At 26.8% G+C, this 70476-nt stretch overlaps 1 protein-coding gene and 1 long non-coding RNA gene across 5 annotated transcripts; one reads left to right on the forward strand and one right to left on the reverse strand.

The window, feature by feature from the left end:
- The first annotated feature begins 1156 nt into the window (after positions 1-1156).
- Positions 1157-3537, forward strand: LOC119690009. Of its 2 annotated transcripts, none has more exons than XR_005253533.1 (8): positions 1157-1206; positions 1275-1397; positions 1472-1639; positions 1712-1916; positions 2010-2128; positions 2224-2481; positions 2522-2689; positions 2779-3537. It is a non-coding gene; the product is annotated as an uncharacterized LOC119690009 (long non-coding RNA). The 2 variants fall into 2 exon arrangements; XR_005253532.1 differs by having other exon boundaries at positions 2548-2689.
- Positions 3538-17136: 13599 nt separating this feature from the next.
- On the reverse strand, positions 17137-56562 carry LOC119689131 (homeotic protein spalt-major). 3 transcript variants are annotated; one of them, XM_038103881.1, is made up of 5 exons: positions 56375-56562; positions 19175-23476; positions 18610-18746; positions 18369-18445; positions 17137-17281 (listed from the first exon to the last, which is right to left on the reverse strand). In XM_038103881.1, exons 1-5 carry the CDS (start codon positions 56523-56525, stop codon positions 17278-17280), a joined length of 4671 nt encoding a protein of 1556 aa, XP_037959809.1. In that variant the 5' UTR covers positions 56526-56562; the 3' UTR covers positions 17137-17277. The 3 variants fall into 3 exon arrangements, 2 of the variants coding, with proteins under 2 accessions (XP_037959809.1, XP_037959808.1); XM_038103880.1 differs by having other exon boundaries at positions 18365-18445; XR_005253375.1 differs by lacking the exon at positions 17137-17281 and having other exon boundaries at positions 19168-23476.
- Between the last annotated feature and the right edge of the window lie 13914 nt (positions 56563-70476).

The following is a 70476-nucleotide window of genomic DNA, read 5'->3' on the forward strand; positions in this document are numbered from 1 at the left end:
CCCCATATCTTGTGTAAATAAAGCCATAAGATTCTAATGCTTTCACAAAAATCACATTAACAAAGTTGGCCTGAATTATAATTCCAAGTTTCGTAGTAAAATAATTTTATACATTTATCATTCAAATATATTTTTGTCTGAAGTCAAGTTCAATTTTGCTATCGTAAAAATTTTTGAAGTTTGACATTTTTAAAAATTTTCGATAATTTTTGAAGGAATTTTTTTTTGGAGCTAAAGTCAAATTGAGCACTATGCGTACTAAAAAGGGCAGTTGTTTATGTCTGATTTCATCGGAAATGCTACTTAAAGGTTTCCAGAAGCAAGTACGAAAAGAACTACTTCGAAATTTAAATGCCGCGCTAGGAGTAGGTAAGTCGAAGACGAAAACACAGAAGAAGCGGGACATCATGACAAAGTTCAACGCATCATTTAAAAAAGAATACAAAACAGCGGTACGTAAACTAAAGGAACTCGAAGAAGAGTATATACAGAAAAAGAAAGCAGTTGCCATTAATTTTGCGCGAACGATTGCGCGTATCAAGTCAAAAAATAAAGAGGCCTTGGAACTCAACAACAAAGGATTATATCCAAAAAGGAGGGCCAGAAATGGAAAGCGGGAAGCATTTATAGAAAGTGTTCATGACAAAATTGACGATATTCCATCAACCAGTAACGACAAAAATGAATATACGTATGAGTCTGACAACGCAGAAAGGACTGTTCGAAGCGAGGAGTGCGGTGATGATATGGAAACACAGAACTTGTGTACATTTCATAAGAAACATGGTATATCGAAAGTGCATCCTGCTCGCCGAAGAGCAGGAAACAACAAGAAAAAGCGTCAAAAAAAAACTCCTAAAAAGTCGCCTAAACTTCGTGCAGTTCAAAATGCTACGTGGGAGAATAAAGAAGTTTCTGTCAAATGCGAATTTCCCGACACTGAATCAGATTCGTACGATCTGACCAATACTTCGCCTGATTCACCTATTAATATTGGTAACATATCGTCAGGTCGTTTTGGTATGTATGCCATGAACTACAGAAAGAATAAAAAAGCAAAAAAACCAACGACAAAAAAAAAATCTGATTCAACATAAAAATCAAAGCCAACCTATCCAGCATAATATAAATATATGTTGTGCTGGACAAAAAAAAAAAAATAGTAAAATCAAGAAATCAAAAAAAGGGCTTAAAACCAAAACACAGGTGAGTGGAATAGAGTACTCTTAGAATATCTTTGTACAAAATTGATTTCATTTTATTTTCTCCTTCAGGCTTACGGTTATTTTGTTTACCATAAGTATAGTTGTAATTACTATAAAATCAATCCAAAAGCCAATCGACACATAAAACAAATGATACCACGAAGAAGGATTTGAATTGCGGAAATTCAATAGGTGAGCTTAACACAACATCACTATAATATCCTAGCCCCACACTAATTTTATTTTATTTCCCGATTTTATCGTAGCTTGAACTCAAACACTAACGAACTCTGAAAATTTAAAAATTAATATTTAAAAAATATATAACGCCACAATTAAAAAAAACTTAGTATGAGTAGGTTCCACAAAGAAACAAAAAAATTAGATGAGATGAAATTAGTTCCAAAAATTCAAAATTATAACGTATACACCAGGTGAGCTAAATATGACACTCGAGAAACATCTTTCCTCCAAATTGTTCTCATTTCATTTCCCTTTCATCGTAGATTTAGCCAACTACTACAACTACAAACATAGAACAAAAAAGAAGATGAAATAGGTTATGATAGTTAAAAAGATGGAGATTATAAAGAATTTGAATAATCGTATATATATGTGAGGAGTAGTAAAATAACTATGATATATAATAAAAATTGAAAACTTAGAAGATTAAGTCAGTTACGAAAGTTAAAAATTTTAAATGTTTAACAGGTAAGCTAAATATGACATCACACAACATCACAACTCTAAATTGAACTCATTTTTCTTCCTCCTTAATCGCTAAACGGTAATCTGTCCAAATAGAAAAATTTGATTTTATAAAAATTAACATAAAAAAGGGATGAAGATTGTGTAAGTTAGGAATTAGAAAAACTAATAAGACGATGGGTATCGACAATAAATAAGAAAGTAAAAAAGATTAAGTAAGTAACGAGAATTAAAATATACCTATATATGTCTACCAGGTGAGATAAATTAAATAATCTTCAAAATTAATCGTATGTCTTCTTTTTCGCAGTTTAAACTCCACTTCAATGCCTTGTATGATACTTAAGGACCTATTATACTCTAAAAATGATTCTTAGTTTCTTCTTAGTTGGTTCTTCTTAGTTTATTGAAAAAGAAAGTTATTAAATATAACATTAAAATATGATACTTAGCTATGATGCTTTAAATAAATTTGCCAATATGAAAATATAACTTTCGACTAAATTGAAAGTCTCCGGAGTGAGGAAAATATATTCGACATACTGGGGCATGACGATCGGAACAGATGGTAAAACACAAACATCTAACAGGTGATCTAATTAAGTTAGTTTTCTCTCTGATCTTTTCATTTCAGGTCTTCTTTCTGTCAACTTTGACAGTTTTTATGATGTCGAAAGATTATAAAGTTCCACTGTAAAATCTATGATTTGCCTATAAACGTATATTACTAAGCGCTAGAAAAAAATTACGTTTAAAAAAATGTACTCCTTTTCAGAGTAAGACATATACAAAGTTACTCTACAAAAGAAATTCTTAATGGTTTATAGAATTTAGGAATTTATAAATTGTCTTTTGACCTTTGTAGATATATTTCCGTGATGTTTTATTAAAGAGGGATTAAGACAATTATGCTAAAGTTTCATAATTACTGTCCGATCAAATTAATGTCAGCCAAACCTGGAAAAACGATGTTATTGTATGAACTTGCATCTAACAACTTATATATTTCCTACATTAGAAAGGCATAAACTGAGGTAGGAGTGTGTTGCATTAAATCCATTAAGAGTCTTACTGTGAATACTTCAGACATTCCTGGGGTGAGTAACTTGCTGCAATAGAACTGGAGCATAATTTCGGTGACTTTACACATAAGAACTTTATCATCTCCTGCAAGGTGGAAAGTCATATTTGTCGAATGATGGCAGAGATGTTCCAGATTATGAAATTCGTGATAGATGATGTTCTTACTAAGAAACCTTGTATTCTTTACAATCCAAACAGCAAAATGTGCTCCAACTCACAGGAAAAACCCACCTTGTTGACAATGGATTTTGGAACCGGATCTTCAATGTCACTATCTTCTCTACATACTTTAGTACAAGAAGCAAGTGCTAGAAACGTGTTCAATTCCTGATAATAAAATTCCGGAAGAAAATATAAACCAAAATTAACCCAAAATTTTTTAAATTTAAAATGTTTAAATTTAAGTAAAAATCAAAAAATCGTAAAAGACATTAAAAATTACAAAAGTGTGAGTTATGAATGCGAATAATAACATTAAATTGTTATGTTTTGCAATAATCAGTTTTAAACTTAAATAAAGGAAAGCATTTCTCATGCGAAATAATGGTGTTTTTTTTAGTAAATTTAAATTATAATTTATTATTACATATTGTAATAAATTTTTATATAAATTCTAAAATTTTACTTGTGGTTCTCTTGCTTTCCCTGAACTGTAAAATACTTAACTAACAATAGATTTGGATTCAAAGGATTCTATTAAAATATATTTCAAAATACATATAGAGATATTTGATTTATTTTAGTGAAAAGTATGACTGACAGGTCTTTTAAAAACGAAAATGAGAAAGCAACTTAGCACCTACTATATGGTGATATACTGGCGTACTACTTCATTTGAGTATTTGCAAAGTATTTCGTTTACTTATTTTGAAACTCTTTCTCCCGTTTTCAGATATTGTTTAATTCTTATTTCTAAGAAAGTCGGAATACAATATTTTTCTATTATTTGTTCTCATAACTTCATAGCGCATGAAGTGCTGAAGATTCTGTAGGTTTCTGAGTTCAAATTAATAATTTTTAGAAATCTAACTCCAAACATTTTCCGAAAGAGTTATTGAAATAAGGAATGGTTATAAAATTAGTAGAAAAATCGCCGTGATTTCATAGAGGCTCACTAACACTTAACAGTCACCTCAAACCGCATGATTAGAGTTTGCCCAGCACTAATGCATAAACGAAAGGAGTGCTTATTGTTATTATTATTATTATTAAAGTTTTGAAGTGAAATCGCCCAACAGCCGGTACTACGGCCAGAATAGTCTTATTGTACCAATTTCACTATTGATTACACAAAGTGTTTTATAGCTGCGTGAACAAAGTCCAGAACTTAATCTAGAGAAGAGCTCTTAAACTCTTCTGATGACGGAAATTCCACATCAAGCAAGTTTCTGGATAGTCACAAAGAATATGCATAATAGTTTCCTCATCTTCGAGGCATAATCTGCAGTTCTTAGATGGACATCTTATATTAAATGAAGGAAAGTTGGAAAAATACTCTACGTCTCTAGATCGTAGTGCAAACTTTCCAACGTAATAATAATAATAATAATCATAAAAAATTCGAACTTTCATTCCTTGTCTGCTGCTGTCGTTGTTGAAGTGCTGTTTTGAGAAACTGACGAAATATGTTACTTTTAAGTGGAAATGCAGATGTCTATAGAAGTCTGTTTGTTTCTCCACTTTTTTTGCAGGACGTTTATCAGATCAATTTTCAATGGAATCCCGTTGATGAAGTTGAAATACAATGAAATACAAATAGCAATATAACAGTCACAGTATGTTTCTTACAAATCAATAAAATATATTTTGTAACTACTTTCGATTTGGTAGGAAGTCTGAAACTCACCATTCAACTCACCATGTATTTAGCAAATATCTTCTTATTGATGATGAAACTAACGTCTATTGAATAATTTATATGCGGGTATGTTTAATCCCTCTCTAAAATCTTCGAAGTATCTAGCAAACAACAGAAAAGCCCTACTACTTAAATGGAATGGTGAAAAGTTTTTCTGTTAAAACTGTATACGAAATTTTATTATTTGCTATAAATGTTAAGGTCCTTGCAAATAATATGACAATTGCTTAGTTTTATCTTATCAGCATAAATATTCATTGGTGTCATAGCAACGAAAGGCTCATAAGTTCTATTATAACCCCAAAGACAAGAATCTTAACCAAAATCCACAAATACAAAAATAATCATAATATTGGCAGTTGAAGTTGAGGCGCTGAAGTTGTGGCATAAACATAGCCACATAGCCAAGTACAACATAGCCAGGATACATAATAAAAAGCTATCGATACACTCAAAAGCATTATCGAAGCGATTTGTTTACATTTTTATTATTTCCTGTTACCAAAATTGTCACACGATATTGGCAAATATTATTCCATCCAGCGCATGTGTATATATGCTTGTCGTGAAGCATTGGAAATATAGCAGATACAAATTGTATCTCTAGGATACATCAGTAAACATTGTCATCAACGGCATAATCGCAAAATTATACTGAATGTAGGCATATGTTGGGTAATTTTTTTTTTCATTTCAGTTTATTTTATTTTATTTTGTTTTCTATTTTTTGACTAATAAAACCGCCACGCGTTTCTATTTAACAGACGAAAATTATACTATGGATTAAACCGCAAAATGTTCCATAATCATAATTTTTACTCTCCTTCACGAGTACAAAAAAAGAATATTTGCAAATTTTCATATAAAAATTTTCTTAACGATTTGTAGTGACTTGGTTTATCGTATGGCACGTGCCGATTTTTATGTTGCGATTAAAAGGACCACTTCTGTCATTGTGTATCCAACTTCACCGGTCCCTTAATTCGCATATTCACTTGTTTAATGCACAGGGGCGTACATAAATTTCTCTCTGCTTTATTTGTGTAATCGATACTGTGTCATAATATTGTGCCACATGATTAATTGCGGACGAGTGGAATTATTTTGACAGTGTGCGACGTAATCTGCTCGCTATTTAGTCCTAAGCCCACTTCTGATATCTCTAATTAGGTTTTGTTTGGGGTGCACGTAACCGTATTTCCCGCATTTAAGTAAGGACAAGAAAAATTTAAGTAGCAATTTAATTTGTTAGTGTAAAAGCGATATCAGTGAGATGATATCATTATAGAGTACAACGTTGTTTTTTGGTAGTGCTATACCGGGACCGGCGTTAATCAATGTAATCAGCTTATATTTGCATACTGTAAATGGAACTTACCACATAAACATTGTATAAATAACAACTTTAGTTAGGGTTATTGCACTCGATCGTAGTTGTTAGTTCTTACAAAGTATTTCTAACGAAAGGCTCATAAGTTCTATTATAACCCCAAAGACAATTGATCATTACATATTTGGAATACTCATCTATAAGCAAGGCGTTACATCATCTTAGCGGTGTGGTTATAAAGCTTTTAAGAAATCAGGTAAATTCACTTTTCAGAAGCTGCAAAAAATTTAAACACAATTTCCACAAAGATATTAAAAATTCCCAAGTATATAAAAAACTTTAATATTCAAAGAAATCTTTCTATTGAAACCATCATTAAGAACATAACATAAAGGTCATCCTCACAATTCTTTAGCTCCACTTAGAAAACTTCAAGCAACAAAGGGAAGATTTGCCGATATCTCTACAGTCATACTTTAAAAAAAACAAATGGGGTCTCACAATAAAAGTGATGTACATTAACAAATTTTCTAAAGTCGCTTAACTGAGTTGCACCTAGGGATAAACGCAAAAAAAAATTTTTTAAGTAAAATTAATAGTATATTTAAGAGGACAGATAAATAATGCGCATATACATAAATAAATAGATTCATAAGAACAGCTATTAACTCTATTTAATCACAATCCTCTGAAGAAGTTTATATCTCCTATAAGTTGTAATACCTGGTTATGCCGGAATTTATGACAATAAATCTGAGCATGCTTAACATCTGAAAGTTTTTTTTGAAAAAGTTATTTTTTTATATTGAAAATTTAGGTAATAATTAAAAGAAATCACAACTTGCTTAGCTTTTCAATTAACACCGGGGCTATTCAACAGGTTCGCCATTGCAACTATACTGAAAGCTTACTTCTTAGTATAATAGAACTGAGGCTGTTGGAAAGTGATCAAATAAAGCGTTGAGAATGCGTATCGTCTCGGCAAAGAAGCCATTTAGATCACTGGTCACATTATTCTTGATTGTTCGGTTTTGATCTGGACCAAAAGTAGAGTTTTATGGGGGTAGCCCTTGTCTATTAATTAATTTGATCGAATTTTGCAATATATATCCAAGGATCATTCGCAATTGACTGATTTTTGAATTTAGCTGCACTAAAACTTAAGACGTATAAAGTTTTGCGAGTAAAACCTAAGTCTGAAGATTTTAAGGGCATTGTTGTTGCTTTACATGTTTTCTTTCGTAAGTTACAAGTATTTTTTTGCTACTCTGAAAGAAAAAATTACGATTTATATTAAATGTTAGTTCACGAATTAGTGAATCGGAAGGTTATTTCTTATAGCACTAAAAAGAAAAATTAAAATTATTAAATAATTTTGATATCAAAAAATCTATCAAATCGTAATTCTAAATTTACATTAAGAGCTCTTTTATTAAAAATTACACAATTTTAAACCAAAAAATAAAAAAATAAATAAGAACTCAAAACTTTAAAACTTTAAAACGAAAGAAGTTGTCGTATATATATAAATAACAAAGTAATAAAGCATTTTTTATCCTGACCATGGATATAAATTGCATTATTTCATGGCAAATATAGATAACTATATTAAAAGATATTCTGAATATACTGCAAAACGGAGCATGGATATGTTATTTATTTATGCAGTGGTGGACCTCACTTTGTTTTATAAAACATAGTCTTACAACAAAACATAGGATACAGTGCAACAAGTTTTTATGAAGGCCTTCCTAAACTGTGAGAAGATCTGGGCGATAGCGTCCCCAATAAATATAAATGATAAATAAATACTTGTTGCAAGGTCACCTTAGAGCTAAATTGAAATACCCTCAACATATGTAGCATATAGATGGAATTTGAGAGCTTTTGGACTGTTTCAAAACAGATATCACCAGCTACAACTGACAGGCATACGAAATAGGTTTGCTATTATAGAATATATATAAATATAGAATATATATTTCAACATAGAACTATATTTATATAAAGTGACGAAATAAATCAAAACAAATTGAAAAAAGATGATCTTCAGAACTGAAACTAGAACCAAAATAGGTCAGTACAAAAGTTGTAAAATTATTTTCCAATGTCATTATTAAAAAAAACTTATTTCTAAAAAAAAAATTGTATAAATTAAATTAATTAATATTTTATTATTACTCTTATTAGTTTTATTAGTTTTAAATGTTTACTTTATAAACTCGTTCATATTGACAATCATTGCTGCCGATTCTGCTAGCGTTGCACTTGCTCGGTGTAAGGGAACTCTTTCTTCTGTGCAATTCGAGTCTTCTGCGCTGAGCCCGTTGAGACTCAGTGTTGTGGAATTTTTTCCTAAGAATTGAATTGCTTACTCAAATATCCGCTTTAATGGGCAAACGCCGCGGGGGGAACATCATTAAATGAAAAAATGTTGATATCATGTCATCAAAATATCTTTTTAATAAATGTTTTATGATTTCTTTCTTGTTTTTGTTTATGTTTATATATTAATTTTGATTTATGTTAATTATGATCTTTATATCAATTCTACGTTGATTTATAAATTTTAATTTCTAAATTTATAATGTTTACTCTTGTGTATTATGAATATTTAAAAAACATTTTAATCATGATAAAGAAATTTTAACTAATAATAAAAATATTTTCATTTCCATCGCTTAAGAAATTTCAGTTCGAACTATAAATTTCCGTGTCTTTCGTGTTATTTGGTGGCTGTTTGTCTGCTCGCTACTGAGACTTTTAGTAGCTCTTGACTTTCTGGATATTGGATTGGATTTTAAGTATTTGTTTGGAGTAAGATTATTGTTTGAGATTACTCAGAATTTATATGAATTATTGAAACTTATTCATACTTCATTATTTAAACTGATAAATATCAAAAACCATTTCACTGAATGCACGAACTAAAATATCAAACTCTAAAAACTTTCCAAAATATCTCGGCAGCAATTTTTAAATTTTGTGTTTAAAATTTATAAAAAAAAAATATTCACATATACAGGGTCTGCTTTAAATAGGCAGTTTTTTAAAGCAGCTAATAATTATTCAAGCAGCTAATAATTATTTTGTCACGAATACTGTCTTTCTTTTAGATATTTATTTATTTAAAGGGTTGTCCCTTACGTTTTTATTTTAAAGTATTCTAAAGCAAACTTAAAAAAATAAAATAAATTATATAATAAATAAATAGTAAACAAAATAAAATAAAATATTGTTTAATAAATTATTATTCACCAAGCGAAAAATGAAGCCACCGACGAACATTCGATGGGAAAAATCTTCGTTTGAACGCCGTCGCTCGTGCACACACAAATATGAAAGAAGTATCAATAAATTTAAAAATTAATATACTTCTATAACCAATTCATCGTCTTGAAAGTAAGTCCTCGCTTTATGTAACACACTTATGTCAACGTGTTTTGCAATTTTGGAAGTATTTGTATAAGTCACTTTTGGTTATGGTCTGCAAAGCGCTCAACGATTAGTTTTTGTCTCTTCCAAAACAGTGTCTCTGAAGCGGTCTCTAGAGCTTAGAGAGCAGCCAGAAATCACTCAGTGCTGAATAATATGAATACAATGATTACGGAACAATGCATATTTTGCCCAAATGGTCCCAAAAAACCACTGCAGTCTGAGATGGTGTATATTATTGTGGTGCATAAATCATGAATTATCTGCCCATAATTCTAGACTTCTTTTGCAAATAGCTTCAAGCATATTTTGCATAACGTTAAAACAATGAATAAATGTATGCATATGATTGTTTTATCCAAGGTGGAGAAAAAAGCCTTTATCATCAATTTAAGTTGAACATTATAATGTGAAATGTTGATGAAATCGTTTCATAAACCATTTGCACACCTCTGTTCATGTACCACTATACTCTACCAGTCACAGGTGATTCAATGAGTTGTGTGAAATCTTACGGATTACTTTTGAGCATCATTGCTGCTTGGTCTTCTTAGAGAATATCCTATCCAGCCCAATTATGTTTTTGTTTTGTCCAATCTGAGACAATAGATCAGTGTTGAATATCTGCTTAAAGTTGAACATATCCAGCCCCATTTGCATTTTGGAAATAATTTTACTGCTCTCAATTGACCTATCTAAACTCACAGATCCATGTTAGATATTTGGTCTGCTAAGAGTACTCTCTATCCAGCCCCATTTGCATTTCGGAATTTCTTCTACTGCTCTAGTTTGGCCTGTCTAACCCCACAAATCTATATTAGATATTCTCTTCGGCCATCAGCTACGAAACACTCTTCGTAGATATTAGTTCATGAAGGCCTAACTTTTTGATGCGATGCGGTTTTACTCTTAAATTCTATCCTTCCATAAAATAAAACAGACGTAATGTTTGTATTGAAAAAGCGAAGTTTTATGAATTTAGATATACAATTGCAACTCTATAGCTGAAATAATATTCCTTGGTAGATATTTTGCAAAGCAGAATAAATTCATAATACACCACACTACTCATGATAACATGAGCATTTTTTTTGAATGATCTTAACGCGATATCCTCAATCTTGGTACAACATTTAAAAGATTTGAGTCGCTTGATGGGTGGCTTGTACCCGGGTCGTACAAATAGAACCAGTTATCTTGCAATTCATCTTATTCTGATAGTCAGAAGGCATTATTCGACAGACTTTAAACTCACATTGTATCTTCGAAAAATTGATAGTTTTTGCTATTAAACTATACTCCACTCCTCGTCCGGGCTCGTTTTTTCTTCGACGCTTTCCCTATAATCTTTTAATTTTTTATACTACTATTCAATTGGTGAAAGATCTAAAACATTCTTAACTTTTTGCTAGGAAGAATCTTATTAAACAAACAAAATCTAATGTAACATATTTCCTTAACAAAATCAGATGGCAGAAATCACTAAATTACCTTTTCTTACTCCTAAGACAGCGTAATTGTACAATTGGCAGGTATAGATACGAAATTTGATACAAATGTGAGTGACAGTACTACCAACCTAAAAAAGAAATTGACGAAATTCAAAAGCCCACGTATATTCAAATACAGAATTCTAAATTCGATAAAAAGCTTAACACTGAATCATCCTATCTGGACTTCTAAACTCAATTATTTCGATAGATAATTGCCAGCTAAGATTAATATTAAATCAATTTAAACTATATTGATTTAATTTAAATGAGAAGAAACACAGATATTCAAACATTTATTAAAAAATATTTCATTTATGTTAATTATGTTAATAAAAAATAATAATACCATAATTCGAATATTAAAACTTTGTTGCTTAAAAATTTCAGCAGATCTGCTTTGAATATATATTTTAGATAAAAGAGTAAAAACCACTTGAACCAATTAAATCAAACAAAAGAAATGTGCTAAAAGCTACAAACTGGAACTATGATACATAAAGAATTGCATGACCAATACTGAATACCCTTCAACCGGGTATTCGCATACTTAAGTAATGATTCTTCAACTTACAATTCAATATCGTTTTGTTATAAAGTGACTAGACCTACAGATAACTTTTGTATCCCCTATACTCATTAGAGTAAGAATACAGTGATTCTGTTATCGACGACACTAGATAGTTCTTCTAAGCCCAATGATCTTAACCGGACAAATCTATGAAAGCTCATCTACCTTAGCTTATCTACGCAAACAGCTTATTTGACATAAATTAAACCCATTACGTCCGTGAACTTTTTATTAAAAGATCTTGCAAACATCCAGTATGTATGGTCTTAGCAAAGATAAAAGCCCTTTGTAATTGCGTAACACCATCCATAACCTTTCTCTCTCATCTCATCTTTCATCGAGTATCTGATCAAACTCGATCAAATCGTTTCCAGTGACCTATAAAATAAATGTACTTTTCCAAAATAATTGTAAATAAAATTTTCAGATTCTAGTTTTTTAGACTTTTCTTGGTTTAATAATATAAAATATAAACCGAATGTTGAATGTAGATCCGCTGAATGAGCAACTTACCGTCATATTCCCAGGAGTCCATTTGCATTGTCATATAATTTGATATGGGTTTATAATTTATAAATAGCTTAGAAATTTGTTACACAGACAATCATCGCTTAAAATTTGAAAATGGTCCTTTAAGCCACGTTCAATTGCGTATACAGAGAGCGATTGGAGCATAGATCTATTCCCAAGCTACTATAATCTACTAATCTGCGAAAATTATTATATCCACAAAAATACTACAAAAAAAAATATTAACTTTTTCTACTGGCACAATATCGGCTCTATACCTGCTTATATTGTATTATGTTCTTAAGTTAATAAATGATTAACTGTATTAGTTATTAGCTATATATATATAAATACTATAATAAAGTAAAGATGGAATGCCTAAGTCCAAACACATTTCTGATAGTATGCTATATCTAAAAAATTTATATCTAAAAACTATTACACTGTACTACATAATAAACAATATTATTTAGCTGAATATTTATTAATTCAAATCTTACTAAAATTGAAACTAACTCTATTTGCACGTATATTAAGTGAAATTTGAATTTATTTTCAATCGAATTTTTCCGATTATTAAAACCCAAATACCCAGTTATGTGTAATGTATTGACATCTCAGTACATTTACATGTAGAAAACAAAGTCTTTTTAAAATGAATATGATCACTGATTTTTTTTAGTATCAATTTTTCTTTATAGAGGGATACAATATCCCATACCCATTCTAATTACGAGTATATATGAGATTATAGATTTAAATGATGTATTTTATAAAATTTTATATAAGTCTCTATCGGCTGTAAATGGCCGATATATTTATAGGGCACGAAGTGTTTGCTTCGGGAAGGGAAATACATTGAAGAAATTCTATATTAAGTGATCAATAATTCATTCAACGAATAAAGGAATACCTAACAATAAGTATTATATATAATATATATCTTATATCTTTAATTTTAAGATATATTTTACATAAAATATTTACTTTACAAATAATATATAATTAATTCATATATATTAATATTCATATATACAAATTTATATTATATATATTTTTTATTTTAAGGTTAATAGAACAATTAAAAAGCAGACAGAGAGTCAGACAGACCGTTTACCAAATGAAACACTCATCATTTCTGTTTTTTATTTTTATTAATTTTTTTTGTGTATGATTTTTTATTATTTTTTTTCGTGTTTTTTGTTTTCAAATCAAAATTTTTAGTTTTTTTGTAATAAATTATTAATTATTACGCATACTTCTTACACTAAAATATGACGTATATACTTATTTTTTATTTGATTTCAAATATTTTTATCTTTATAAGCTTAAATTTATTTATTTATAAGTGCTAATCTTACTTTCTTTCATCTTCATCTTCATCAACATCTTTTTTGCTATATCATAAATTTTAATTATTTAATAATAATAATAATGCAAAACTACGGCGTTTTAAATTAATTCAAAATTTTTCTTTTATTTAATTTGATTTTTTGTTTTGTTTTGTTTTTGTTTTTGTGTTTGTTTTTATATTTATTTTCATATTAAATTAAATTGTTTTCGTTTTTCTCGTGAAAATACATAAAATTTTACAATATTAAGTTCATATCTATATATATGTATATAGTATTTATAAATTTTATGAAATTAAATATTAATAATATATTTATACAAATTAAGTAGAAATTCATACAAACAATTTTGTTTTTCCATTCATTTTTATATATAATAATTAAAAAAAAATTTATTTACAAAAACATGAACAAGTGCCGAAATATATGTAAATTTAAAATTAAAAACAATCAGTTTTTTTTTTTAGTTTTTATTTGTAATAATATTATATATAAGATTTTTATAACTTTTATAACGCGTTTTATGTATAACACATACAACACACACATACAACCGGGTATAGAATATAGAATAAATAATTTGTTTCATGCCCTACGTTTTGCATGTACGGCATTTGCTTAGTTGTATAGCCATTGGAATTTCTATGGTCTACATAGAACGTATTGAGTTTTTCTAAATGTAAAGCTATTGATAGCCGACGAATTAACCATAGTTGCAGAGAATAGTCCTTAAAGATTTTAATATGTTAAGATTGTCTAATAAGTATTCAAGTAGTACATACAACATATTTTTTGTTTTCTCATATATTATACATAATAAATTATATATTATATATGAATTTTATATTATACATATGAATTATGAATTATATATAATAAATTTTATATTTTATATACTGAATTATGTATTATATATAATAAATTATATATTATAATATATATATATAATATAATACATATATATAATAATATACATAATATATAATATAATATAATATATATATATAATAATATACATAATATATATAATATATAATATAACATATATAATGAATTTTGTATTACCTATAAGAATTATATATTATATATAATGAATTAAATATTATATATAATTAATTAAATATTATATAGAATGAATTATAAATCATATATAATGAATTATATGTTACACATAACGAATTATTTATTATAACTACTTATGAATTATATATTATATATAATGAATTATATATAATATATAACATATAATAAATTATACATCACATACTATATGTCATTTATTAAATATACAAAACATATTTTTAATATCTTATATTAAAAAAGTTGCCTATTTTTAATATAAAATATTACGGTTAAGGAATGAGTTTTTAAAAAATAAACAATACCAGCAGCAAGTGGAAATTTTTTTTATTGATACAACATATTAATAATATGTTAATTATAGTAGTAACTAAGGTATTATTAATAATAAAAAAAAAGATATATTAATAAGATATTAATTACAGTTATAATTAATATATTATTATAAAAATATATTGCAATATTGCAAACGTCATTAATTATACTTAATAAGAAGATATGCAAATAATGTTATGGTTACAACTTTACCAACACTCTATTACATACAGTTGTTTAGCATAAAACTGTAGTCGGTATTGACCGACTATTTTCATTCTATAGTAATTAGTTTTCTTTTTGGTTAGTTAATTGCAATGATTGCGTTACTGCGTCACTGCGTTACTGTGTTGTTGCGTGCGTTGTATGCGTGTCTTAAAATTTTCGGCTTATTGGGTTCGTGGTCTTACGTTTGGAAAGTTACCTACATGTAACTGCAACTATTTTTAGTACTAAATTTATTTTAATTGTTCTTATAGTTTAATTAATTTTGCAAAAAAATGTATTTAATAGTATCACAAATTCTTTTTCTTTCATATAATTTTATTTCATAATTCAGTTAATAAATTATTCATGATATATATTTATAATTATTAAGCAGCAAATAAAGTAAATAATTAATGCCTTACTAACTAATATCTAAAAAGTTAAAATACAGTTTTTTTTGTTTTTAGTAATGCTAGAATTGGGTCTGCTTTAATCTTTAAATCTCAACAGAAATATTTTTACCCCCTTTCACTCCTACTTTATATATAATATAGGAAACAAAGATTAATTTTTTAATTTTTGCCTTCAATGCAAAAACATTAAAAACACTTAAACATTAAACATTTACTCTTACTTGCATGTCAATTTGTTTAATTTTTAATCTTAATAATTTATTGCACAATTGTGTATATATTTTTAGTTTTTTGTTTTCGTTTTTGTTTTTGTTTTTTGTTTTTGTTTTCATTTTTATATTCATAATAATGTTAAGTATATTCTCTGCTATTTTACAAATGTTTGCTATTAATTTATTAATATTAATTTGCTTATATTTTGTATTTTGTATTTAAGTGTGTTTTTAAATTCGAATTTTGATTAAATTTCGTATGTTTTTACACGAAAAGTAGCGCGTTTCTTATAAAATTTAATTTAATTTATTTTTTATTTTATTTTATTTTATTTTATTTTATTTTATTTTATTTTAATAAATATTTTAGTTAAAAATTGTTATGAAACGAAATCAGTCTCTTTTCAAAGCAATTTTTCTAAATTTTATATATATGCATATATATACATATGCATATATAAATATGTGTGTTTTGTATATATGTATATGTATTTATAAAATTTATATAAATAAAATTTCAAGAAAGAATTGCTTCAGCTGCATCTTTGGTTACGTTTCACTTGAATTTTTAATTTTAAACACAAAAAAAAAAAAATGTTAAAGGCTCATAAAATTAATTTTACGCTTTTGAAATACAAAATGAAACTATCAATAAAAATATGTAAAAAAATATAGTAAAAATAACTTTAAAAAAATATATCGAAAATATGTTATTTATTTCATGTGCACCAGCAGTACAAAAAAAAAAAAAAAAAAAAAAAAATAAAAAAAAAATGGGGTTCATTTTAGTATGTAAACTTTATGAAAAAAAATCAAATAATATTTTTTTATTGGCAACAATAATTTTGTTTCGCTATTTAAACAAAAAATGTTTTATATATTTATTTTTCTTCATCTCAAATTTTCCTTTCTTTTTTTTGTTTTTTTTTTTTATTAAAATTCACAACATAAATATTTTCACTAAAATTTTTTTTTGTTACTTTGAAATATTTTTTAATGTTTTGCATTTCACGTGTTTTATGGGTTTCATTTTAATTTTACTCGTAGTTCTTTTTCATAATTAATTTTTATATAAATATAAATATTTTTTATTATATATTGATCTTTTATTATTTTCTGTTATAAATAAATTTTTATTTGATTCGTTTTCGCCTGCTGAGATCATTTTAATGCGAGAATTCGTTATGATCTTACAATTTTTTTTAAATGTTAAGAAAGTTGCGTTGGTTTTGGCATATTGGCTTCTTGAAGCAACAACAACAACAACAACGATTGCGACTGCACATACTTAGTGACTTATATATGCCAATAAAATATGTATATACGTGTATTTAAGTACATACATACGTAAATATATATACATACATTTCATTATATTTACCGAGTGTATTTAGATTTTTACTTAAACAATTTCCAGATTTTATTTGCAATTAATTAGCCAGCAATGCAATGCATTCATGCATAGCTTCATTCTTTTAAACTTTACTCAAATTCTTCCTTCCAGCCGCTCATCTGAAACGAGAATAAATGCCAAAGAAAATTACTACAAGGTGAAAGAAAATGTACGATATATGGTAAATAAATAATAGACTCCAACATAAATTATCACGAATAAAAATACAAAAACTGCGAGAGAACGAGAGGGAGAGAGAAATAACGAGAGAAAGAGAGAGATAGAGAATGAGAGAGAGGGAGAAGAGAATAGAGGAAGAGAGAAATAACGAGGGAGTAGAGAGATAGAGATAGAGATACATAGGAACATAGATACATAGGAAAAAATAAAAAGATTTAGAAAAAGATAACTGTAAAAACAGAGAGGGATATAGAGATAATAAAAAAAGAGATGTTAGCATGTCTTAAAAGAAAACCATGCATGGTATTACTTTTGGAGAGGTCTTGCACTCAGTTTTTAAATACAATCAAACTTCCGTAACTCGAACTTCTATAACACGAATTTACTATTACTTGAACTAAATATATATTAATATATATTAAATATATTATAAATATTAAATATATATACTAAATACATATTTAGTTCGAACCTAATATATATATACATACATATATATTTCTCTAACCTATATATAGATATAAAATATAAGACCTTTCTTCTATGTTGAGCTGCTAACACCACTAAAAAATTTTATGTTGGAAGTAATCTTATTATATAAAAGTCATGTGTCACTATAGTCCTACACGTTAATCTCTGAAACTACCCAACCGATTTCAATAAAACTTTATGAATGTTAATGGTTGGTTTCTGCTTACAAGTTAGAATACTTTTGGGTCCGATAGATTGTATTGTTGTTGTGATGCACCATGTAGTAGAACTAAAACTAGATGATCAAAATTTGGTATCTTTTGCTCCAGTACAAATATTAAAAATAAAAATGGTCGTTGAATATGGTTTTAAGGATTGTCTTTCTTTTAAATGTATTTTAAGATCGGTCTACCGGAACTTTCCCATTTTTTTTAATATAACAACGAAACTATTATAGATAAATAAATAAAACTTGAAGTGCGAAACACTTGTATTATTATAAAATACTTAATTTTATTTAGGTTATGGTTAATACGGGTTTTGGAACTTACATACTTTACTGCTCTATTTCTATAGGATTCCTGCTCCATATCACGAATTTTATGTGTCAACATATGCTGCTTTAGATTTCCCTGTAAAAGCAAAGCAAAAAAAATAACAAACATTAATTCACATATAAATAATATTATAAGATATAAGCGATTAGTATTATTTATAAAAAAAATTTTCTTTGAAAAATCCCCCAAACCAATACGTAAGTCTTACTTTTCGACCCCCGTTATCTATAGGCACTCACCTTAGTTGTAAAACCGCGGTCACAGATTGAACACTTGAACGGTCGCTCCTTCGTATGACTTCTATAGTGAATTTCTAAAGCCGAATGGCAGGGGAATGTTTTGAAGCAAATACCACAAGTTGTGCTCCCTCTGACGCCTTCACACATGAAAATATATAAATAAACGAAATATAAAATTAATTAATGCATAAATCAGTATTAAATAATTTATAACATTTTTAAAAGCAATAAAGCAATAAAGCAATAAAGCAACTTCATGCATTATTAAGCTACGCCAACTGTCGGCGCTGCCGCTGTCAATGAGACAACAACAAAAATGAATACTTAAACTGAAAGCAACAACAAACATGCAAAACTTTTAGCGACTGCGATGAAATGATCTATGGCCAAAACACTAAATGCAAGCAAAATAAAAAAAAACGAAAAAAAAAAAAAAAAAAAAAAAAAAAAGGAAAAAAACAAAAAGAAAACAGAAAACAGAAAATGAAAGCCGAATGCGAATAAAGCAAATCAAACACACAATATTTATAAATGAAATATATACTTTGTTACACTCACAACTCACCCGATAGTGCAAGTGGATTGAACGGAGCCGCCGGCATCACAGACTGCGCTATCGTATTCATGGCGGTGCACATGTTTTGTGCGGTAGCCGGAGGGAACAGCGGGAGATTGGGGAACATACCGAAAGGTGGACGTGCTGCAATTAGCGGGTTTGGTGGCTGTGGTCCCTGTTGCGGTGGAGGCGGTGGTGGTGGTGCTGTTGCTTGCTGTTGTGATTGTTGCTGTTGGCTAAGCTGGCTGAGTTGTTGTTGTGCCTGTGCTTGAGCCTGGGCTTGAGCCTGTTGCTCGCGTCGCAAATGTTCCTGATGCATTGCCACGGCATGTTGTTGCATTTGCTGGTGGTGATGATGCTGCGCTTGCGCCTGTGCATGCGCGGCAGCAGCAACTGCTGCTTGCTGTTGCATTAGTTGTTGGTGTTGCTGTTGTAGATGATGATGCAATACAGGTGGAAGACAATCGGCTGCAGTAGGCCCAGTATGTGTTAACGGTGATGTGAGTGCGGTACTCATTTGAGTTAGTTTTTGTGTTGTACTTGGGCTTCTGTTGGCATTGCACGGTGGGGTTGGAGATTTTCTAATAGTAGCGGTGCTTGTTGGAGAGCGTGCACTTGCGCTATTACTAGTTGCTGTTGGTATAGAACGCGGAGTCAGATCAAGTGCACCTTGTGACACGTCCGATGCCGAACGTGCAGGGGAACTTACACGTGTGGAACATAACTTAGGCGCGGTGGTAGGGCTTGTGGGTGCAGAGCTGATTGAGTTCGCATTGCTAGTAACCGAATGTGGCCGTGGTGTTGTATTAACTATACCAGTTGCATCAATTCGTAATTTTTGCTCAAAAAGTAAGCCTTTGAAGTCATCTCCGGACTTTGGTCTATCGTTCAAATCCATGTCATGACTGTTTGACAAATGTTCAGATGATATGTCATCATCAAAATCATCGCCGCAATCCATATTATCATCTAAATCACCTTGGGAGGATTCTGAGCCCAAGGCACCATTGTGTGGCCCTAATGGTCCTAGACCGCCACTACCGGGCAGTGCACCAAAGTGAAATGCTGCTGCCGCGAAAGGATTTATAAAAGCATTTGGCATTAAAGTTGGAGGTGGATCACGTATTTCAGCCGCCTGTATTTGTTCAGGTGTCAAGTCAGTTGGTTCACCAGTATGTAGACGTATGTGTTGCTGCAATACCAGTGCATTTGAGTACTTTTTGTGGCATACTGGACATTGATGGAAATTTCTCATTGGTGGCCTAATTTTATGCACGGCCATGTGAGTCTTGAGATTGCCTTTGGTTGTAAATGCGCGCCCACATATGCGACACTTGAACGGACGTTCTCCGGTATGCGTACGGTAATGCATTTGTAATGCACTCTTGCAAGACAGAACACGATCGCAAACGACACATTGGTTAGGATCTGTGATTTTCTTATTTTTCATTAACTCCTTTAGTTTAAGTGTTTCCGAAGTGTTTGATACTTCAATAAAATTCTCCCATGAATTGTCATTACTGTGCGGTCTTGGTAGTAGACCCATTTCATGTTTGATTGGATTAAAAAATGGTGAACGGGGAATGTGAGCTGGAGATCGTATAGGTGAGTGTCGATCGGGAGATAAATTTTTCGTGAAATTTAATGGGAACCGTTCACTAAAGAAGTCTTCGCGATGATGTAATGAAGGTGGTAATTGTCCAGGTGTGGGAAGATGATCGAGATGATTTTGTGAACCAGGCGAAGGATGCGGATGCATGGCTAAAGGTGGCTGCACTGGTTGAACTACTGGTGGTAATGGTTGAATTGCAGAAATCGTAGTCGGTGGAGTGAGAGATAAATGTGGACGTGATTGTTGTAAATTTGCTGGTGCAATAGGTGGAGAAGGTGCTAAACGTGTTGCAGGTGATACTGCTTCGTCTTTATCAGCATGCTGAAAGTCAATATCAATTTGTTCTGATTTTATTTTAATGCCTGTTGGAGATACGGGTACATTTTTATGTGTTTCCTTTTCACATGTGGCACTCTCATCACCATTTTCTCTTTCTTCAAGAATTTCAGTTTTAATAGGTAGTTCTGGAGAGTTCGACGAAGATTTTCTTAAGTCCGTAGGCATTTCTTGATGACTACTTTTTATAGCTGCCTGAGCAGCTGCTTGGGCCTGTACTGCGGCGGCGGCAACGGCACTGCCGTCACTCATGCCAGGCATTTGCGGAAAAAAGGGATTTGGAAAACTCGGTCCACCAGCAGCAGCACCAAGAGATTTAAGAATTTCCATTGGTGGCCGATATAAGCCAGGCAAACCTGAAAAACCCGCACCAGGAGGAAATGGCAGTGGCAACGAAACTGTTGGCAATTGCTGTGGCATATGTTGGGGCATCGCTGCCGGTGAATGTGTGGGTGAGCTATCAGGAGACATTTGATCAAGTAGTGGAGGATGAAATTTGTCCAAATGTTCTGGAATTGGTGTGGCATTCATAGGAATATGTGGAAATTTATGCGCATGTCGCTGAAAGTGTACTTTAAGATTTCCTTTTGTAGTAAAACGGCTACCACAAACATTACATTTAAAGGGACGCTCACCTGTGTGTGAACGTATATGAATTTGTAAAGCTGAATCTGAACCAAACACTTTGCCACAATAGCGACAGCGGTGCTTGAAAAATGGTTCATTACGATTCTTACCATCACCATTTTTATCCTTAAACGCAAATTCATCAGCCATATTATTAGCTAAAATACCCTGCGAAGCCGAATCGAGTACTTCTTGAGCACGCTTCTGTAGCATTTCCAGGGAATTGGGTTCAGGCAAATCATCATGATTTGTTATAATGCTGGAGGCGAGATCAGAACCGAAAGGTAATGGTATATTTTCCATCTCTTTTAATTTTGATAATGTGTCGCTGGCAGAACTTTCACATAATCTAGCAGCGCCACTATGACTTCGCTCGATACTCATACGACGTATTGAAGCGGAAGTTTCCATATCATCTTCTCGTTTACGTTTCAATGATTCTGAAGTTTCCATTTCACCGTCATGTAATGGAACACCAGCATTTATCAGATGTTGGCGTGCTTTAGCCTCGGCCATACGTGCCTCTGCCTTTTGACGTAACTCCATTTCAGCGATGCGTTCCTCCTCCTCATATGTATCCTCCTCACCATCTTCACGCTCATCTTCCAGATCATCACCCATATCACTGTCTTTGCTCTGGTTCATGGCCAACTGTGATTGCAGCTGCTGTATGAGTTGAATTTGAAATAGTTGTTGTTGTTGCAGGTTAAATAGCGCCTGCTGCAAAAAAGCCAATTGTTTCATGGAGGCCTCGTTGTCAGCGCCGCTAGCACCATTTGCTATAGTTTTGGCAGCGAACTGTGCGATAGCCATTTGCATGCTTTGTATGGCCTCCAAAGTAACCGGACCATTGCCAAATTGCGCTGCTATGCCAGCAGGTAATGAGGACAAAATACTAGCTGTTGAAGTAACGGGCATAGTAGTTACCGTATCGGTAGCTAATGCAGCAACAGACGTAGCTGCAGAGGCTGACTCCGTATCCAGTTCAGCGGCACCAACACTCAATATTGAACTTTGTGATTCTGCTGTCTCCGTTGCTGATTCTGCGGCAAGCTTCGCACTATTCAAAACCGTTGCTCTACCGGTATCGTTCGTTGAGTCTACGCCTATAGTCGTGCACATGTCTGAAGGCAATTTCTCCACAGAACTTTCACGTGAGTGCCTAATTATTATTTGTTGGTGTTGTTGTTGTTGTGGTTGTTCTTCTTCTTCGTCTTCTCCTTCTTCTTCTGCCACACTCTTACAAGTTGCAGGTGTGGACAATTTGTCGTTTACATATAAATTATCTAAATCATTTGTATGCAGCAGCGCATTTGTGCTACTGGCATTGAGCGTCGTTGTTGTTGTTGCTGTTGCTGTTGCTGTTGCTGCTGCTGCTGTTGGTATTGTTGTTGCTGTTGTTAAAGTTTCTATTGATTTTATTGTATCTATAGTTGTTGCATTTGTTGTTGATGTTGCGGTTGTAGTTATTTTCAATTGTAACAATTGTTCTGTCTGCTGTTCTGCAGACATTACAATATTGTTGTTATGATTGTGATCTTCACTGCATGCATCTGCTGTAAGTGTTACACTCTTATTGTTCTCTGCAATAGTGTCTGTTGTTGTAATAATATTATCAATGTTTTCTGTAGCCGTAGCCGTAGCTAAGCCCATGCAACTTGTACTACTTGGACTGGCAGCACCACTGTTGGCAAGAGGTGAGCAGGCGCCATTTTCCTCTTGATCACTTGAAGTATCTGTAAGTAGAAAAGAAGAAATACACAAAAAAAGTTATTAAAAAACACTATAAAGCCAAAATGGAAAATTCAAACTTAATAACTATAAAAATCACTAAGCTTATACACCCAAAAAAAACAATAAATATAAAAATATAAAAATGAAAAAAAAATTTCGTAGAAAAATTATGCAAATAATTGCTAAGTAAGACATATAAATTCAATTAATAAAATGCAAGTTGCACATGAATTGCAGCAGCGGTACAACTTGCAGTTGCTTATGAGCGCAGCATATCAGGTGGGCAATGGCAAAATATTGCATCGCTCGACGTATGCATGTATCTCGATTGGTTTTGTTTTTTTTTTTGTTTTTGTTGTTTTTTGTTTCGTGAAAATTTCCCATTTTGAGCAGTTGTTATTGTTGGTGTTGCTTATGCTTTTGGCTTTGCTGCCTTGCATTGTATATTGTATCTATGTTGAGTTGTCTTATTTTAGCTTGTTCGGAAACCACAAAAACAAGAACTAAAGCAACAATAACTACAACAACAACAACAACAACAACAACGACAACAACAACACCAATGAAACATATGTAAAAGTGAGCAGCTACTGCAGGAAATTTACAGTGGAAGAGCAAAAGTCAGACCAAATCGCAGCATTGCCAATATATGCAACATGTGGCAGCAATTGCCACAAACTCTTCGACAAAAATATTTTAATTTTTTTTTTTTTGCGAGAAAAACATCTTTAATAGCAGCAATTCAGTTACAACAATTGCAAGTTATGACTTAATCGCATGCAATGCAAAAACATCACAGCTGCCTAAGTTGATGCTGATATTTGTTTTTGTTTCTGTTTTTTTTATTAAATTATATTTATATAGATATAGATTTAGATATATATATGTATATATGTTCTATGCTTTTCAAGAGCGTTCATCTGACAGTCGGTGTAACTTTCTAACTTTTACTAAATATCCAAGCAACGTGGAAGTGTGAAGCAAACGAGCCAGCGATCCGGCGAGCGACTGAAAAGATTGCAACGCCCGTAAATAAGTCAGAGACGTGACAAATCTTTAGGCATAAATAAATTTCGTTATAGTTTCAATTAATTTATTAGAGTGAATTATTAAAATACGAATAAAATAAATTAATCAAATTTATACAGAAATTTGCATTTAACTTGCAGTTTATATCAGTTTTACAGTTCTGAAAGTGTTATTAGTAGCTTTGTTTTTGTTTTTGTAGTCGTTGTTGTTGTTGTTGTTGTTTTTGTTATTATTATTACTATTATTGTTGTCGCTGTGCAGTTTTAAATAAAAACTTGCGATTTCCAACTGAGTTCGAAATTCATTAATATGAACTACATTAGTTAAGGCAAATATGAATTATGCATAAAAATTCAATTATTAGCACAGGAGCGAATTCGAAAAAATTTGGTAAAGAGCCCCTTTTTACAAATAATAAACGCACGTTAATAATAATATTGCCAACATGACAACCTTATGTTAAAATTATAAAATAAGAAAAAAAAATTATGTTAAAGGTTAACATCTTCAAAAAAATTATTCGAGCGAAGTGTGAACACTAGATTAACGATTGGTAAAGTATGTCCAAAATGGAATAAGGTATATTTTTCCTACTATGTATAAGAATGATTTCTTCCTATAATCGACAAAAATAAACTAAACATGAATGACTTCTTAAGCCGTTTACATCAACACCAGCACAATTTTTTAAATTTATATTACATAGATATGCGATAATAGATAAAACATGGATTCATCACTACACTCCTGAGTCATATTGGCAGCTAACTGTGTTAATTGGTTTAGAAGTTAATTTTAGAGAAGGAGTAATAGTAATTGTCTATTCTGAGCTCAAATGTAAATCGCACTACAATACAGACATCGAATTGTTAAAGATTTTTAAAAATTAAAGAAGACTATGTTACAGCACTGATTAAAGGTACCTAAAGCAACCAAAGACATAAATATCAGCTGAAAAGGATATAACCACCGTATTTAGATCATTGTGTTGCACACATTATAATTTGGCCGTCGATTACCTCGGATAAAAAAACACTCCTAATAACAAATAATATATAGTATTAGTGAAGTATGTGAAAGATTGGTGAAAGTGACTAAAAATTAAGAAGAATTAAGTAATTCCTCTTCCTTGAACACAATATAGTATATCAGAATATGGATTGGGTAGGTTGTAAATAAATTACAAGTTATTCAATTAACGTGTTATTTCCACTTGCAATTTTTGCTACGAGTATTATCTTAAAACTATTCACATTCTCTTAAGACTCATTAAACTCAACACCGCATTCTACGTTTATAAGATAAAAACCATATATAATTTTTATACCAGAACATTTGAAGCGTACGCATATTTCCATTGATTGCAGTGCCTTAAAACCGATTGAATCCGCCACCGTTTTAAAAATTATTAGTTCCAGCGAAAATAACTCGTTGCAAATAAAAGATTGTTTATACTTTTGATACGTAATTGTGTTATAGTCTAGCAACAAATGCATCGTATATATAGCACCACACGTAGAAATATACACAACTATTTTTATTTATATACATAATCTTTTTTTTAAACAAACATGTCATTTTTACACATACATCACATACGTGTAACATATATGCAACGCGTGCAATATGAAATAATAAGTGGACAGTGCGGCCCGGCTATGCATAAAATTATATAAAACATGGCATTTAAGGCTACGAGCGAAGAGTTGCTATGGAGGGTACAGGGTAACCAGTTTCACAGCGCTGTACTTTTTTAGTAGAGATATTTTATTTTCGCTGGATTAAGTCATAAAATGTAGCTGCTCCGAATTTTAAAAAACTGTGAAATAAAGTCGTTAATAATGGTTTTCATTATGTGAAATACAATTGAAATCATTTTGTATAACTAATTTTATTAAAAACAATTTAATATCATTTACTTTTTTCTCCAATTAAGCTATGTCCTTTTGGACAGATCTAAAACAAAAGACCAATACAACAAGAGCTAGGTAATCACTTCAAAAACGTAGTATATATAATTATCAATTATTATTATTAAAGATATGTATATACTCGATATACATATTCCAATTCAAAATAAATAGAAAATAGTGTTTATAGTGATGTAATATATGTAAAACAATGTATATATATGTGAACAATAGTGCTTAACAAAACCAACAAAGGTGGGATTAACACAATCGACGACTACTTGAGTTGTGGTGCATAGTACATATTCTATATAACAACAATAATTTAAAAATTATAATAGCTTGATCTAAAATAATTCTGAAATTATTTTTTTAAATAGTCTTTGTATAAGTCTAAAGCACTACTTGGTCCCACCACTAATTTATATAAAGATATATAGGTATATTCTTCTAAATATTAAATTATATAAATAATACTAAAAAAATTAATTAGATTTAAATGTATAGTATTATAACTGATATAAACTGATATAAGGATAGTATAGCTAATATAAACTATGAAGGTAATTTCATGGTTCTATTAAGAAAAGTCCGGTAGATCGAGGTATTTATGTTTAACATCATTAAATGCAGTTTTACGGAGTGATTGTCGATGGCGGAAATAGCTTTGTTGGCGATGCCCTAAACGGTCTTCACCAACCGAGCTACATGATGGGTCAAAATCTCATATCTGCTCACAGGTATCTTTTATAGTAACTTAGACATAATTGATTTTTGATTGAATGATATAGAAAGTCGATTTTTGCAGCACCATTTCTATCTTTGGTTTAAGCAGTTTTACGTTCAGGCAACACTTGTAAAACTTCTGGCTTGCCTTTCCTCAAAATTACTATATTCCAATAGAATTATAAGTTCCGTTATCTACATGATTCCATCAAATAACTAATTGCTTTTAAGATTTATGGTGTATGATTCTTCAAAACCGTTGCATTCTAAATGTTTCCTTATGTACACGAAGCACTCAAATTTCTTATAACCTATTAGGAAAATTAGGAAAAATGATGTATGAATGTTGATTTATTCTAGATCCTCGTGAGGAGTCTTAGTCTTAGATAGTCTAAGGCTTAGGTAAAAAGATTTTTCTTGAATTTTTATATAAAATTTGGCTGCTGCTTGAATTATACTGTATAATAAAAATTAAGTCTTGGGGCACTTAAGCAGACATCTCCAAACCGTTCTAACTGAATTACCCTGCTCCCTCTTAAAAAAAATCTTTATCCTTTAGCAAAAAAAAAAACATTTTAAAAACATTTTTAGTGTGTTTATAATAAAAAAACATTAAATAATGTTGTAGCTCCACGTTTAAGGAAATCAATGTAGCTCCATGTAAGTGACAGAGCGATTCCGGAAACGCTTTAGCAATGAAATTGACATGTTCTGTCCTAAAACAGAGATATTTAACAAAAATATAACTTGATGGGCTCCGTTGGACAGACTTTGCTAAAGGGACACTAGTGTCGGTAAGTAGGTTGATTACTCTAGTTTGGCTTATGCTACACTCATGTTAATTAAATTGATTTTTAAACATCAATAAATGTAATTTTATTTATAATTATAAATTTTGAGATTTATAATTTTAAAAGATCGAAATTTTTTATATGAATCAAGCTCAGCATTCTGATGAGTAAGGAATGAGTAATTACATAACTAGCCATAACAAGCTTACTAATTATTATTATGAAATTTTATAATTATTTTAATTGAAATTTTATAGTCATTCCGCTTTATCCCCCATTTCTAATAATCTGACTTGCCGAAGTAATTCCACGGCGCGACAACAGCACACCTGGAGCCCTTTCTAAATTTATGCAATCTCGAACTGTACACGAGATAAATTGTTATTGTTAAGTTTATATACGTACGCCCTTCGATTTCACCGCCCCAGTATTAAATATTTTTATTAATTTTATTATTGCTGATGTTTTTATTAATATTAATAATATTGCTAATATTGCTCAGATTATTATAAATTAATTTATACAAAATATTCAACAACTCTGTTTTTTTCTATGAAAACATTTTTATTATTATAAATATGTATACATGAGTATGATTGTACGGTTTGTGTTTATTGTTTGTGGATTTTTATTTGTTTATGAATAAAATATAATTTATTGACATTTTAGACTGTCTAGGCCAGAAATAAAGCATAATTATTATAAGCTAATATTTTTTGTGTCTACGCCAATAAATTGATTTAAACACGTTCAGCAAGTTCAAGTTTAAGCTTGATTTCATTTAAATTTTACATTAATTTTTTAATTTTATCTTATTAATTTTTCTTATTTTTTTTCTTTGCTTCAACTATTAAATTGCCTAATATTTATATTACATTAAATTTATTGTATTTGCAATAGGATTCGGAACGAGCGTACACAGAAATTTTTCTTAAGGAGACGCTTTTAAAAACTAATTTATAGTTTATATAAAAAGATTTAATCCAATGGGTTTTAGTACATCTAGTGTGGAATTATCCGAAATATATATAAGTGAAGGGATTATTTGCAACTTTAAACTTGTAAACCCTTGTAAACGTCAGTGAACGTCTACTTGGGGTTGAAGAAACTATAAACAGCTCTGATTTACTGCGTTACGCTACTTCTAAAGCGGAATTAAATTGAAATATATGTTCCTCAACTAATTCAAATTAATTAATACATAATAATAATAATAGTTCTCTGAAAAGTCTAAATTTATGAATCTTAAGAATAGTAAGCACCTACTGCAATAAAAAAATATAGAGCAAGCTATACGATTAGTAGTCCATTAGGTACGTTCTACCTAACAAAATTTCCGAATAAAAAAATTATTAACTATCTAGATTTCTCAATCTTAGGAATTGTTGTATTAAGTGTCCATTATAATAATAAAAAATTATTAATAAACTATTCTACATATCAGTACTTCGTTTGGAGCTCTAACTATCAAAATTTCTTAACCATAATAATTGTAATAGTCTAATATATAAAAAATATAACATATATATGTATATACAGATATATTATAAATATATATACATGTTTTATATATATTACAATTATATTATATATTATAATATATATTCATATATATAATCATATATATAATATATGAATATATATTATAATATATGTATATATATATAATTAATATTTATTATATTATTATTATATATATTATTATATTACATTATTAAATATAATATATTTATATAACATATATATATATTATGTATATATGGTATATATATATCGTATATATATAGTATATATACTGAGTGTCTAATGTTATATTCAAAAAATAGTTATAGCGTATGCTGTCTCACTAGCTCACTTAGTGCTCTACTTATAAAGATTTTCGATATATATTATGTATTTATAGTATATATATATTATTACTAATGACTCCCCCCTATATTATATATACATATATAGTATATATACTGAGTGTCTAATATTATATTCAAAAAATAGTTATAGAGTATGCTATCTCACTAGCTCACTTGGTGCTCTACGTATAAAGATTTCTGAGTCTTAAGTATTATAAGCGTCTACTACAATAATAAAATAAGAAATTGTAATAGCCTATGCTATTAGTAGTTCAAATGGTACTCTATTTATCATAACCTACACCAACAAGCCAGTATAGCGGAACCAGTCTATGCGAATCTTAAAAGTCGCATGAGCACCACGCGTTCGCGTTCAAAACCCAGCTGAGCATTGAGCATTTAAGTTTCCAGTAGCTTAAGTCTGTCCAAAACAAATCTTATATGTGACCTATAAGCGTGTTGATTCTAGTTTCGAATATCGCTTCCTTTAATATGATTAATGCAGAAATGAAAACATAAATATAAAATACAAATAAATAAGAATTTTAGTGAGTTCGACATTTACTTAATTTTTAATGTCTTGTCGATAAACGAAGTTTATGGCTTGGCTACACACACTAACCTTATCAACTTGATTTGCATATCGATCGCATTATCACAAGTTTTTATATAATATATATGACGTCGGCTAACACACAAATCTGTCTATGTTGGTATGTGCTTTTTTATATAATTTAATTAAATTTATTTCTTTGTTTTTACTGCTAACTTTGCCGACTCGCTCGACACTTCAGCTCAGGTTCAATAAAATTATATAAAATCTTAAAATATGATTATTAATAATTAATCGGCAATGTGTTTTATATTGTTAAAAAGAGTTTTTATTTTTTCTTTTTTAATTATAAAAATATAAATTTAATTTTAATATTTGGCAAATGCTTCTTCTCTGTGTTTCACTTTTGAATTAATTGAAATGCATTTTAATGAGCCGCGGCGTTAAATGTTGTGCAATTTCTTTACGGTCCGGTGTTGTGTTCAGGTATCTTACATGACTTCTCGCCTCAACACAATAAAATCGAGTCTGAAACCGTGGCTGGGACTGAGACTGAGACTGAGATTGGGACAGAGGCTGAGACTGAGACAGAGACTGAGAGTTTTGTAATTGGTAAGTCGACAGATTGAGTTACTCATAAGTGGAAATTCAATGTACAAAAAGTCAATGTAACACTTAAATGCATGCATTGCACATGCATTAACGAGTACATCGGAAAAATAAAGAAAAGAAAATTTTAATAAAAATAATAGCATAGAAAAACTAAAACAAAACTAAAACAGGAGATAACAATTTTAAAGATCATATGAAAAAAAGTTAAAAATAAAAGCAAATAAAAGTATCTTCATGAATTTTATGGAAATATTTACAGTGAAAACAGGGATGGCTCGGCTGGTAAAGATTAATTTATACTAAATGATGATGAAAACAAAATATGGTTTTAAAAAAACTGTCCAGACAAGAGGAATATCCGAAAAACAAGAGCGCCGGCATAGATGGAGGGAGTTTTAAGGGTTCAACATCCACCATAAGGGATGAGCTTAAAAGAAAGTTTATGATAAGAATTTTTGTTTTATAGGCAAAAATAATTATTGTTAGTAGAGAAAATAAAATTGTTTGTCTCAATTGTTATTACATCAAAGGAGATCATGATACAATTCGATGAACAACCATGGCGATTACATTCTTATTAAAAGAAATAAAAAAAATTACTATAACGTTAGAGGAAATCATACCAATATTCCATATGCAACCAAGGCGATTAGATCCATAGCCAGATATTAAAATAAATAAAAAAAATTACTATAACATTAGAGGAGATCATGCCAATATTCCATATGCAACCAAGGCGATTAGATCCATAGCCAGATATTAAAATAAATAAAAAAAATTACTATAACGTTAGAGGAGATCATACCAATATTCCATAGGGCAATTAGGTCCATAGCTAAATATTGAAAAAGGGTGATGGTAATAAAATTTTAACTTATTTAAAAGGAGTAATGTTATTAAACCATCGTGATGTATAACCAATGAATATACAGTATGCAAGTACACATAAATATAGTCCTTCGGTCCATTCTGGAGACCCCTGGTTATTAGCCTGATAACGATTAAAAAAAAGAAACTTCTTAAACTATAGTATAAACTTTTCTTTATTGCAAACACTCAAACCAATATATTTAAAACATAAATAAAAATAAAATCCGTCTAAGAACACACCAAAATATTAACACCCTCATATATTGAAAGATATATTATAAAGATCTTTAAACTAAAAATGATTTTTAATTGAAATACAATATTTTTTATAATATATAACCAATCAGAGTTTTCTCATATTGTTGATTAATGACTATTGATTTCAACACAAAATAAATTTTGGCAAGTGCTTCAGTTGCATCTTTGATTATATGTATCTTTATAATACATATATATCCACATATATATAAAATTAAATAAAAATTGTTTATTATATTCATGTTTAAAATTGTGTAAAAAAAATAATTTTTACGTTAATTGTATCTGTACTCTTTTGTATCTTTTTTTGAACTTTAAAATCGTTTTTTATTGCTTAAAGGGTTGGTCTCACATACTGAGAAAGTGAAATATGTTTGGGTGTGTATCTTTATCTGACAAAGCATAAAGTATGACAAATCAAAATCGTTTCAGTAATGATAATGTTTGATACAACTCAAATGGGAGGGGCTTAAAATTATTGTTATATATATTTTGATTCATAAATGCAAGCAGCAATTGTTAAAAAAATCAAAATCTGCACTTAAGTGTTGAGTAGTGAAGAAATTATAAAAAAATTTTTATTAAATAAAATTGAAATAAAAATTAAATTAAATAAAAATTTTGAAATTTATTAAAATAAAATTAAAAAAATAAATTACTAATGAGAGAAAAATATATAAAAAAAAATTTTAAAAAATTTAAATACTGAGTTCATGAACAAATAAAAAAAAAAAAATATTTTTAATAAGATTTAATTAATAAATAAAAGATAATAAGAACTACATAAAATCTCAAGCAACGAAGAAAGTATAAATTTTATTTATAACAAATTTAAAAACAAAATTTTATTTATAAAATAAATTTAAATTAAAATGAAATAAATAAAGTAAAATAAAAGGTAAATTAAATAAGTAATAAAACTAAAATGAAGTAAAATAAAATAATATTATTTAAAAATACTTAATTAAATTATAAAAATAATTTATAAAATAAAAAAAAAATAAAAAATAAGATCAATTAAAATAAGATATTATGAAATAGATTTTATTAAAAAAAAACAAAATTTATAGAAATAATGTATAACATGTATAATATATAACTAAGATAATATAAACATAAAATCAAATGTATATAAAAATAAAATAAAGTGAAATAAAAGTAATTAAAATAATATGATTTTAAAATTAAATAAATATAAAACTACAAATAATAAAAAAGAAATATTATTTTATAAATATGAATAAAATAAAATAAGATAAAATAAAAGTATATTATATTATATATAAAATGAAACATAACACAATAAATCAAAAATAAATAAAAAAATAAAATAAAGTGGAATGCAAGAATAAAATAAAGAAAGTTTTAAAATAGAATAGATTATGAAAAAACAAAATAAAATAAAATTAAATAAAGTAAAAAAATCAAATTCGAATAAACCAAGTTATGTAGTATAGAATAGAATAATACAACTAAATAAAGTAAATAACACCGAATGAATGAAGATAACTATTTACTTATGAAAACTTTGATCATTTCTATATAAAGAAATGTAATAACTATTCACAATAGTACTGAAAGAATCTCATTTTTTATGGAGTTTCGATAAAATTTTCTAATGGACTCACATTCAGAAGAAATTCGGTCATTTGTCTTTTGGTGAAATAAATCGATTTGATTAAAATCCGGACATTTCTCTGTGACGATTCTTAATAGATTAAATGATCATTCACAATCAAACTGAAAGACCGTCAATTTCCAAAAAAAAATGACAATGAAATGAGTCTAATTAGTTAAAGTTGGGTCATAATTGTTTGCAAGACTAAATGAATATTCACAATAGGAGTGAAAGACTACCAATTTCCAAAAAAAAAAAACAGTGAAAAGAGTTCAATTAGCTGAAGTCAGCTCATATGTGTTTGATGTTTATTATTTGACTAAATGGTTATTCTTAATAACTGTAAGATATTTCCATTTTTAATGGAATATCGACAAAAATGATTCCATTTAGTTAAAGTCAGATCATTTGTGTTTGACGTTTGTTGTTAGGTCAAATAATAAAATAAAATAATAAATATATTTAGTTGGCTTTTATTGTTAAATATTAATTATAAATATATATAGACAATAAAAAAAAAATTTGAATATTCACAATAGTGCTGAAATACCGTTTTTTATACATTTAGATAAATTTGGATCATTTGTATTTGACAAAAATATCTCCTTTCTTTATATTTCATTTGTATTAAAATATCGGATATGCATAATGAGTTCATTTTGAGGGCTAGTCTGAAACTGATATAAGTTCAATTACAGTAAATGCAATAATAATACATTTGTCAATTCTTTATTTAAAATTTTCTAATATCATTGACAGTATTTTTCATAACAGGTTCACGTCAAAATTCCCGAAGCAATAAAAGAACCATAATGTCAAAATCCAAATAAAATTCATATTTATAATCATAATTATAATCATCATTATCATTATTATTATCATCATTATAATAAAAATAAATAACTAAACAAATATTTTCAATTAGCATTGCTTTAATGTATTTCAATTCAATATTTTAACAATTTTATTGGCAAATCTTTTAATTTATTTTTGCTAATGAAAGTTAAATTATTTCCTCATTATTATTAACACAATCAAATAAACATTTATTTAATAAAATTTAATTTAATATAAGCTATATGCATAAATATTAATCGAGCACAATAATCATAATAATGTTATAAAAAGTAATATTTTAATATATTTTGTTGGTTTTTATTGTTAAATATTAAAAACAAATATTAGAAATAAATAAAAAGTACCAAAAACAAAAAAAAAAATATATATATATATATACAGTAAAAAATCCGAAATCAAATATGTGAACGCAATTATTTTTTGTTTTTTTTTTCTCGAGAGTTGAAAAAAAAGTATCTCAAATAAAAATTTATACAAAGCAAATATGCGCTTTGTTGGTCGTCGGTCAGTCAACGTTTGTCAATTTATATTAAATTATAACATAAATTTCTTATTTTATATATTTTTAATAAGAAACTCATTAAAAAAAATTAAATTCACATAAATTTTATTGAAACCATTTTACATTTTTCAATAAATTTTTATATTTGTTTTTCTAGTTTTATTAAATTTTTTTTCATTAAATTTTTTTTCTTTTTTTTGTTTGATGTGACCACAATTTCTACAAATTTTCAATAATTATTAACATTTTTTATAATTTATGATATTGCTTATTTGAAAAAATTAATGAAGAGTAAAACCAAATGGAAAATGAGAAAAATTTGAAAATGCGGTTATTTGGTTATTTAAAAAATATTTTTTCTTGTTTTTTTACAACAAACAAAAAAAAAAAAACGAAAAATGCTGATGGAAAAAATGATATATACTTTTTTAATGTGCTTCCATAGTTTTTGTTGATGTGTTTACTCTTTATCTATAATTTAAATTGTTAATTTGATTTTTAGGAGGGAATATTTTACGGCTGAATGGCTGCCTTACACCGCTGCCGCGGCTACTTCCCTTTCCGAAGATCTACAATTTTGGCATCTTGCGTGTTTGGGCGGAAATTGTAAATAATAAAATGTGTCCCCATAAATTTTCTATGGTATTTTAATTTCTGCCTTTCGTATTGTTTTCAATTTCATTATCGAAAATACTCATTTAAGTTTTAGTTATACGTTATACGTTAATTTGCTAATCGTACTCATCGCATTTCAGTAACCGAACTTCATCAATTGTCTTTCGAGGGGAAAAGTTAACAAAGTGCCCATTTGTCAGGTGTCATCAATGAAGTCAATTTAAAACAAATCAAGCAATCGATAAAGATAATTATATACACTATATATATTGTATATATATATAGTTTTATATTGCAACAGTGTGGGAACAATTGTCTTAAGTGTTAAATACTTTACTACATACATATTTAGATTTAGATAAGTTAGTAAGATAAGATTTAGATAAGATAATTAAAGCACCTAGAAGAAGGATTGTTCATTAAAGTCAACAGGTAATCAATTAGTTAACTTAAATAAAATATTTGAATTCAAAAATAAAAATGCAAGTTTATATATATTATTTTCATTGATAGCAGTTATCAAACCCAAACCCCCAAGTGTTACCAATAGACCAATGTCTATATATTAACATTAAAATAGTTTTGAAGGGACTAATTGGTCAATATGAAATAATACACAATTATTTGGATTAGTTTTAAAAAGTATATATTATTTTAAGTTAATCGCCATTTAGACTATAGTCTTCTTTAGCGTACTATAACTACAATCACTAATCATATCTAGCATACCGTGACTACCGTCTATAGTTATCTTTAAAGTACACTGATTATGGACCATAGTCCTAATATCGTTGCAAATAAAATATATTTTTTAAAACTACTTAAAAAAACTATGTATTATTTAACATTGACCAATTAGCCCTCATTCAAGAATATTTAAATAAAATTTGATCTTTAAAGCAATAAATTAATATAAATATGAAAAGCCGGAAATTAATTATGTTGAAAATATGCGTTTTTATCAAATTTATACCAAGTATAAAATGAAAATTTAAATTAAATACTTAAAAAAAAAACAAAAAAAAAAGAAATATGTAATTGTATAAAAACATTTTATCTTCTTTTTTATAAATTATAATTATGTACACTCATAAATTATACATGCCCGCAAACATTAAGACATTTCTATATATTTTTAGTATTTAAGCGGCAATTTTTACTATTATATTATTACCCCCACGACATTATCAAAATAAAAATATATCACAAATAGACTGTGTAGTGTACAATTACTTATATGAAAATATCATTCGCACAATTTACGTATTAACACAACTTCAAACACCAAAGGAATAATTCGCGTATGATATGAAATGATATTATAGCACCCGAAGGGAGTAGTATTTTTGCATATATTACTAATAAACATGGGTTCAGCATGGTCTAACCTCGGCATACATTAGCGTGGCATTAATATTAAATATGTAAAAAATATATTAACGCATTAAGAATAAAAAAAAAGCATACATTGAACAACAAATACAATCTATATACACACAAACATATTTATTTTTACATTATTAAACAAATTCGTAGTCATTATTAATTTAATTTAATTTAATTTAATAGGAAAAAAATCCAACTTAAAGTTATTGAAACATATAAAGCATTTTAGGGTTAAGAAGTGAGAACTTGAATAATCATAAGTTACAAAATAATATTCTTATAAGAATATATTGTATATATTATATGTTATAGGAGAGACAAAAATAATATCAAATTTGGTTAATATTGATATTAATCATTTTTTCTATTTCTTTCTTATAGGACTAAATTATAACAAAATGATATCGCTTATCTACAAATATATTAATACATAGATCAGTGCTTATATATATTTTTTAATATTTGTAAATTATATTAATAATTAATAACTGTTAGCTATAAAGACCATATTAAATATTGTATTGTATATTAAATATTGGATTGTACTACGAAGAATAAATTTATTTCATAAAATATTTCCAGATCTTATTGCTACCGCATCCACAAATTTTTCGAAGAAGTTAAAAAAACATAATACTCATTTCTAAATCTCAATATATATTTTTCAGAAACTACATATAATAATATTACACTAAACTGCTTTCAACCAGCAGATTTGTAAGTAAACTTAATAAGAATTATAATTTAATTTCGTTTCAATTATAATAAAGAATAAAATCAGTTTGAAATTAAATTTGGAAAAGATACATCCAACTAACAGTTTTTAAACTACTAAAAAAAAAGAGAAATATAATATAAGATAATATAAGATAAAATAATTAAATAAAAAAAAATATAATAATAATAAGAAAAAATAAAAAAGAAAATAAAAAGAAAATAAGAAAAAATAAAAAATATATAATAATAAAAAAAAAAATTATAAGAAGAAAAAATAGAAAAGAAAAACAAAATAAAAAGAACATAAGAAAAAATAAAAAAAATAATAAAATATAAAAAAAATAGTAATAAAATATAAAAAAAATAATAATAAAAAATAAAAATAATAATAATAAAATATAAACATATATAATATTAAAAAATAAAAAAACTAATAATAAAAAATAAAAAAACTAATAATAAAAAATAAAATAACTGATAATAAAATATAAAAAAACTAATAATAAAAAATAAAAAAAATAATAATAATAAAGAAAAAAAAAATAAAAAAAATAATAATAATAAATAAAAAAAATTTTTTAAAAAAATAAAAATAATAAAAATAAAAGACTAATGTGCACAATCGATTCAGTAGCATTTTTTCAAGTAAAAGTAAATGAAATGATTATAGATCGATTAAGCGATTCAGAAGTGTAAACTGGTTGGGATGCCTACAAAAGTATTTAGCTCCATCTGATGTAAGTAGAGACCGAATGATTTGTGTTTAGTTTAATAAAACTAACCAGATTAACCTAACCTAACTTATTTAATAATTTTTACATATGTGTGTTTATTAACTTTGCAATTATTTATATTTATTTTATGCAATTCTTTAGTTATTTATTATTGCTTTCCGTTTAAAGAATAAAGTTCTAACTTTCTGAAATGTTATAATTTTTGCATATAAATTTAGGATTTACATTGTTCAAGACAAGATCATATATAATTCAAAAATAAATCTAAACAGATAAAATTTGTTTTAATTACAAACCGTAATATTCTATAATGAAATTGAAATTAATTCTTGAAAGAATAAAATGAATTCTCTAGAAATATCTACAGATAGCAGCACTAAGCCCCACTATAAGAATATTTAATTTTTTTTTTTTTTTTAAATAAAAAACATATTAAAATAAGGAAAATGATTATGTACGCACATATTAAATGAATTCTTATTACAATTTATTTTATACTTTTGACAAAAGTTCATTAAATAGCATAATAAAATCTATACAAATATCAAGCATACATATTACATATTAATTTATGCACATACGCACATTCATACATGCATACATACATACATTACTTTATATGAAATTTGAAATGTTACTGCAATGACAATAAATTATATGTAAAATAGAGTGTTTGGAAGCGCGTGTTGATGAAACCCAAATATGTTTAAAAGATAAAGAAAATTAAATTCATAAAAAGTGAAATAAAAAAAAAAACAAAGAATATTTAAAATAATTAAATTAAAATAAAAGAAAATATATTATTTGACAAGGGCTAAGTACATTCAAAGTATTGTCGTCACAACAATACAAAAAAATATATGCGAAAATAGTAATGACATCCATACATTGTATACTTTTTTACAGTATTAGGGTACAATATTATATATATATATGAACTTATATTAACATAAAAATGTATGAACATATATAATTAAAAAGAGATTAAAGGTGACATTTTTAATTAATAAACTGCTCCGCTTTGTCGTCCTGACCTTTGCTTCAAAATTGTGAAAATGTATAATATATGCAAATGGATTTATTTTTAAAACACACTTAGTTATCAATATATACACACATAGCTATATATAATATGTTATATGTACATATCTACTGAAATATGCTAATAATTATATGATAAACTAACGAAAGATATATTAATAGCATTTAAGTCATTAATTAAATTAATAGGAATGTTTTGCTCTTAATATATAGTGTAGACAAAATAAATCATAAATCCAGAGAAAGTTAAACTCGAACAGTTAAGCTGAGGAATGAAAGCAGAGGATGAACCTGAGTATAAAATTTTGGGTATAGTTGAAAATCCGCTAGATTTGTGATTAAGTGGGTTTTGATGTAGAAGACTGTGCGACTTCAACCTAACATAATCTATACTATATAATATGAGATACACTGAATATAAATGAGAACAACTGTCGATCATTAACATATAATATATTAAAAGTATAATATAAATAATATTAGATATAAATTTTAATATATATATAAATTAATAAATATATAAATAAATATAAATAAATAATATTAGATATAAATTTTAATATATATATAAATTAATAAATATATAAATATAAAGTAATTTATGCATTGTTCCTACACAGCTTCATTTAGCAAATACACTTATGTATTCTTCATTAACGCTAACTGAAGATTTATCATTAAGTACTCTTATAAATATTAATTAAAAATGGAAAAATTAATTAATTCATTTTGGAGCATTTATTTTAAATGGAAATATAAATTAAGTAAATTTTGTCAAGATGAAGTACTTAGCAGTCCAGTTCCTTAGTTTTAGTTAACTTTAAAATTAGTTTTAATGTTAAACAATTTAGAAGAGAATAATGCAAAAATGATATTGATTAGTTAAGTGTGAACAGTTTCCCAATATCTTAATTAAGTAGATTAAGTTAAATTGTAATGTGAACACCTTTTTGATTACTATTAATATGGATAGACTATGCATGTACTAAGACCTGAAAGCATTTTTGTGCAGACCTTTTTGTTTAAATAGTTTTTTTGATTTTTTTCTCTAGAATGAAGTCTGAATTTTTTTTGCACTTATTTTTCATGTTTAACAATTACACTTCTACACTGCCCCGTCTCCTGGCTATACAAATAAATATTACTAAATAGAACTCAGTTACAAACATACATTAGTATGTTTAGCATAGTTACAGTGTATCTATAAATAATAAAGAATAAGAAAAATATAAGATATGACAAAATTTTAAAAGAATTTGTTTAATGGATTTATTAGATCATTTAGATTTCAAGCAATGCAATATATCTGTTCTAGAAACCTAATGTACACAAAATTACCTTTTTTTTAAGTATTTTACAATGTCCTAATATAGATACATGGCTAGATACCGACTAGTGACGATAATAGATCATATAAATGGCGGTAGAGATCATATATGGCGGGTTGAGACGTCATATTGATCTATCGACAATATATGCCTTATAAAATATATACCTTTGTGCTTTGAAATAATTTTCATAGGTTTTTTTTTTGTTACTTTTGAAGTAATAAACATAATTAACGCTAATTAAGGTACATAAAAGATATATAAAAGGACGGACAGACAAGTACATTATCCAATTACACTATGTGATTCCCTAAATTGTTTAATTGTTTTTATTTTGGATATTTTATTTTATTTTTCTAATCGCATTTTTCTACATATTTCTCACTCCATATGAAATTCATCAAGTAGTTTAGTTATATTTATATTTCAATATTATGCCCAATATATTCTTGATATACACGCATTAAAATATTTTTAAATAATTAATAGTTCTCTGCTTATACATTGTACTAGGTTAATTTTTTAATATATAATTTTTCACAAGTTTCATCGCCTATTATTTATGTGCACATCGAATCTAGTGGGGCTTCTAAGGCACAGAATACCCAGTTGAAAAATATGGAACTATAAAAAACAGTAGTAAAATAAAAAACATATTTTTTAATAATATGAATTTTCAAAAGAGAATATATTTAATATTTGATTGTCAGAAGATACCACCAATACCGGAAGTTATCTATAGCGGTATATTAAAATCAATCATAGTTTTTTTTATTTAATATTAATATTAATAAGATACACTATTTGATTATAATCTAATATAATATATGTAATATTATATATGTATCTATGTATATATTTCGAAAATTAATTATTTAATTATTTTGTTTTTAAATTTTTTAATTATTTTTTATTAATTCTATATAATAATAATTTGTTGTTTAATAGCAAGCAAATAATAAAAATAAACATTACAGATACATTATTACAGAATAGGAAAGCCTCAGGCTCAAAATAAATGTTATTTCAACTATTGGTTGTGTGAAAGCAATGAGACATAGTAACGAACAGTTTTAATATTTGTATATTGCAACTTGTGGAAAGAGATTTTATTTTAGTAAATAAAACAAATTTAAATAATTAGTTGCAAACTTTAATTATTTTCAAAGTAAAAGTATTAAAACTTAATTTTTATTAATCAGTAAGTTTCAATACTAAACCGAAGCACCGTATTTGGAAAGCAGTTAATGTGAAATCGCTACCAGACCTTAAATAAGTTTAATTTTATGTTTTGGTTTAATTATTAATATATATTAAAATTGTAATAATTAGGAAGAATCTACAAATTTGTTTATTTATTTATTTTTAAAGCTAGTCTCTAGTCTCTACCACTTTACACAATAAGCTGTATGCATTTTTAACATAATTGGCAGGAGCACTGCCGGTCTCATGTGGACGGACATTCAAACCTAAATAAAAAATTCGAGTAAAAAATCACTGCTGATGGATATTTTTAAGTATCTGGAAAAACTGTATAGAAAGCCCAAATTTATATTTAACTGATAATTATTGTTAGTTTTTATACGAAAATCAATTTTTTTTTTTTAAATATTTAAGTACGTTTTCTATTGAAATTATTTAAACATAAATTAAATAAGAAAAATCTACATAATCAATAACTAAATTTAAACAGGAAATAGCACAGCAAAATTTTGTGGTTTAGTTAAAATATATAAAAACTAGATTTTTCCCCCTCTTTATGTAACATACATAACATATATATATATAGTATTTATAACAATCCCAAAATATTTAATTTAACACACACATATACATACATACACATTTAAATGTATTAATAAAAACTAATTTAATTATTCTAATATTATCTTCATTTTACGCTATTATTTTAATCAGTTAGATATACCAGCGACTAATAATAAAAACTAATCAATATTTCAACCATCAAATTTTAATAATAAGTAATTAATTTAAACGGATTCGAATAGCAGAGAAAGGACCATCCACACAACGCTGTTTCAAGTACGCTCAGTCAAATTTCAATAAATTAAATAAATTTTTGTTCTTATTCTTTCTTTGCTATTTGAATCCGTCTAACTTTTAAATAGTTTCTTTTCGTCATAAAGACGCGTCACTCTCGGTATGAAAAAATTAACATTATTAATAATTAATTTAATTAACTTAAGAGTAACATCTGAATAACAACTAAGACCCATCGATTATTTCGAATGCATATGTGAGTTTCATAAAGATTTATTAATTTTTTATTAGAACACAATTTTTATAAATAATTAATATAATTAATTTAAATATAACAACTAGTAACTCTCTCATTATCTGAGTTTTTCTCAAATTCCAATTAACCCAAATGTATTTCACTGAGGCCCGCGGATCATTTCTAATGCATATGTAACTAATATGAAGATTTAATAATTAATTATAAGTATACAATTTTCAAAAAAGGTTTAATAAATTAATTTTGAACAAAAAAAAAATTCTTAATTAATTAACTTAATACTCAAAATAAATAAATCAATACAAGAAATGAGATATATAAATATAAAAATGAATATCCAAAAATAAACATATGAAAGTAAATAAGAAAATATAAATAAGATTAAATGAATTATATATAATTAATTATATGCATATAAACAATAATATTTATACAATATTTAACAAATAAATATAAATATTTATATATAAATAAATTCTTTCATACATACTCCATATTAATACACATAATAATATGTCTTAATTAAAATATTTGTATATAATATTTGCTGTTTCAATAGCTCTGAGTTTTCCCTAAAGAAATATAATTAAAATAATAAATTTTATATAAAACAAAATAATATCAATTTTTAAGAAGAGAGAAATATATATTATAGACCCTTAAAAGAAATAATACTCTATTTTTTTAGCTCCTACCCTATATGAAAGTAGTTTCCCGTTACTGCGATGCAGTCCATCCTCTTAAAGAGTCATCTCAAGATCTCAAGATATCTCAAGATATAATTAGAGTAGAAAATTTAAATGAAGAGCATCGCAAATTCTATTAATAACATCAATCCTTGAATTTATTTAGAAGAACTTATGCAGAGACAGCGCAATATGTTAAATCTCCTCCACATATATTATAATAAAAACAATAAAAACAAAATAATAGTAATAATAATAATAAATTAATACGATTGGTCTTATGAGGCTTGATCTAATATATCAATAAACATAAATATTTTTGAGTAGAGATTGTCATTGGAATGGTGTGCCCGACTCTTTCCCCTCTTCGGAGAGTCTTATCGGTTATGCTTGCTTTGCTGTTGGGTGTGCTATCATTTAGTTTACACATCAAAAAAATAATATATTGCTACTAATATAACAAGAACAACAAATATTAAACAATTTAATAATGCTAAAAAATTAAAAATAAATATAATTTAAACGCAGGGGCGCGCGTTTTTCGTACCAAATTAATAAATTAAATTGTTATTCCATCCACTAGGTTTCATAGTGGAGAATACAAGTTTAATATTTAAACATCGTGGGTAATTGTATACACTCGTGCGTACGGTACGTATGGATAGGCGGTAGGTATGGTGTGTATAATATATGAGTATAATTATTGTAAATATTTTTTACTCTTCATTTCATAATTAATTTATTTAATTTTATTTAATATAATTTGTATATGCCATCGCATACAAGCGGCAACAACAACAACAACAACAACAACAACAACAATAACAACAACACAGTGAAACAGTGGAGCAGTAGAGGCAGCAGCGGCAATGGCAGCAGCAGCAGAGCAGGGCGTCTGTGAAACTATTTGCATGCGCCATGCTCTCCTCCACTTTCTTATTCATGTTCGTGTGTTGAGTATGCAGAGGAAAAAATTAATTATGAGGCTTTTAGGTAAAAATTTTAACTTAAATATCAGCACAATGCATAGCACAGCACACAGCCACATACACAGACACATACACATATATACATATATATACACAAGCTTTACAGGTAGAAACTTTTTTGAAAGCAAATACTAAATACACAAAATATAAAAATAATGAAATATATTTCGATAAATGGAAAAAAATTAAATAAAAAGGAATAAAAAAATTTATTTTTTGAAAAATGTGCTTTTGTGGTAAACCAATTTTTATTAAGTAAAAAATATTAAGAAAATACAAAAACAAAAACAAAAAAATCAAGAGATATTATTCATTATGTGTGTATGGTGCATAAATAAATTTATGAAAAATATAAAATATAAATGTGAAAAGAGGAGATCTTATTCAAAAGATATAGCGGCGCAGCGACGACGTTGACAGCGTCGTTTCGGCTTGAAACAGCTTCCGATGCTTTCGAATGAATTCTTAAGGTTTTTGTGGTAAAAACATTTTAGAAATATTTTCTGAATGAATTTGTTTTAAGTTCTGTTTTATTTTATTTATTTATTTTTTTTTTTTTTGTTATTTTTTGTTATTTGGTTTTGCTTAAGTATTCAACTAAAAATATTGATAAATTAACATTCATTTAGAAACTAAGATATAGAAGCACAAAATATATAATTAAAATTGAATTGAATAAACTTATGATAAGCAAATACAATACAATACACACACACATATATACATAAACACTTAAATGTATTAATAAAAACTAATCCATCTAGAGACGACATTTTTAACATTTTTTTGTTGTAATTTATTTTTTTTGTTTCATTTATTTTCGACTTAAAAAAAAAAATTATTTTTATTCATGTTATGAATATTAACATTTTTTAACTATTTACTTTAATTAGTTCATCTGTCATTTTCTGTTCTGCAACTTGGCAGAAGGTTGAATGAAAAAGTCAATAAAAGATTGAAGACAAAAAAAAAAAAATAATTATTAATTTGTATGCATGTATTTGCATGTATGGATGTATTTAAATATTTAAATTTAAATTTTATAGTTTTTAATTTTTTTTTATTACCTTTTTTTTATTTTTTTTTTTTGTTATTGATTTTGTTTATTAATTTTTTTTTATTAATTTATTTTGTTTATTAATTTATTTTTTTATTAATTTTTTTTTTTTGAACATTTTTTTTTTAATTTATTTTAAGTAATTTTTCTATTGTTTCTATAGGAGCTCAGATCCTAAACTACTCCGGTCAGCCACAGACGGAAGTTGACTTACAAACATTTTTTGCGACAAGCAAATAGGAATTAGGCTCATACTTTCTCAGTTGCAACAGATCAAGAGCTACATAGACTCGTAAACTTCAAATGTAGACCTCCCCGACTTAGTATATAGAAAAAAATCAGTGGTAACGAAAGTAATATCTGTTCTAATATGGCAGGATACCATGCCCGGCGACTACCCTGTAATGCATATCTACCGGCGTTCGAAGAGTAGGCACCAGAGCACCTGTTGAACCATGTCCAGGCTCACCAGAGTCATATTAAAACTGCATATTCGGCAATAGCCAAATTCCCAGCTATAATATTGGCTATATACTTGCTTTTATCTCTCTCAAAATATGTTGAAACGACTTTCTTAGCTAATTCAGAAGAATTCGATCCTCCTCCACATCATCCAGTTTATTATCTATGCATACGCATACAAGTGCATTGCGAAAATAATTTGTAAATGTAAATAATTTATTTAATTTTCTGTTTCTATACACGCTTACATGTTAAATAAATTATTAAAACATTCATATCAAAAAAATCTTAAACCATTAAATTATATTTTATATTTCGAGTTTGTTATTAATATTTAAAGATTTTTTGTTTTTTCTTTTTTATTTTTTGTATGTTTGTTTAATTTCTGAATTTCAGCTCATTAAATGACGTTTGATTATATCTGTATACATTTAAAAAAAAAAAAATTATATATAAACATTTTTTTTTTTGAAAAAATAATTTATTTAAAAGCAAACAAAAACAAAAAATGTTTTTATTATTATTAAAAATGTTTTATGATAAATAAACTATTTTTCATTTATTTTGTAAGGCTTTTAAGATATGATTGAAATATTCATATTAAAAAGCTATTAAATGGACGACATCTAACGCAGCTTCCTCCAACTTAATTGATTTTTACCACACATTTACATAGAAATATTGCTTTAATTTCTTATTTTTATTATGTTTAGTATTTTTAAAGTTTTTTAATTAATTTTTATTATGACATAAAACCGAAACTAAGACTGAAGCCGACGACAGCGATATCACTACCGCTCAAGCCAGTAACAGCCATTGCTAGACTAGAGCTTTATCTAAAGCGGGTTTTCTAATAATTTGGTAGTTATAAGGTGTTCGATTTCGAATTTGATTTTGATTTTGATGTAAGATATTTATCTTAAATTAAATTTTTGTTTTTTATTTAAAAAAAAAAAATTTTTTTCCTAATGTAGGCTTAACTTTTTATTAGGCCACTTTGAAACGAAATTTTATAAAATCAACAAAATTTGCAAATTAATGCATTCATTCATTGTTATATAGTTTATAACAATTTTTGAGTTAAAAGTTATTATATAGGGTGGCCCAATTGAACTGCAACTTGTTAGAATGCGATATTTTTATTTATATATGAAATTAAATTTCAAATTTCATAAACTAAGAAAGAAAAGTTTTTAGAAAAAAATTTTTATTCTAGATACTGAGAATATATTATATAAATTCAATTTGATTTTATCATAAACCAAAATCGTCTGTTTTGGAACAGACGACTGAAGAGAGACTTACAAAGAATCTATTTATGGTGACATGGCGTGAAGACTATGGTATGAAATATTGTCTTTTGGACATTATGGGAGAGTTCTTGGTATTCGCAGCGATGTTGAGACATTTCAACATACGCTACACCGAAACAGTAGAAAGCTCTTGAGATCTAAAAAGTTTATTTTGCAGAGATAGTACCACAGTCTCTAGCGCCTTTTTTAGAAACCCGTTTAGAATTTTAATATCGGCTCTGATCAGCACAATCTACCTATTATATAGAATGCTTAATTTTTTCTCTAATTTTTTCTTCATAGTCCATTCTCTTTTAGCCATTATTATAGTAGGTATATAGTAGATATTACAGTATTATAGAGCTTGCCATATGATCTTGTTTAAAGTTCCTAAAAATTAAGTTTTGATATATCACATTTATAAGTTACGACTTTTGATAAATCTAACAATGTTCTTAAATTTAAACACCACAAATTATTTAGTAACATTATGGTCAATGTTAAGTTTAATACTGAAGTTAAAGAGACAATTTATTAATAGATTGCCTTACAATCTAATAAGAGCAGAAAGAGTTACATTGTCAAGGCATGCAATTGCATAAAGCGACGGCAGAGGTCCTTGGATAAAACACTCGATTAAAAGTGATGCCTAAAGCTATAGTGACCCTTTTCTATTTTGCGTCCTGGGAAATAATAACAAATATGTATTACAAGCTAATATACATGGTATGGCCAGCCTGTTACATAAAAATGAACTCCGCCTTATGCCTTATTTTTATGAAGATCGGAAATGACAATCAGGAAAATAATAATATATGTATGTGTTTTGTAATTAAATATTACTATTATAAATAAGGACGTAAAGCATTAGTAATTTTTTTAAAAAAGAATACTTGTAGTTAAAAAATGGCTAATATTTTGGTTGAAAACTATTAGAAATTATTATATAAAAGATTATTGAGGATTATATTATTGAAAATTTTTAATTGACCATTATAAATAAAAGTAATATTGACTCATAAAATTTATTTTTTCCAATATATGCTTTAGTATTTCCTTTCATTCCGAAAGGTCATTTAAAATCCCATTTGCTGAAGAGGAAACAATAATGAAAGGAGACGAAATTGAATTTCCAGACTACAAAGATAAGAACTGTTGACAATTTTGTGGACTATCTCAAAACCTTTGACCACACACACAGTTAAAATGTGAATCATTTACCCAAATTTTCGGAGTAAATTTTTTAATAAGAGAAAAAAAATATTTTTATCTTATCAACGGCAAAACTGCACAACTATTATTCGTTAAAAGGTAAATAATACAATATTTATATAAAAAATGTGATTTATATTTTTTCTTATTTTTATACTTAATTAATATAAATAAGACTAGATAAGAATTTAATTTCAATTGAATGGTTGTCGATATTATAATGAAACAAAAAGAAAATTTATTATTAAATATTTTTATTTTTAATCTCTGTCTTAGATTTTTGACTGGCTTCATCTATTTTTTGTCACTTTTTATTTTAAACAAAAATATTATCATTATTAACATTAACGACCATGATTGATCTTTTGTGCTGCAAGAAAAAGGGTTTTAGATATAATAAATAAATCAAGTCAAAAAAAAAGTATCCCTATTCCTACAAAGTTATGAATTATATTGAATACTAATAATATTTAACTCAACTGGCAGATTATTGGTCTTTATCAGCATTATTATTTGAAGAGATAATGGTATACTACAACCTATGCAATTAACTATGCCATCCCTGTATAGAACTTTCTGAGCTATCTTAGACAAAATAAAGCTATTGTCAAATCTGACAATACCTCTTGCTCTAAGATCCCAAGACATTTTCGGTTTAAAGAAATTCGAATGTAGATAACGGACCCGTTTCAGTGCAATCGCAGCTCAAGAACAAATAGGATGGAAGTTTTAATATAGGTTGTAGATACAAAATCTTCAAATACTTTTTTAAATTTCATATTCAAAGATTCAGAAAACTTATTTTCTAATCTGCACAAAAACCCTCGACACATATTTTTAACAACAAATATTTAAATAATTATGTATAAATATATTCTAAAAATACTATTGATCTTGGATTTACTGATTTATCGTTCTTTGAAAACTTAAGTTAGATCTTAAACAATTTTCCATAGTTCAGTACAACATGACAAGATCCAAACTTTGATTAATAAATTAAAATAAACTAACTAGTTTGATAGAAATCTACAACTAATATAAAGATAAATCAGTAAGACTATAAAAACATTATATGTATGGTCAATTGAGTATATGTATAACTCTACTAATCAAATTGGCAATTGTAAGTATCTCAACAGCATTCTAAGTCAGTTAGTTGTGGTGGAGGGAGGACCAAATCTTCCTCAAGTAACTAAGAAAGCCGTTTTGAATCCACTAATTCTCGTAATAATGGATAGTAAAAAGAAGATCAAGCCAGAAATCAGCCAAAGGCATTTTTAAAAGCAAGAATCTGGTCAATGCTAATGCTAGAGATAACACCCAGTGTGTTGAAGGGGGCTCCCAGAAACTTAAGCCGAGTTCTGGCCATGTTCAGAACATAGACACATAGTGTTCTGGCATCCTTTCCTTTCTTTGAGTCTAGCAAGCTCGTCTGCGCGCTCATTTTCTACAATATTGGAATGGCCGGGAATGCAAACTAGAATTAACTTGGACCTCTAACTTAATGCTTTAATAAATTCTTTACATTCTTACATTAATTTGGGTGAAATACAGAATTCTAAAGCAGATAAAAAATTGCACAACTGACGGCAGTTAAGCTAAAGTAATGAACTAGATGTATATATATCACTTGATGTCAATATATACATATATATTTCCTTAATTAATAACATGTATTACATATTATAATATATTATAATATTATATTATATTATAATATTATATTATATTATAATATTATATTACATTATAATATTATATCATATTATATTATATTAGATACATATAAATATAAATACATATAAAAAAGTTTTATTTAAATAAATTAATTAGGAAATCAAATACAATAAGACATAAAAGTTCAAAATCCTATACAAAGATCATAATTTTTAATATTATTAATTATTACGTATATTTTCAATATATTTAAATAATTTAAAAATAATTAATGTTTTGAAAATTGTTCAAAGTTTGTATTTTTAAAATCACTTTGTACTAAAATAATGCACTAATATTTTTATAAACTAATTGATTTGTTAATAAGTATTATAAAATCAATATAATTAGTTATAATTAACTGTTCAGTTTAAGACTTCTCTTTGTGAAATGTTTTCTTAACCTCATTAAAGATAAAAAATACTCATTTGTTAATAATATAATATCAATAAATGATGTAATGTATAACATAGTAAAAATGGGAATTAAATTTTATTACACTTTAAAATTTATTTGCAGCAATAACTTTTATTGCAATTTGTTAACACATTTTTATTTAAAAATTATGAAAATGAAACTTTACGTTAATTAGTAAAACTAAGTAATTTTATTATTATTATTTGAAATTATTTAAGACTCCTATTTAAGGAATAGGAATACTTTTTAAAATTAATATAAATTACCTTAAAGTTAAATGAAATAAAATTAATATAACACTATATACTGTAACAAAAAATATATTTTTATACATTTATATTTAATGTACATATATACTCCTATATAGTAAAATATGCAATATAAAATATTTTAGGATAATTAAAAAAGTCTTATACATATATATTATAAAGCATTATGAGTAGAAAAAATTTTTTCTTTCATAACAATTTATTTAAAATGTTTATAGTTTTCAAGTCATAATATATAAATATATTTTAGAAAAAGTAAATATTTTTGGTATCTTATTTAAATTATAAACTATAACTAATTAATGTTTATACTATATATTATATGAAATATATTAAATTAATAGGAATTAGGAAATTATTCAATTGTGTACGTAACCTTAAAAAAATTTATTTAATAATTATGCTTTATTTAATTGTTAATCATGCTTTAAGAAAATATTCTTAAAAAATTCATACTTTCAATATTAATATTGGTATTATACCATATTAGTACCCTGAGGGTGACTATAGACTATGTTGAAAATATTTATAAAGATAAAATATATTTGATTAAGAAAAATTAAAAAATTTATGAATTATTTTAGTTCTTCTTTTTCGCCATAAAATACAAACTCGGTAGAAAAATGAGACAACCAACTTATATCAAGACTAATAAAATCTACTCATCCCTATACCCATCTTAAACTACTAAATTTAAACAGAAACGAAGTCATCAATAATTATTTTCCCTATAAATATTAATCAAGATACAATAGTCTAACAATGATTGCAGCCTGTAGAATAATTCTGAGTATCCATTCTTTAATAGAGAGTTGAGCATAAGAACTTCAAATCTTAACTTATAGAACATATATGTGTTGTATCACGAAGAAGACAAAGAAGTATTATCAAGTACTTATCTATTGTATAAATGTCTAGTTTTAGACAAAAACCAGGGTACAGTTCTTAAAAAACTCAATTTTGAGGAAGCCCTTTGGGGTTAAGAGAAATTGATATCGGAAGTTTCGTAAAATTCTTAATAAAAATGAAGTGGTGTCAATATTGCAGTTAGTTTTTAAATAAAGAACTCACGTTTTATAAAATCTTTCCAACTAACTAACCCAATAGGAGAGTAGACATCGAACCCATAGGTGGTTTATCATGAGTATATCGAAAGACTCACCTTTAAATAATAAACTTTTGTAGGAACTTTATTCAGATAATGCAAAAAATTATATATTTGATGTTAAGTTATATATTTGATGACTGCCATACATTTACAGCTCGACTGATAAAAATGTAAACAAAAATATTTTTTTGCTATATTAAGTATAAACTTTTTACAAAATATTTATCAGAGAATAATCATAAAAACTTTAGAAATATCTTCGTCATTAACTATTAGATTTCGAAATAAATATAATCAAGCTCACTTTTGCCTTTATCGGGAGAATTCCTAATATTATTATAATTTATGGAATTAAATTGTTTATTATCAGATATTTATCATATATCAAATTTTGTATATATTGACTATATCAAAATAAACATTTTATGTGCTTCCGAGACGAGAATCATATCTATAAAAATTATTAAATTTCAAAATTTTAAACATATTATGGTCTATGTTTATATAAACAATAATTGTACACATGTTTATATATATATGTTTATTTAACATAAATATATAGACACGTAAATATATACCGAAATGATTCCCGTCTTTGCAATATTAATTTCCGATAATTTTCTCTAAGATTTTAATGAGAACATCAGTTACCAATTCTAATTCATTCTACAATAATATTGAGCTTAAGATAGTGCTACCCTATATTTATATCCAAAAGAACTGTTGCTAATCAAAAATAATTCATTATTGAATTATCGCGATATCTACGAGTTTTTAGTCACTTCAACTACAATTTTAGTGTATCTACTAAAAAAAACCATACAATATTAAATATGGTTCAAGATGTGAAAACATGCATTTGTAATGCCAGTTTTATGAGTTTAGTAACCCGACAATATTGAAAACACAAGTAGATATATGTTATATGATTCAATCCGAATAATTAATCATTTTTTTCAAATAATATTTTATTTTGATAGTATCTTTATGGAAGTTCAAGTAAAAACAACAGCTTTATTTGAAATATATTTTAGTAGAAGAGCAAAAATATAAATTAAGAAATTCTATCTAATCTAATATTATCTAATAAAAGTATGATTAATATCGATTATTAATCATAGATTATGATATTTAACAATGTTTAAAATTTTCTTTAAATTAAATCATTTTTCACAATTTACTGGTTACTAATAATTCAATAATATATAAATTGAATTTCACAGATCAATTAAATTTAATTTTAAATATTTAAATAACTCGGCTAGAATAAGCCGTACTCATTTTTTCATAGTTTCATTAAATAAAATATTGTGGTAGGAAACATTCTTCTAGACTCGTTTTCGGTTGGAGAGCTAAGCTATTTCAATTTTAATACAAAACTCTAATTATTTATTTATTGCTCAGGAACAAATATATGCAATTTTTCTATATATTATTTAGCGGGTTTTAAAAGTTCCCAAATTATAGAGTAAATTTTCCCTATTGCCTTAAACAAGTTTTATCTATGTAACCTCGGAACTAAAGATATTCACAGGCACCTATGAACTGACATTGTAATAAAATATATCGAAGATAAAGCGATTATTTAACTATTTAGACTATTTCAAAAGCTAGTTGAGCGTCAGACCTCAGTAGTATGAGATTAATAATCGGAATAATTCTACCGACCGACAAGAATTTCGACTTCCGAATATCAAAATTTATAAAAGAAATAAGTAATTATAAGCTCACATATACATACTAAGTGTAGTCTTCATATTTGAAAAAACAACAGTTTATAATAGTTAAGTAAATTTATATAGCTGTGACTTATTAACATGTAAAAACGTGTAGATTCCAGAAGAAACTTCTTTATTAATTCAATAAATAATTATAATTATTATCTATAGTACTTTAAAAATAAAAATAGGTGTATTAGACCTATGAATTAGCAATAAGTGCCAATACTCAGCAGTATACAACTAAAATATCTAAAAAATCTCATCTATGAATAAGAATACCGAATTCCGGATATCAAAATTGATAAAAGAAATTTGTAAAGTAAAGCAAGTATCCAGAAATATTTTCTAGATAAAATAGTGTTTAAATTTACAAAATTTAAAAAACAACAAGTTATAATAAAAAAGTCAATTTATATAGCTGTTGTTTAAGCTTTAATTAGCGATTCCACTTAGAGTACATCTTTATATTATAATTTAATTTGATTCAATTTGAAGTATATATCTTTTAATACTTTCTATAATTATGTTTCTTATTAATATAATAATAATTATAATTTCCAATTTTTTTTAATTATTCTCTGTCAACTATTATATTATAAAAAAAAATTTTAATTCATTTTTAAATATTTTTAATTTTTTTCGACATATTTCTAACTTTAGGTATATTTACTTTTCCTAATTTAATTAAGTTTTATTAAAGGCTTATCGGCAAATTAAAAAGAAAAATTAGAAACATTAAAAAATATACAAAATATTTAAAAAATATAATGCAATATTATTTTAAACATTCAATATAAAATAAAGATTTAAAAAAAAATTGATACTATATACTATATAATATAAATAATTATTGAGGGCGAAAGATCTAGCAGTTCAGTTCCTCATTCTTAGTTACCTTTAAAATTAGTTTTAATGTTAACTGCCAAATAAATAAATAAATAAATATATAATAAATTATTATTATAGTTAGTATTAATATTAAATATTAATTTTTAATAAAAACATATTTTTATATATATTCTGTGTTTTAATGTTAATGGTAACATAATTGTTTTAAGAACTGAGGGCCGTTACTGCCATGGGTATGTCTGACATTCTATAGTTAAGCACTTAGTAAACTTTACAATACAAAAAAGTTATAATAAATTAAATATAATAATAACTATTTAAATAATCGTATTATTCACTAAATCTAAAAATATTTTATTTCCAAAATCGTTATTTATCCGTACCCGTTATATAGACTATAAACTGTAGTCGAAATATTGATGAAAATAAAATATAATTTATAAAATTAATTTAAAACCCTGTGTATTAATTGAACAATTGACCATTAGCCCATTTCAAAAATAAAAATAATAGATAAAAATATAATTATAGAAACCTATATTCTATTTTTTAAATATTATGTATAACATTTTACTGTTGGAAGGCTCAAAGAAACAATTCTTAAAAAAAATTACATAGATATAGAATAAAAATATAAAATAATATAATATTTATTTAAATTATAATTTTTATTTAGGCTAAGAAATTTATTTACTTCATTTTTTCACCCGACATTTCGTTGGTGGTAACTAAAAGATTTTTTTATTATTTAATACTTATAGTGTTTTACAATGCTAAAACAATAATATTTATTTATTTATTTTTGAGTTAACATTAAAATTAATTTTAAAGTTAACTAAGAATAAGGAACTCGATTGCTAGATCCTTCGCTCTAAAAGTATAATATAATATAGTTTTTTAGTTTTGAATCAAACTCTGTTTTCTTAAAACTTTCCTAATAATAAAAACTAAATTTTTAATAAATTATGCTCCTCTTCATTAGAAAACAATTCCTTAGAAATCACAGACACCGTAACTTTATAATTATAAACATATTATTAATTATTTATATAATAATAATAATATCTGCAACTATTACATCACTCTTCGTCGCGTGGTAGTGTCTATCACTTAAATTTTGTAACATATAATCACATTATAGTACATCCATTCTCAAGAACTTTCATTTACAATTCTCACTTGGTTTTTAGTCAATATTAATAATTGTTTTAGTTTTAAAAATAAATTATAAGTGTAAATTATTTCAATAAAAATATAATTTCTACATCCTCTCTCACATCACTAACTCATAGTAGTAGTGTCAATCTAAAACCTTATAAGATCACATCATTTACTTCATATACATCACATACAAATTAAACATTTCCATTATTAATTTTTTACTAATTCACACTTTTAGTTTTTTAATTAATTTTAAAAAATATTATAATATTATAATTGCAAAAAAAATGATTGGTTGAGACTCACCTTTGTCAGTGCTGCGGGCACGATCCTTCAATTGCTTGACAATTCCATATTTTACCGTACCAAACTGGATCATTTTATTGATGGTCTCTTGATGATTATCTTTAAAGTCACTGCGCATCTCACACAAAACAGTTGAAAAATTATTTTTCATTTGTGACTTGAAACTATTTTAAAGCATTTAAGCAAAAGCAAAAAGGAACAACAACAAAAGGAAAGAACAACAACAAAAATTTTCCTTTAATTTATTGATTTTGATTTTTGTTTTTTATTTTTTATTTTTTATTTTTTATTTTGTGTTTTTTTTATTGTTGCTTGCGCTGGTGCTTGCTTGCTCTTGTTTTTTGTTCTTTGTTCTTTTTGCATTTGAAATTTATTTGCATTGATTTTGTTGCACTGATTTTTGCCAATTTTTTTTTTTAATTATTGAACTGTTGTTGTTGTTATTATTGTTATAATTGTTGTTGTCGTTTTTATTACTCTGCTATTGTGTGATTATTAAGTGTTAATGCGTTTCGCTCTTGTTCTTGCTTTTGTTAGAAGAATAGCAATGTTTTTTGTTTTTGTCATTGATGTACTTGCACGTTTGTTTGTATGTACTTTTCCTCAGCTTTTTTCGTGGGTATGTGTTTCGCTGTTGCATTTGAAAGACCGACAATTGTAAAGTTTTCAGTTTTTCTTAGTTTTTTGTTTTTTTTTCTTTTTGTCTCAAAAACAACAACAACTTGTAACTTTCAGTTCTATGTAATTTTCCTTTTTTTCAGTTTTGTTCTTGTTTTTGTTTTTGTTTATTTTAAAATGTAACAACAATAAATTTGTTTGGAAACATGAACTGTTTATGTTGCTGATCAGTTGTTGTTGTTGTTGTTGTTATTGTTGCTGTAGTTGTCGTTGTTGTCATTTGCTGAGTTTTGTACATTTTTGCTAGCAGAATAAGAATAAAGCTTGTTGCACTTTAAGCACAATTTTTTTTATAAATATTTCTTTGCTTGTTGCATGTGAAAAAAAGTTTCTTTAGTTAATTGTCAAAAATTTTGATTTTTATTTTGTTTAATTTTATTTTGTATGCATTGCGGCTACTTATTTATAATTATTATAATTATTTTATAAATTCGTCGTTAATTATTTGCCGGTACGTGCGCGCTTTTTCATTTGTTTGTTGCTTTGTTTTTTCTTGTAATTGCGAAAACTTGTAACCACAAACAACAAATTGAAAAATATTTTATTTTTTTAAGATTCAAAATATTCTTCATATAAATTTTATTTGTAAAAAAATTTAGTATATATTTAATATATAAATTGGTTATATAAATTGTTTTGTTTGTTGTTGTTGTTTGACGTGGTTTTTTTTTTTTTTGTTTTTTGTCAATTATTAAAATGTAAATAATTATGCTTGTTGTTGTTTTGTTATTATTACATTACTACTATAAACGTTCGTCACCGTTGTTGCCGTTGCCGTGTTGTGTGTGTTTACGCTTCGCACTACCGTCATCAACTGTCATCAATATTTTCGTTTAAGGTTTAATAATGCTTGCTGCTCATAATATGTAATATCAATAAAAATTTTCTTTTGTTGTTGCTGTTGTTGTTGTTGGTGTTATTTTTGAGTTGTTATATTTTCCATTTGTGTACCGACACACACACAAACACACACAAGCACACACTATACAACGCACACAGCAGCGCATACATATATCGTTATGCATGCACATGAAGCCTATGCACATATCAACAACACTCCTCACTACTGTTCTCAGCAGTTACGCAGCAGCAGCAGCAGCAGCATACAGTAAGTAGCACATCGCCGTTGACGCCGACGTCATAAACTACGCAGCAGACCTACGTAAATATATGTGCATGGTAAGATTGCTGTTGTCAGTGTTGTTGTTGTTGCATGTACTCGCACTCGTTACTTGATCGTAAGTCGATATGTTCTATGCTTGTCAATGCGTGTACATGCGTAAGTACGTGTGTTGATTGGAATTTATGAGTTGCACATAGCAAAAACAAAAACTTTCATGCGTGCTTAGAAGAGTTTTTTTTTTTTGTGTTTTGTTGATCTTATTTATAATACATTTTATAAATATATTTTTTTACGAAATCTTACAAGTATTTATTTGTGGGAGAGTTTAATTGTTTCACTTGATACAAGTATTCAAATAATGATTTGCATTTGCATTTTATTAGTCCAATTGAATGAAGTGTTTTGATTGCACAGTCTTTATATATATAAAGTAAAGTTTCTTGATTTTAAATAATTTTTATTTACCGCCGGCAAATTTTTTTTCTTATATTTAGTATTTATGTTTTTCTTTTTTTTTGTTAATTCCTGATTTATTGTAAATCACTCCAACAGTTATTTTATTTTTCCTCACAATTCACTTAACGTTTATTTAGTACAATTTTCCAAATAAAATACTTTTATAATTATTCTTGCTATAGTTTATATACAAATTAACGTATTTTTATATGCTCGTGCCTTCGTGTCGCAACACGGCTCTACCTATGCATGTAACGTTCAACACGCGCGTCAAAATAGCACTGACACAAACAATAATAACCAAACGAGCTAAAAGTCACTCAAATGAAATATATGCTTCGTTTCTGTTCGTTGCACTAGAAAAACACAAAAACACAAAAACACAAAACAGAAAAACAGAAAAATATTTTTATATGTGATGTTCTGCCCCTGTTCTGCACTGTTCAACAGTATGGCAAAGTATAGCAAAGCACTCAGTACTCACGATTGCGGCGGCACAAGTCTCAAACCAGCAGTAGCCAACAGCACAGTTCACGCATACACCATACATAAATGTTTTGTTGCTTTTTTTGCTGCTCACACTCCGATCACACGTTAAATATACTTTATAATATTTTTTTTACATGCTTACTCTTTTTTACTAATGTTACCATTAGCACAGCGCACTCGTATAGCCATTTTCCTTCTCATCAGATTTTTTGTACAATTTCTTAATAACTTTTTTTTTGTTCCCAACCGAAAGTCGCTCTCAAGCATGCTATTTCGCTTACGCTTACCACATTCAACGACGCTGTTAGACATGCTTGCGCTGTTTCACTTCAATTGATTATGGCTGAGCATTTTTTGGCTTAATCATTCGCACCCTCTTTTTTGATTTTGATAAGCAACATTTATGCTCTCTTGCATTTTAGTAAAAGCAAGCAAAAAACAAAAAAAAAAACAAATATTAATACTAAGTCAAATTATGTTAACAGCCACAATTTTGAACTTACCTGTTTCTTAGTAATTGTTGGCGTAGCTCATTGTTAACTTTGCTGCTACAGCATGCATTCTGTCGATGTCGCTGTTGACGTATACGTAAACAGCGTCTTACATACGCTGTACGTTAACATTTTTTTCTTACATACTCATAATTGTATATTGAAAAATTATGAGCAAGCCAACGACCACCGCATTTCTACTCATTTACTTCCTTCCTTAACATCAAAATATATCTAACTTTTTACAACAAAATTTTGTGAATTTTATTTTCTTCTCTTGTGTTGTGCTGTGGTGTGTTGTGTTGTGTTGTGTTGTGATGTATCTTTTATGTGAATGTAGCTGCGGAGACTTTTGTTGTTGCTGTTATTACTGTTGTTTATGTTATTCATTTTTTCCAATAAGTAACTTATGATTTTTTCTTTTCCTGCGGGCTCACCTTTCGCTCTTTTGTTAATATATTATTTTTTGCTGTAGTCATATTCCTAGTTTTGTATATGCTGCCTTTCATTATTATTGGACTTCTATTTTTTCTATTTTTATTTTTATTTTCATTTTTTCCTTTCATGTTTGATAAGCATTCTTATTAGCATTACATTTCTCACTCTAGCACATTCTAGCTTGTAGCAAACTGTATGTGCTCTCTCCTTTTGGCTGCTTATACTTTTGATTAATAATTTATCATAATTCATTCATATCATGTCTTATGCCAACAACAAAAACACCAACAACAAACATTGTTGCTTTCATTTCTTTACATGCGGCATTGCAGTTGCTATCTCGTTTTGTTTGCTTAAGGCAGTTAGTTATCAATGTTTGTGCTTTTGTTGTACTGTGGTTTTTTTTTTTGTTTTTTTTCTTGAGTTTTGAGTTCTATACATATTTGTTCATATTTTTGGTTTATAAGATTTTTGCTTTCTGAGCGAGGTAGGAGCAGCAGCGGCAACAATATCAATGGTTGGTTGTTGTACGTGGGTTTCCATTGTCATTGATGCTGTTTAATGTTGCTGTAATGTTGTTGTTGGTGTTTGTTATTTTAATTGTTATCTGCTTGTTTCTTATAAGCCATCCATCAGCATCAAAATTTCTGTTTCTTCTTGTTGTTGTTTGGGTTTTCTTTTTAACATACATATTGTTAGTGCTGTTAACAAATATGGAAAGGTAACTCCCACTTTCTTAATTGTTCATTCATTTGTTATATTCGGCACTTGCTTTTTTTTATTTTATATTTTTGATTTTTTTGTTTAGACACTCGCCTTCTCAATGGAAGCGAGTGTCTAATTTAAGGTAATTTCACTGTTTTGTTGCTTTCTGGAGTGAAGTTAAGGATTTTAAACGTATTTTTTTTTTTCGCTAAACAATATTTTTTTGTTTGCCTTTGCGTTCATTTGATTTAAATTAATTTAAATTTAATAAAAAATAGTATAATTGTAATATCTCTTTTAGAGGTAAATACTTTATTGGCAATTAAAGTAAATTAGTTCATTTTGCAAAAAATATGGTTTAATGCAATGTTTATCTTCTTCTTTGCTTGATAAACCGCTGATCACTTGGGTGATGCATTGATATATAATAATTAGTTATTTATGTGATTTTATTCAACTTTCGATTCTCGTATATTTTTTTTTATATACATATAATGATTTAACTTATTTCCATTTAAAATGAAAATACATATTTTCGGAAAAATATTTTTCTTTGCACATATTTCTTTCTTAATATTATATACATATTATTACGTTTTTATATAAATATGTTATTATTACAAATATTTTTTTAGTTTCATATATTTTATTTTATTTCAATAATTTGAGCTTTTTCTAATTTTTTAAAATTTGCTTTATTTCAAAGAGCAAAAAATGTAATTTTAGTTTATACTTTTTTTTTAATTTTATGACACTTAAAACAAAATTTCTATATATACAAACACACACACATTCATTTTTATTTACTTTTGAATTCTTATTATTACACATTAAAAATTTTTTATTTATTTATTCATTATTATGTATTATATATATATATATATATATATATATATATATATATATATATATATATTAATGTGATTATGTTTTTGTGTACTTTATTTCAGGTTTTTATTGAATTTTTTTTCTTTTTTATAAGTGTGTATTTTATTCATTTAATTAATAACTTACAAAAAAAAAAGTGAAAAACTGAAAAAAATAAAAACGGATCAATAAATAAAAAAAAATATATATATATATATTCAAAAATAATATGTACTGGTTTTATATATTATTATGACAAAATATTTGTAATTGAAAAATGATAATAATATATATATAATATATAGAAATTAATTAATTTCTATTAAAATATTTTATTTAAAATTAAAAATATTCAATTTTAAAAAATTTTCTTTATATATTTTTAATAATCAAATTGTGATCTTTTGAAACTTTAAATTATTTTGAAGAACAAACATTATTTATTAAACAGTTACAGTGGTAAATAGTTTTTTGACAGCCTAAAAAGATTATAATATAAACAAATACATACACAAACTCACATGCAAACGCTCAACTTATACAAATGTATAATTGTGATCAATCAAAAATTTTGTGACTCCAACAATAACAACAACAGCAGCAGGAGCAGCAGCAATAACACGAATAGGAGTAATAATAATAACTACAAAGCAAGAAAAAATAAAAGAAACAAAAACAGTTTTACTGCAAAACAGAAATAGAAATCATTATTTAAAGAAAATGTTTCATAAAAATAAATAAATATAGAAGAAATTACATAAAACGGCGCAAGTCATGCACATATAAAACTTCTTCCTATTTTCTCCTCGTCAGTTATTTTGCCTTATATTTTGGTTTTTTTATTTATTTTGAAGTTTGCTTTATTTAAAAACATTAAAATTTTAAGGTTTCCTTATAACAACAATAATAACAAGAACAACAATAACAACAACAGCGTAACTACAACGTTAGCAAAGAAAAAAAAACAAGCTACATTATTGCAAAAAAAAAATAAGAAATATAACACCAACACTAGCACAAAAATATAAAAGCAAAAAAAAAAAAGATATAAGAAAAAAATAAAAATTTATAAGAAAATTGCATGAGGGACTCATATTTTTTATCATAATTTTCTTCTCTTTCTTTCGTTGGTGCTGCTGTTATATTTGCGCAAAAGTCAGAAACTGTTTCACCCAACCAACCGACAAACACACGCCACAAGTTTCTTTACCGTCAGTCAGTACATAAAAATATGTTGTTATTTTTTCATTTCATTTCATTCCTTGTTATTATGTTTTTATTTCATTGTATATTTTTCTTCATATTTTTTTTTGTTGCTTTTTGCTTGCGTTTATTTCTCTATATTTTCACATTTTCCACATTAACCAATAATAAAAAGAAAAATTCATAATCCTCCCCTAAACGTATACAAACATTCATTCATTCATTCACCTTAGCACCACGATTAAGCTGCCAGATATGAATGCGTGCTGCATTCATTGCCTTCAGTCACTTGTGCTGCTGCTGCTGCTGCCGCGGCCGCTGCTTTTTGCTCATAAGTTAAATTGCTACATAAAATATGCTTTTCGTATATTTTCTGCGAGATGTACATTGCTTATAGCTGGTGCTGGTGCTGGTGCTTATTTTTGTTGTTGCTACTCTAATGGGTGGGTGAGTGGGTGGCATTGGTAGGAGCAAGCAAAAAAAAAAACTGTCATAACTTAATGTTTTGTGCACTGCTGTAGATTGTGTGTGTGTGGGTATGTGTGTGTGCTTTACTGTTTGTTGCTCTTTGCGCTTTTTTAATGCTTTTTTGCCTTTGACTTTATTGACTTTATTGTTGTTGGTTGTTGTTATTAAACAAATGTTAGTTAGTATATAAAGCAGGTGGATGGATATATTAAAGTTAAAACACAAACTGGCACGAATTAATTAAATTAATTAATTTTTGAATGAATTTGCAATAAATAAAACTAGTTTAATAGCAATTAATAGAAATTGCACATACGAGTATATATTATATACATAAAATATATACAAAATAAGCCAGGTTGTACATACTTAAATTTTATAAATATATTAAATATTATAATATTAAAATATATAAAATATTTTAAATATTATTTTAAAATTAAGCTTTCCTGAAGATGACTATCGAAAATATAATTTGTTTTAAATATAAATAATAAATTATAGTTTTATTATATTAATTTAAACGACCAATTGCCCGCTCATAAATTATTATATTTTAAAAATTTGAATTGGACCACATCATATATAGTAAATATATATAAAATACAAAATTAAAACATCATATAATACTAAATACGAAAATAAAAATAATATAATGTTGTAAAATGAATAATTATTATATATTATTAAATAAAGTATTATAATTATATATTATTGCTATTTAAAATGTAAATAAAGAACAATACAAACAAAAAAGAATAATAATAAATATTTATTTATGTTTTATCGCAAATAATTAATTAAATTCGTAAATTAATTAACAAATAGAAAATAGTAAATATATATAAAATTATATATATAAAATAATTATATAACAATAAATACTTCGACAAGTACAATATAATATTATAAAAAATATTTTTAAATATATTAAAAATTTTATTTAAAAATACTTTATAACAATTAATTGGATTATTCACATTAAATTTTAATATATATTAGAAACAATAAATATATGGAAAATACTAAATTAAAATAACATAAGGCAAAGTAATATAACAATAGAAAAATAATATTTAATTATTTATTGGTTTTAAATACATAATATTTTTTTTCGGTTTTTATTGGTTTAAAATAATTAATTGTTTTTTTTTTAATTTTTAATACATATAATACAGAAATAATAATAAATTTCTTATTATTGGTATTAAAAAAATATTAAATTGTATAAATAATTATTTCTTTATGGTATCTATTCAATTATTGTTATATTATATCGTTACCCGGAAGATGACTATAGATTATAGTCGAATATACTATAGTCTAATAAAATATTCTTTTTGAGATTAATTTAAATATCATTTATACAAAACAAAAAAAAAACAACAAAATTCAATAAAATTATAAATCAGTTGTAATTATTTATTATAATTTTGTGTTTACTAATCGAAGCACATATAATATATTTTAAAACAGTAAATACATATACGAGTATAATAATAATAAAAACGTTATTAGTAGTATAAAAAATATATAGTACAATTTCAATAAGTTGTAAAAATTATTATATAGTTATAATTGATAATTAACATAATAACAACATTTTATACCAAATATAAATATATAATATAAATATATAATATAATATACAATATTTATAGAAATAATATTATTTAATAATTGTTGATCATATTATAGATACGTACATTTTTAATGTCAGATTCCAAAAAAATAAAATTATTAGGCCCCATGATCACCACTACTCTAATCACGAAATAGTTCGCTTATCCTAAACAATTTTGTGGTTCAATCGCCTATACAGCAATCCTCTCTAAAGGGCACACACCCAAAAAGTGCAAACTTTTTTGTAACAACACCCATTAAGTTCTCACTCCTAGCTAAGATAAATTTGAAAATTTAAATCCTAATCTTACCCCTGATGACTGAAATGCTGTTTTAGCTGGAAATCATTCATAGTGTCATGGCTGAGATCTTTTAACTCATTTCTAAGAGATGGTTTTATAGAGTTCAAGTGTCATATTCCATTCAAAAAAAAAAAAATTAAAAAGAAAAAACTACAGAGTCATTAATCTCTAATTTAAACCTATTCAAAAGTACAAAAATAAGCAACTTACATAAAATTGTCATTACCTAACTCATAACGAAACATTATCTACTAGACAGGATATTGTATACTCAAGCATCTCTTAAATGAACCGAGTATTTTCTGTAATGTGAATACGTAGAATGAAAATTCCCTAATAAGAATTTTACAATGAGTAAGAGGACACTACGGTATATAAGCTGGAAAGATCCACACACTTAGAAATAAACTAAAGAAGCACCTGTTTGAATATATTACATCAAAAGATGATTTACGACTTGAGTAAATAGAACAAATATCACCATAATTTTTAACATTGTGTCTTATGCTCATATAATATATATTTATAGATCTTAATGTAACATTATTTAAGTTAACATATATATTTTAATATATTTATATATATTATTCGTAAAGCAAAATAATATAAATGAAAAATATCCGGGTCTAATGTTATAAATGTGATATCGGAAATAGTACATCCTAGGACCCTGACATCTCCGAAGGACACGTTCGCTGCAAAAGAATAGGAAAATATCTTACAGAAATGGGTTTTAGAAGGAAACAGGGAAAAAATCCCAAGCCGTTGAAAATTTATTAAATAATATAAGAGTAATATTAAATTATTTATTCACATTAAAAGCATAGGTAAAAATATTTAATTAAGACAATAACCGGTCGTGGCTAGCCTCTCAGGAAGTGATGATATTTAGAAAAGGCAATTAATGCAGTTATTTCGATGGACTGGTATTATCGTGAGGATGGAAGTTGATGGAATGAGGATGGCAAAAATACTTGAAGTAGCAGGAACAGATAAAGTTTATGTCTCCAGGGATAAAGTTTAGGAACCATAACTTTCATTTGTTAAACAGGATTTGCTGGGTTTGTATGTTAAGAAAATGGAAGATAATACTCTAGAGAAAAATGGTGTTAAACATTTGTTACTTTTTAGTTTTATTTTAATTTTTTTTTTATCTATTTTATCAAATAATAAAGCATATTATTTTATTTTATAGAGAAGGATTATTTGATTTTTATATTATTTTAATAAATTTAATTTTATTGTCAATATTTTTAATTAATATTTTTTTTTATTTTATTTGATATAATTTTAATTTATTTTAATTGAACTTGTATTTATTTTTATTTACATAATTTTATATTATTAAGAAAAAAAATTACTTAATTTGAGATAATAAATATATTGAAGTATCATTTTAGTAATTTAATTTTAATAAATTAATATTTTTTAATTCATTTGATATAATTTTGATATATTTTTAATTTAACTTGATTTTTTTAAAATTTATATCATATTATTTTATTAAGAAAAAAAATTACTTAATTTCAGATAATAAATTTATTGAAATATCATTTTAATAAATTTAATTTTATTATCAATATTTTTAATCAATATTTTTTTTTAATTTGATATAATTTTATTTTAATCTAACTGGTTTTTTGTTTAAATTTATATGATGTGATTTTATTAAGAAAAATGATTTGATTTTATATCATTTTAATAAATTTAATTTTATTGTCAATATTTTTAATTATTAATTAAACTTTTATTATTATTATTTTTTTTTATTTTAACCTGATTTTTAATGAAATATTATTTTATTTATTTTTTTTAATTTCTACTTAATTATATTTTATTTTACTGCATTTTAATTTGTAATATATTGACAAATTGTTTTTATGCCTAAATCAAGATTAATTTGAAGTTTAATTAAACACAAAAAAATTAATTTTTTTTAGTGTTATTTAGTGAATCTTAATTTACATAGGTAAAATGCTGACTTAACCAATGGACTACAATAAAGACGAAAAAGGATTTTTCTAGTTATGACGCCAACGCCAAATTCTACATTCATTCGCTTCAGACACAGTTCTAATAATCACTAATGCAAATTCAAAACTAAATTTATATTCAAAATGAATCTACAAAAACAACAATGATATAATAATGACAACAAAAACAATTATGCTGCCCTGCCGCCGCTGCTGCATGTACGAGCTTTGCTTGCTACACCACCGCCATTCACAACTTTTTCGTTGCAAAAGCAAAAAATAAAAAAAACAGTTCAAATATAAAGAAAAATACACAATATGCTGAAATGCAATATGCATATACCTGCCTTCTTCTTCTGCCATCACATACGAGGAGTACTAAACATTAAATGTGCAGATACGAACAAGTTTTGATAGCCTCTCATAATCATATCAAAAACAAAAACAACAACAACAACAAATACAACGACAATGGCAACGACGACAACAACAGAGTTAAATACAAAAGCATAAATGTAAGCTTAACAACAACAGCAATATCATAAATTTTTGTTTTTGTTATATTTTGTTTGTTTTGGGAAGAGCAACAAAAACAGCAAAAGCAACAACCACATTAACAACAGCATCAACATGAAGCTTCAGCTTCAGTTACAGCAACAGCAACAGCAACAGCAACATCAGCAGAGGTAGCGGCGGCCTTAGTAGTTACGTCTAATAATTTTGAATATACACAACCTTACCGGTAACGTACACATACCGTTATGAGTGAGTTTTCTGCTCGTCATTTCTATAAAAATGTATTTGTTACACTCCGTGTACTCCGTCCACTCGGTACACTCCATACACCAGCGCATCAAATGCCTTTGCTCGCCATTGCAATTATAATAAACTTCAAACACACAACAAAATTTCATACAATTTGTATTGTCATGCTCAGTTTACAAGCAATTACCAATTGATAATTATACTCATCTCATTCACACTTATGTGCTATGAGTTAAACTGTTTGAATTCATGCTATTTGCTTGCTATTATGCACAACTCTTAACAGTTCGAGAACGAGTAATGTTATTTACTTGCTGTTTACTCTTATACGATGTTAAGCTAATGTTAAACTTTAACATGTTGTCTGTCGTTTAAAAATATTTTAAAAGCCGGGATGTTAAGTGGTCTGTAAACAAAAATTGCGAATGTTGCCCACATATATGCAAACTGTAAATGTGCTGTTAATAAAATTGTACTTGAAATTTTGAAATTTCAAAAATTTTTAATGAAATGAAACTGGAATAAATGAATGAAATACATAGAAAATTAAATTAAAAATAATTTGAAAAAAAATGAGTGAACAAATAGCTTTGCTTGTATATAATATCAGAAATTTTTAATTTTTGTGATCTAGAATGATTTCACATTATAATATTAGCAAATCATAAAGACGTTTTGACGGATAAGTTCGAAATGAAAAATTAATAGTAAAATTAAAATTTGTTATTTCTTTGTTTCATCACGAATAGCTTTTTTCCATCTGTAATAATTGACTCCCACTGTGTCATAAATCCACGTTGCTGCTATGACGTTTTAAAATAGTCCCTTCCATTATACTGAGTAGACATCCGAGAAATTATGATTTCAGAAAAAATAATATTTATTCTATGATTTCCAGAGTCCTGAAGGTAACAGAACCTAAAACTCACATATCATGTATATACATATATAAATACTAAAATGTATAATTATATGTATATACATACATATTATATATGAATAAAAATATGTAAATATAATATACATAAAAAATTGGATATAGATTTTCCACTTAAAAGAAACTGGAACCCTGAAAATCTCTTTTTTTGTTTTTACGTATAGACGACTATGTCCCAAATATATCTATATATGTATATAAACATGCTTATTATTAACTAAGTGCCAAATGCCAAATTATGAGCCTCCAGTAAACTGTGGAGTGAAGATTATTTTAGGGTCTTTTGATTAAATTGATAAAAATTAAATTTAATTTCGAATATCAATTTAGAAACATCTCTGGAAGATAATGCTGTAGCGATCGATTAGTCCAAAGTAACAGTTGCAAAGAGAATCGAGTCTCGAGTGATCAAGTAGTCACTTTTTTTAGGAAAAGATTAAACATGTTTAATATACTGGGTTCGTTGACTTTTTATATATAATATTGATAATAAAAGAAATTGCTTTAACGGAAAACATGTTTAAAGTAATACTTGCAGAAAGAATCTATGTTTACAGGAATCGAGTTCTAGAACCACAATTCTTATTTCATGTACAGGTATTCTGGCTGTAACGAAAAAGTGACTACAAGTAATAATCGCTGAGTGCAGATTATTCTCCTGTTGGTGTCCTGATGATGCACATGAAGGACTAATCACATTTCACAAACTTATTTTCATGGATTGATTTGACCATTAGTATGGAAAATGATGATCTGATGAGAAAAAATGGTAGAAGCGATAGTCGTAGGAAGTAGTTGAACCACTAGTGGGCTAATCAAAATTTAGGAAGACCACATTTAATTATGTTTCGCCATTTCGTGCTGCTCAAACGAAAAATGTTATTGAAATAAATAGGAAATAAATCTCCAGTAGATTTCCCAAGTTCAGGAAATACTAATCGGATTTGATGTCCTATCTTAGATAGCTTGATAATATAGTTTAATTAGGAAGGAAAAAAAAAGACAAAAAAAAAAAGAGAAAAAAGCTTTTGATATATTGCTATGTTGCCCATCAGTTGAGATGTCAAACTAAATTTTAAAATTTGGATTATTATATATTCTTTGTAACACTCAAAAATAATGCTCGATCTTTTTGCAATGGTATTTAGGTAGTGACCAAAGCGAATGCTTACTATATAGTTAACATGTCTTCCTATGTTCCAATTAATAGACTAGACGATTTATAGTGAAGGTATAAAAAAGGTAGTGAAGTACGAAAGACCACCTTGCAAAGTGTCGCTAACAATAGCTTCAGAGATTACATTATTGATGTAAGAAACTAACCGAAATAGTCGTTATCATTTTGGTTTAATTACGGATACTTTTGTATTGGATAGATCGGACATATAGATGCTATTGGAATCTCTTTCAAAAAGAACTAAGCTACTGAAGGACTAGAACTTAATAATTGGCACGATTAGCTGAATTTATAAAGGAACATATTAAAATGTGATACTTGGTGGTCTGTATTATAAGCATTTTGAGAATTAAATAATAAAACTTTGTTGTTTATAATTTACTATTGTTCAAAACACATCTTTTTTT

Source organism: Teleopsis dalmanni, chromosome X, assembly GCF_002237135.1.
Source record: "Teleopsis dalmanni isolate 2A chromosome X, ASM223713v2, whole genome shotgun sequence".
Lineage (NCBI taxonomy): Eukaryota > Metazoa > Arthropoda > Insecta > Diptera > Diopsidae > Teleopsis > Teleopsis dalmanni.

What these genes read in the sequence shown, in the direction of transcription:
- LOC119689131 (XM_038103880.1), bottom strand. Translation starts at nt 56,525, where the DNA reads ATGAAAAATAATTTTTCAACTGTTTTGTGTGAGATGCGCAGTGACTTT. An exon ending in CAATCCACTTGCACTATCGG is followed by an intron (nt 18,747 to 19,174) that starts GTGAGTTGTGAG and finishes TCATGTGTGAAG; the next exon opens with GCGTCAGAGGGAGCACAACT. An exon ending in ACCGCGGTTTTACAACTAAG is followed by an intron (nt 18,446 to 18,609) that starts GTGAGTGCCTAT and finishes TTGCTTTTACAG; the next exon opens with GGAAATCTAAAGCAGCATAT.